Source organism: Pan paniscus, chromosome 4 (assembly GCF_029289425.2).
Source record: "Pan paniscus chromosome 4, NHGRI_mPanPan1-v2.0_pri, whole genome shotgun sequence".
Classification (NCBI taxonomy): domain Eukaryota; kingdom Metazoa; phylum Chordata; class Mammalia; order Primates; family Hominidae; genus Pan; species Pan paniscus.
Genome location: NC_073253.2, coordinates 168,936,895 through 169,008,983, shown reverse-complemented (window position 1 = coordinate 169,008,983; position 72,089 = coordinate 168,936,895). Strand labels below are relative to the sequence as shown.

Here is a 72,089-nt window from a genome sequence, read left to right as displayed (position 1 = left end):
TGTGAATGGTATTTCCTCTCTTGCTAAGTTTGTAAATTACATGGGATACATGTGAAGTGCTGGACTCCTAAAAAGTTTTATTAGTCCATTTTCACACTGCTATAAAGAAATGCCCAAGACTGGGTGATTTATAAAGGAAAGAGGTTTAATTGACTCACAGTTCCACGTGACTGGGGAAGCCTCAGGAAACTTACAATCATGCCGGAAGGCGAAGGGGAAGCAAGCACTTTCTTCACAAGGCGGCAGGAGAGACCAGAGTGAAAGAAGAACTGTCAAACACTTATAAAACCATCAGAGCTCATGAGAACTCACTATCAGGAGAATAGCATGGGGAAACTGCCCCCTTGATCCAATCACCTCCCTCTGTCTACACATAGGGATTACAATTTGAGATAAGAGTTGGGTGGGGACACAGAGCCAAACCATATCAGAGGTGATCAAAAATGTCACTTCCTTTGTAACACATTAAATGCAGGGAATTCCTTCACAAGTGTCTTTTGCCTAGAAGCAGCTGTGTGCACAAGGGAATCCAGGAACTTGTCTTGGTTGATAAAAGGTGGAGACGCCCAGGGCCACAGTCAGGTGCTGCCAAGTCGGGCTAATCTTTTAAGGCTAAGTCAGGTGTGGGCAGTAGATTGGGATGGTTTGCAGCTAGGATGATCACTAAGACATCAGACTCTTGCTTAGGGACTGGAAGTATGGAAGAAGGAAGGGGGAAATCTATTATTTTCTTTTCTTTTTTCTATTTTTTTTTTTTTTTTTTGGCATCAGTTGCCTACTCAGGAACCCAGGATACCCAGAGCCCAGGGCTGCGCTCCTTGAAAACATTCTGGCCTCAGAAACTTCCCATGGTAACCATGACAACAATTCAGCAGCTCCATTTAGGATCTCCAAAAGAATCTACAGATGTAGGTGAGTGCTGGCTTGAGCACTCTGCTGGCAGAAGAGAGCCTTTTTCATGACGTGTGCTCACCAGAAAGTTTTTGGGTTGCAGGGGGAGCAAGTTCTGCCCAAACATTAAGGTGCTACTAGTTAAAAAAAAAAAAATTAAAAAGCTCTATCCCTGTGTAGTACAATGAGGGCTAACACACCTTCAGAGAAGTTGTAGGCTGGGGAATGCATAACCTGCTAGCTACTGCCCAGCCCCCTCTGGGGTTTGAGGTCAACCACACCCAGAACCTAGAGCCTTCCAGGAAGCAGGGCATTAATATCTCCTTCACCAGCCTCTTTTAAAGCTCGGCAAGCAGTAGAAATCTCACCCCATAATCACACAAGGTGAACTCTGCCCCAATCCAGCTCTAATGTCTCCCACCACTTTCCTTGAAGCATGCGTTGTCAGCCTTCTCCCAATAGCCCACACCTGAGCTCCCCAGAGGCTTGTCTAATGACCAAAAATCAGGACCACTACCCAAGGCTGCCCTGGTTGTGCACTGTGCAACTTCATAAGGCACCACAGACTAGTATGTGAATGCATCCAATGGAGTTGTACAAGGCAGCGGCCCTGTTTCAGTTCTTTTTTCTAAGACACAGGGGCACATTATACAAATATGACACACCTACAAAAAAAGCTCATTACATGAGCCATGCTTACTGCCTGCAGAAATATTTAAAGCACTTGATCCTTTTAGAGTTAGCAGCCCAGGAACTTTATGTAATTGAATTGAAGGACACTGTGTCCTTGGTATTGGTTTTGGTTAGTGAGCTGTAGTGAGAAGACAAGTCTGGACAAGTATATGGTCCAGGCCTCCAAGAGATTAATACCCAGCAGTTACTTTGCCTGGCAACGTTAATAAGCATTCTGATGTAGTGGTGGAATATATGTTTTAATGAAACTAAAAAAATTAATAATAATATTCAAAGGCAGGGCCTGTGAAGGTAGGGGAAGAAAGAAAGGTGAAATTACCTTTGGAATATCCTCTTCTCCAAGAGTGCCTGGAAGCTCACTACCATAAGGCAAGCTTGATAGAAACAAAACCAAGTCATGAAAGCAGGTTTCATTAAACCCCACTTCTGATCTTCACTCTCTTTCAGTGTTGGAAAGAATGCATATTTACTTAGAAAGAACTGATTTTTTTTTTTTAACTAATGCTGGGTCATGTTTTCTTCTTTTATTGGTTGTTTTGCAACCTGTTCAAGCCCTCTGCATTTTAAACATGATTTTCTTCCTGCCTTCCCATTTGAGATATTATCATTAACATAGAGTGGATAGTTAACAAGCCATTTTGATAGTGAGTGGTGAAGCCAATCCTTCCAGTGCATTGTTATTGAATAAATGGTTTGGAAAGGTCCAGGACACAGATATGCTTCACTTGAAATTGTCGTATCCTGGCAAAGATTTAGGTGAGCTAGAACAGAGGATTGACCTTCCAAATTGTGACATGCATCACTTTGGGATGAGTTGGATTCTTTTGTGGCTCCAGTCACCTATGTGGCCAGGCTGCTGACCTAGATTACCCTTTGCTGTTTTGATTGGACACACTTCGCTTCATCTATCAAAACTGGCCATGCTGCTGAACAGCTGCCCTGTAACACTTTGTGGCTAGGCTGGAGGATTTTCACTTGCAATGCTGGGAAAAAAGTAACTTTTCAGAGGTTGCAGGGAAGCTGCAGGGTCCAGAGGTCGGAGAGCTGGGAGTCAGGGATCAAAATTCTAACCCCAACATAGCCATAAGCTCACAGGCACTGGTCCAGTTTGTCTGATGATTTCCTTATGGGCAGAATTTGAACTACAAAGAGTTTCAATTCCAAATCCTTAAGCAAAAAAAGTGCAAAGAAAGTCATCAATATGTGTAAAAACAAAAAATGAAATAATCTTTTTAATACCCAAATTTCTTACTCCCTTGTTCGTGGAGTATATATATATATAACTATAAAACAATAATATGAGTTAATTCCTAGGCACCCAACCTCAAACTTTAGAGTTCATCAGTTCCCAAGGGAGGTCATCAAATGCAGATTCCTAGGCCCTGCCCCCAAATATTCTGATTCGGCTTTCTCATAGTATTTTTTAATAAAAGTATAAGGTACAAGGGATTTTCTAGTAATAATGTAGGAGCAGAGAAAGTCAAAAATAAAAATGGCTAGAATAAAATAGTTCCTTTCTCACATAAAAGAAGTTTAGAAGAGTTAACATAGAGCTAGTGGGTGGTTTCAATGAGTCATCAGAAACCCAGCTTCCTTCTAACTCATTGCTCTTCTCTCCTCCAAGTGTGATTTCTCCCTCATGATACAAGATGGCTGATCAAGCTCCAGCCATCATGTCTGCATTCCAGACCAAAGGACAGAGGAAAAGATGAGAAAGGACAGAACTCTTCTCTTTGAGGAAACTTTTCAGATGACACACACATTACTTCCATTCTCTGCACATTGGTCATAACTTAGTCACATACCTGGTGGCCAAAGAGATTGGAAAGTATGATCTTTATTCTGGACTCCCAAGTACTTAGTTAAAAATTGGGGTTCTATTACTAAAGAAGAAGGGGGAGATGGTAATTTAGGGGTAAAGTACTGAGACCCAGTGAGGTTTGGTGACTTACTGGAGATCTTATAGCCCAGTCAATCCTTCATTTTGCAACTGAGGAAACTGAGGCCCAAGGAAAGGCCTTGTCTAAAATAATCCAATTTTTTTTCTCCAGGTATCTTGACTCAGAATTCTGTCTCCTGCCCAGTGGTCCTTGAATTTTATCATGCATCGGAATCACCTAGAGAACTAGTTAAACCAGACTAGAATTTCTCATTCAATAAGTATGGGTGGCGCCAAGAATTTGCATTTCTAGCAGTTTGCCAGGCTATGCTGATGGTTTGGTGAACACACTTTGAGAACCAGTGGCCTACAGCACCGTCTGGGTTTAATGAGAGGCTGTCAATTCAATGTGGCCAACTGTACCCATCACCCTCCCTCTAGCCCTAGTCCTCCTCCGATTTTCTCTAGCTCATTTAATGGTGCCATGATTCATTCTTTCGGTTACCTAAGCCAAACTTTGGAATCATCCCAAACTCCTCCCTCTCCATCCTTTTATTCTTGGTCCCTAAGTTTTCCTCCCTTTCTCTCCTTGGCATCTCCTTTTCTCCCTATCTCCTGCTTTGGCTCAAGTCTGATCATTTCTCATCTGAAATTTGTTTGTTTTTTTTTCAAAAGTCATTTTCAGGCTTAATGCCTGGCCTTGTCCACTAAATCTTTGTAAATGGGGAGTCTAATTACATTACTCCATTGCTTAAACACTTTGAGTGGCTCCCTGATGTACTCAACTGTATTTTTCAAACTTCAGTGTTTTTCATTACAGCGTTGCAGTTTTTGCCATGTAGGTGTAGCTCCTGCACTATCACTTATTTAATATTTTTCAGTAAGTTGACTTACTTTACAAAAATTTAAATAAGTATACATTCAAGGAAACTTAATTCACCAACCAAAATGAAAAACAAGTACCACTTGCTATAACCAAAAGGTAATTATCAAAATTCTTTATCTTTGTTGAAAAGGAAGATTAATAAGGTTAGAGAGAGTAAAGACTTCCTAAGCCAATTTTTTTTTCCTTTTTTTTAACAGACAGGGTCTCTCTCTGTCACCTAGAGAAAGTACAATGGCTCTCTCACCTTGTCTTACTGCAGCCTCCCCTTCCTGGGCTCAAGCCATCCTCTCACCTCAACCTCCTGAGTAGCTGGGACCACAGGTGTGCATCACCATGCCCGGCTAATAATTTTTTAAATTTTTTGTAGAGGCAGAGTCTCACCATATTGCCCAGGCTGGTCTCGAACTCCTGGGCTCAAGTGATCCTTCCACCTTGGCCTCCCAAAGTGTTGGGATTATAGACGTGAACCACCTAGGCCAATTTTGAAAGATCTTCTTTATGTAATTAGAAGGACTGAAAGAGAATGGGAACAGAGCTAAATGTCTGGTTGTGTGATTCAAGATTATGCATTGCCTTATATGTGTGCTGCCTCCAGTCATCTGATGTATCCCACTGGGAAAGGACCCATTGCCTGGAAAGCACTGCTAAACTCCTTTAATGTGGCATCAGGGCCCTCAACAGCCTGGCACTTGCTTGACATCTCAGCATCATCCCTTGCAACCCTTTAAGAGCATTGCTTTAAGCACCCTGAAAAACTTGTGTTTCCACAAACTTGCAATAAGTCATGAATGCTATTTGCAGCAAGTAACACAGTGCCTTAAACAATTGGAGGTTACTTCTCTCACACATCAAGAAGGCTGGAGTGGGTGGTTGCTGGTGCTGGAAGGCTAGTGATGTCAGGGATCTGGGTTGGAATCTCTAGACGTTTTTGGTCTTCCCTCCAAGGTCTTAAGAAATCTGCCCCAGTCCCTGTCATCACACAGGCATTCAGAAGCTAGAGGGAAAGGGCTGCAAAGAGCCTAGAGTTTCTCATCACGAACATTCCTCTGATCAGATAGGAAAGGCCTTTTCCACTTGCTCACTCCCTATTACATCTTTTTGGTCAGAGCTGGGTCACATTCCTTGATCTAGATCAGACATGGACCCACCTTCCCTGAGACCAAAGGAGCTCAACCTGAAACATAAACAAAATCAGGACTCAGCTAGCAAAGGAGGAGGGAAAGGCTCTGGAGGAATCAACAAGTGTCTCACATGCCCACCATAAAATTACCGTAGGTCTCGCCTGCCTTGTTTGCCCAGGGAGCTTCTACTAAGCATGCATGGCCTTCTCTGCCCTTGGAACAGAAGTGAGTGTCTTCTCCTAGTTGGCATGGACACTTAGCGGCATAATTGACAATTATGGAATTGACCATTTAGATCCTACCTACTGGAGTTGCTCCTCCAGGTCAGGGACTCTTCTTTTCTCTTTGGTGTTCCCTGGGCCCAGCATTTTGTCCAGCACATAGTAAGCGTTTAATGAGTGTTTTTTGAATTAAGGCTGAATTAATTAATTTGTTTCTTCTATGCAAGTCACAAACAAAGTCCAAATACTAAATGTTAGGTTGAATTACAAGCATGCTTTGGAACATTTTACAAACAGTGCTCTCTATTTCATTGCAGTTTTGTGTTGTTTTGGAGGAAAATATAGCAATTTCCTAAGAGCATATGTGAAGTTACTGTTAGCATAAAACTTCTACCACACTGCTGATCTTACAGCAAATCAGTCACTGTAAATCCTGGAGAGTGATTTTATAAACTTAGTAAACCATTTCCATCTTGTGTGAAACACATTATATGGGTAATAGCTTCATTTGGTCGAGTCATCTTAGGTACAGTTCCACGATTGCATTAAGCTAGTTTTTATTGATGTACCCTCAATGTTAAACAGCTTCTTAATGAAGTGGATTGCCTTGAAGCCTTTGGATAGTGCATGCACACACACACACACATAAAGTTATCACCACCCAAAACAACTGCTGAGGCAGTAATGATGTAATATTAATGAGTAATATCACATACAATTGGATGTGCTAGTTTCTAATGTTGTTGAGTTGATTCTCAGTAATGGGCTTCTTGAAACGACCTGGCCCCCAAAGAAGTACCTTCAGGTTCAGCAGCCCATGTAAAATATAATAAGTGCATAAATAATTTATCAAGGGAAATAGGTAGCATTATGGCCACAATTCGGTGCTGCTGTTATTTAAAAGCCTGGCAGCTTGGTAGTTAGAAACCACTATGTCCAGGGGTGTTGTAATTCACCATTTGCTCAGAGTTCAAATGAGACAGAAGAGAGCTCCAGGCCCCTGGCTCATTTTTTATTTAGAGGCAATTTTTAAAAATCCATTCAGTCATTTAAATTCCAAAAATAGAAACAGGAAAAAGAAATAAACATGCTTCAAAGTTAGAAATTTAGAGACTGCTTGGAGTCTTCATTAGGCAGGGTCTGGAATATTTTTTTTTAAGCAACATTCTACAAACTTGGAAATGCAAGTTCCAAGTGAGAGTGGTGAGAGTTTAATTATTAGTTTCATTGTGTGTGTGTTTCTTTTAAACCCATATATGGTGGTTTCTGAGGCAGTACTTTTCAAATCCTAGTCCTTTGTATATACTTGATACATAATTTGTATTGTATTATTGTACTACATATCATATTTATTATTCATTCAACATTGTTTGTAAATGGACTCAATATTTTAGAACTTAAGTAAATAAGTTAAAAGGAAAATTCCGTATTACTAATGTAAATGAAAAATCAATATGATATGCCATAAGAAGTTACTGTTATTTATTTTTCCTAATATACACTGAAATAAATGCATATTGAGTGGAACAAATGTCTAGAAATCAAAATAAGAGACAGTTCCTCTGTGTACTATCCAAAAGAGCTCAAGGACATTTAGGGAGGCACCGACTTCCTGGTTAAGAACACAGACCTTTCAGAGCAGGCAGGATTGGCTCAAGTCCCACCTCTCCCATTTGCCAGCTGAGAGACTTGTGAGCAGGTCTTTTTGTCTTTCTGAACCTCAGATTCAGCATCTGGAAGATGAGGATAAAATTTTTTGAGCAGTTAGTTGAAAGGATTATACGAGGTAATATGTATAAAGCTCTTAGCATAGCACCTGGCCTATAGCAAATGTCCAAGAACTATCAGCTATAATTATTATTCATTTCTGACTGGGGAGATGTGGGTCATCGTGGAGAACAAAACACCAATGAATTCAGTTCCAGAACAAACAAAATGTACTAGGTGTCTACCACATGACAGGCTCGGTGGTAGGCCCTGGGGACATGGAGATAATTTTCAAAGTAACAGCCATGTAAGGAGATAATGGCATTTAAGCAGCCATGTAAAGAGATACGAGCAGTGCAGTGAGAGCTTTGTGCCCAGGTTAAGATGGAAGGTCAGAGAGGAGAGCATGATCAAAGTCAGCATCAGGGAAGAAAAATGTGTAGATCCATACATCAGGTCTTTTCTGATGGCTTATGGGGACAGACATCAGTACTGGAAGGTGCCAGGTAAGTTGGAATTCTGCTGGGGAACAAGATATGCATGAAATTCAAACATATATACAGCCATGGAGACAACATCATTTACTTATGGGCTCAAGTGACATTAATGAGTTGGAGAATATCATTTTCAAAACTAAACGGTGGTCAAGCAACATGTAAACAGAAGTTTGGTTTGCTTTCCTTCATAGAAGTCACAGGCAGGTGGTTCACAGATATTTTTAGTTTGGCCAGCGGAGTAATTTACGTTTTTATTCTTATTACCTGCTAACATGTAAAAATTATGAAATTTCATTAAAAAATCCAGATTTGTGTCTTTTCTTCAAAAAGTATAAGATGTGGCCATCTGGATGTGTGTTCCTACATATGATAATTTGGGGCTGGAGTTGAGCAGCTGCTGCCGTTGTAAGATGGGGCGTTTGCTCTCCAATTCGCCATGGTCTCTACCCAGTCTTTGGTGTTGACCAAAGGCCCAGAGAAGTGGGGCCCCTGCCCTTGGCCTGCTTTCGAGGGTCCACCCTGGCCCTTCTCCATGCTGCAAGAAGTCTGAGGAGCCAATAGATGCCTGCATCGCCTCTTCTAGACCATACTGCAGGTACCAAGAGACCCTGAATGCCCAGCCCAAATTACCCGAGCCTGCTTCTGGAGCCAGCAGAGACCTCTTTTCTTAGTTAATTCACCCAACACTGCCAGGGTGCACACCCTGGGACCCAAGGGGTGGCAATGAAAAGCTGTTTTTTTATTATTATTATTTGGTGAGGAAGAGGATGACGCTTGTATGTGCAGGCCAGAGTGTCCACCCACCTGCGCAAAGCCCCCTGCTGTATGAAATAGAGTCAGATATGAGAAGAGAAGAAGAGCAGGTGTTGAAGAGGGAGGACTCTGGACTGGGGACCAGTTTTTCCTAAGTCATCATCTTCAGGCAAGGGAGAATTCTAAATTTGAACCTGGCCTTCCAGGTGGTTATAAAGGTATATTTGTCAAGATAAGAGATTAGAAGTTACTTAAATTTGGCTGGGCACAGTGGCTCATGCCTGTAATCCCAGTACTTTGAGAGGCCGAGGTGGGCAGATCACCTGAGGTCGGGAGTTCAAGACCAGCCTGACCAACATAGAGAACCCTGTCTCTACTAAAAATACAAAATTAGCTGGGCATGGTGGTGCATGCCTGTAATCCCAGCTACTTGGGAGGCTGAGGCAGGAGAATTGCTTGCACCCGGGAGACGGAGATTGCAGTGAGCCAAGATCGCACCATTGCACTCCAGCCCGGGCAACAAGAGCGAAATTCCATATTAAAAAAAAAATTAAATTAAATTTGATAACTTGATTTAGAACTTGTGAGTATATAGATTATGTTGAGTGGGCTTCCATTTATATTCTTTCCCTGGACCTGCAAATATTAGGAAATATTGGGAATGGGCCTGTTGGTGGATTTCACTGCTTTCCCCTTGCTGCCTGGCCCCTGTTGATATTTGAGTTTGTGGCTTTTACTAAATTATGAGCTTCCTGAGGGTGAGAAGAGCACTTGACTTGTTCAGCACTATATCCCCTTCCCCCAATACAGTCCTGAATGAGTGACTATCTAATCTGAGAGTTGATATTTTTGACTAGTTCTCTTGCAATTATTTTATCCTGTCATATATGTATGCAAACCACAGAGTATTTAAAATTTTCTCCTTAGAAGCTTGATTAATTGCTGAAAAATTTTTTGGTTATTTCTATTTACGGCTGGGCACGGTGGCTCAAGCCTATAAATCCTAGCACTTTGGGAGGCCAAGTCAGGTGAATTGCTTGAGCCCAGGAGTTCAAGACTAGCTTGGGCAACACAGCAAAACCCAGTCTCTACAAAAAATACAAAAATTAGCTGGGTATGGTGGTGTGCCTGTAGTTCCAGCTACTCAGGTGGCTGAAGTGGGAGGATCATTTGCACCCTGGAGGTTGAGTCTGCAGTGAGCCGTGATCGCACCCCTGCACTCCAGCCTGAGTGACACAGTGAGACTCTGTCTCCAAAAAAATAGAAAATTAATAAAAAATGAATTTATGTTCATGGTAAAATAATCAGAAAAGTTTTAAAAAAAAGAAGAAGAAGAAAAGAAATTTGCACAGCATCCCAACCCCATTGGAGCAACCATTATTAACATTTTGATATATTTATTTCCAGTCTTTTTTTCATACATTTCTTTTCATAGTTGAGATTCTACCCAGAGATTTATGACAATACAATCACCATATTCTAAGTATTTGAGTGGCTTTCTTGCTGCTGTTTATCATTCCCTGGGATGCATTTTACAAAATCAATTGCATAAAAAGCTTCTAGATTTCATGAAGAAATATTGAAGCAAGAAGTGGTATAAACACTTTCCAGAGGAGAATGTGGTTCTCAATTTTTGTACGTGTGAGAGTTCATGATTTACTTTACTCACCAACTGTTTATCATTTTTATTAAGATCACGGTCACCATGAAGGGTCAATTATTAGCCATCTAATGTTTTTGCAGCCTTTTTTCTGTGAAGCTCTCTGCGAAAAAAGCTGCATGTGGTTGGTCCCTTCTCTTTGGAAACTGACAGACTGCCATTCGAGCACATTTGTCATTCAGTCAGTGGTCCATATTTATCAGTTGACACCCAAATGCTGCACCATTGAAAGCCCAAGACTGTCCATTTTAACGGGGTAGAGATGACTAAATTCCAAATTGCAATAAGCATGACAAGCCAATAAATAAGGGTGCCATGGGGACACTGAAGAGAGGTTGCTTTACACAGCCTGCACTCTAGGGAGGGCTTCCAAGAAGAGGGGACATGTGAGCTCTATCTGGAAAGATGAGCAGGGTCTTGGCAGGTGCTGAAGGGAACCAGGTGTCAGGTTGGGGCTCTGAAAGGGTGGGGCTGGGTGAAGGGCAAAGTGCCTAACCCACATTCATTGACTGTGTACTGCAAGTAAGTGGCCATCCTGGGCCCGGAGCAGATGGAGATAGAGGGAATGAATGAAGACATGAAAAGACCTTCGGGTAACATCCTACATAATAGAACACTTTAGAATTACATCCTTGATAATTAAGCCCAAACCCACAACATTCTAGAGTATTCCTAATAAAAGTAATTTAAAATGTCCTCTATAACTTGGACTCTTTTTTTTTTTTTTTGAGATGGAATTTCGCTCTGTTGCCCTGGCTGGAGTGCAGTGGCGCGATCTCGGCTCACTGCAATCTCCTCCTCCTGGGTTCAAGCAATCCTCCTGCCTCAGCCTCCTGAGCAGCTGGGATTACAGGCACGCACCACCATACCTGGCTAATTTTTGTATTTTTAGTAGAGACGGGGTTTTACCATGTTGGCCAGGCTGATCTCGAACTCCTGACCTGAAGTGATCTGCCCGCCTCAGCCTCCCAAAGTGCTGGGATTACAAGTGTGAGCCACCATGCCCAGCCTAATTTGGCATCTATTAAAATTAAAAGTGTGCATATCCCATGACCCAGTAATTATACCATTTGATTTCAAGTAGAGAAAAATCTTGTTCAAATCGCTTGTGTAAAAGTGTGTATATTGCAACACTATTTGTAAACATGAAAAAATTTGGAGGATCCAAATATGTAGGCTATATGTAGCCCATGGAAACATATGGAAAGTTAGACAGCATGAGGTAGATTTATATGCACAAAGGAAGAGCTCCAAGACAGACAGCTGAAGGTAATAAACAAGTCACATAATACCTATACATTATGACACCATTTATGTAAAAAATTCACGCACAAAAATACTACGTTTTCTACGGTTATAGAAGTATGCAAGTTTTTAATACTTTATAGGTAATGCAATTTTATGTAAGAACACAGATAACTAAATAAATGCATTGTTAGAGGACATTTGTTAAGCTGAAAACTGTGGCTACCTCAGGGATTGGAGGTGTGGTTAAAAGAGACTTAGGCCTTACTTTCTTAAATTTTGTACAAGGAGAGTGTATTCCTGTGAATTACTTGTGCAATTAAAGACTAAATAAGATAGTGAAAATGTTCTAACTTTCAGGATAAATCAGTGCCACCTATTTGGAAACAAATCGAGCAACATGAAACAAGATACTCTCAGATGTTCCTACCCTGTGGCCCATTAGTTTTCCTTTTAGGACTCCATCCAAAGGAAATAACCCCAGATAGTTGCAAAGATTTTCACAGAAAGATGTTCAATGCAGTATTATTTATAATGGTGAAAAAATTGAGCCATTTGAAATGTTCAATAATGGGTGAAAGCTTAGGTAGTAAGATTACATAGTAGAATGCTGGTTACCCACTAAAAGCTTGCTGTGGAAGAATTTTTATTAACTTGTAAAAAGGTTAACAAAATAGTATTAAGTCAAAATATAAAAATATGAATGCAGTATGATCTCCAATATGATGTAATTACAAATGCCCATGGGGTTATGGGAAGGGATCCAGGAGAGCCATTTGACCAGGTCTTATGTTCACTAATTGAGACTTTGGACGTGACCTGTAAATGCAGTTATACAATAATCACGGGAATACTCCAAACACTGTCACACACAGTCACAGATACACTGTTGTAAGAGTCACGTGATAAATGGCAAGAGTATATCTGTGCACAATATATCAAGAATATACACATTTAAAATACGGCACAATGGTTTTCATTCTGTTTTAGTATTGCTTCACACTCAGAGCTTCACAAATAGAGGAAGCCCAGGTCACTCTCCCTCTTGGAGAAGACCTGTTCTGCCGCAGGCACAAGGGGCCAGAAGCAAACACCCCAAATGTCAGTGTGCATGCGGGTAGTCTCATGCTAGTGGGATTATAGATTTAATTTTAATGGATAGTTTTCTGCTTTTTCTAAATCTTCTATAATGAGCATGTGTATTTCTTTCAGAATGTAAAAAGAGCTTCCACAGTGAAAAAAAAAAAAACAGAAGAGGAAACGGCCTCCTTTAAAACACAAAAGCAGCGCCTGGCTCTAGAATGTGCCACATCAGGATGTGTCTGGGTGGAGACCTCAGCAGGCTGGCACCAGGGCTGGACAGAAAAAATACAGCTGGACCCTACTCCAGCGTGTCACAGAAAGGCCAGCGGCGACTCCTGCCCCACGTTGCCCTTCTAGGTGAGTCCAGAGCAGTGCTGTCGGCCAGAGGGGCAAGATGATTCAGGTTCAAAGCTGGGCCGAACGTTTGCAGGGGTCTGGGAGATAACCCAGGCTCCTGACAGGCTGCGTGAACCTGAGGCCCTGGCTCAGTGGCTCTAAACCAGCGTGTGTGACAGCTCAGAGGCAAGGAGGAACCACACATTTGCAGGGGCAAATGGGATAACCAGTTTAGGCTGGTAAATAAATCCCTTTATCAAGGGACTTCAGAACAGAGGACTTATTTGCATGGTAGACAAGCTGCATATGGATGATGGGCGCAATAGAGTAAGATACAAGAATCACTAGATTATGGTGGAATCTCTTATTAATGGAGTTGGGCCTCTGGGAGCGTGTGTGTGTGTGTGTGTCTGTGTGTGTGTGTGTGTGTGTCTGTGTGTGTGTGATAACCCTTTCCAACCACCACTCTCCGCCCCTACCCCCATGCTTTTTCTTCCCACTAACAAAGCGGGTGTAACTGGTTCTATCAGCAGAGCAAACACAAGGCCTTTGGTTTTTCTCCTTGTGAGGAAATCACTCCTGCCTCCTCACCGGAGAAGCACAAACGCTGATGGGTCAGGGAGCAAACTGAGTTTCTAGTGCCGAGCAGCTGGGGCCAGGAGCCAGAACCCTCATTAGAGGAAGCTGCTACTATTTCCAGGCTGTGTCTATTCAGTGAAAGCAGGTCATTACAAACACAGCACGTTTTTGCATATTAACCAAATTAAAATAATATGTTCTCTCCTTTCATGTGCTATACTGATAAATCCCAATTTATGAATGAAACATGCTGATTAGTTAGTTAAAAAATAATTAGTCCCAGAATGTGCCTCTAAGTTGGAGACTTAATGAATGCACACAAATACGTTCTTCCAAGTTCTCAGCAGATTAGTCTTTTAAAGGAAAATATTCATAAGATGCATTCATGAGAGACAAATGATGAAGTAGCCTGATTTTATTTTTCTTTCTTTCTCCCAGTGTGGGATAATATTTGGATGTTATTTAGGGCCTTGTCAGGCTGAGTCACCTTAGAAAAACGGGTCCAAGTAATGGTCCTCATCCTTGATTAGATTCTGATGTTCAGATGTCAAGAGAGAGGTCTCAGCTCAGCAGCTCCTTCGTGCCCTGGAGAGAGCTTTCCAGCTCCGTTATGGAGCCTTCATTTCTGGGAGCCAAAAATTAACCACAGAAAGACCAGGGTGGTGGAAAGCCAAGGGATGGCATCCACAACACCAGAGTGTGGTCTTTTTGTTCCCATAGCTGAGAAAACCACTACTGGCTTTCAGATAACATCTGGTTGCTTTGGCCGCTGAAAATCAGAAGACACTTGGCACTCCAAGCACAAAGGGGCACAAAGATGGCTGCCAAGGCAAGGGTCTTTAACCCACAGACTAGGCTGGCCATTCCTAACCTGGAGGCTGCCCTGGGCATAATTGCACCTTCCTGGGGCCAGTACATTCCAAAGACAACATGGACTGCATTGATATTGTAAAAATCACCTTCAAAAATTTCCTAACTTGTCTATCAATGTGCATGATACAGGAAGAGTGATTGTTTAATGTCCATGGTTGGACCAGATACATCACTGTTTCTTTGATTGAGCCCAAGTAAAGTAGGGGGCTTGCATTTAGGAACTTTGTTGTATGGAAATCATGTGGACACCTAGACATATTGGCCATGAGAGGCCCAAAGGAACTGAGAGGAGTGAAGGCAACCTTTTTAGATTCAAGCTCTGCCCCACGTTTACTCCATGGCATAAATCATGATGAGAAGAATGGCCCATGTTCTTAAAATTTCCTTTCCCACCACCCCCGCAAATGTGTATAGCGAAATTCATGTAAGTTAAATGGCCGTACTCTCCTCTAGGATTTGGGATAAGATAATGAGATTTGGGGTCAGAAAGGCCTGGCTGTACAAACTGTTACCTTATTTCTCTGAGTTTCAACATGCATATCTGTAATTCTGGGGTAATACTAATACCTGTCTAACACGCTCTCTGTGCCTGGGACTGCTCTAGGTTCCTCACTCATACAATATAGACAATTTAGCTAGCCCTGATGGGAAGGATGGAATAATATAATCTGCGTAAAGTTCTGGGACATCTCAGACTGCAATAAATGGTAGCTATCTTATTGCCTCCCTGCTGCTCTTCAGCCTCACCCTCTATGCCCCCCTACCACACATTTTCCACTTCATTCATTGACTCATTATTCTTTCATTAATTCAACAGATACCTACTGACCACTCTGGGCCTCCGAGGGATCAGCGATGGAGAGGTCCTGATAGTTCCCCTAATGGACTTTCTCTCCTGCCTCTCTGCCTTTACTGTTCCCTTGGCCCGAAACTGCCACATCTCAAATATGCCTGCCTCACAAACATGCCCTTTGCACCTCAGCTCAGTCTTCACCTCCTCCATGAAGCTTTCTCTTATTCTACCATGAGCTGATAGTCACCAAATCCCATGTAAAGGCTGGAGTCCATTCCAATGGGTCAGGCAATCATTCTATCTGGTCAGTCAGTACCAGTGGTAACATATCGTGAAAATCCCCTCTGATCCCACCTGCCCCCTCCCCACTCTATGTATATTTCCTTTGCTCTATTAGTGTCTTGTCTTGTCTTTTTTTTTTTTTTTTTTTTTGAGACAGAGTCTTGCTCTGTCACCCAGGCTGGAGTGCAATAATGTGATTTCCACTCACTGCAACTTCTGCCTTCCGGGTTCAAGTGATTCTTCCACCTCAGCCTCCCAAGTAGCTGGGATTACAGGTGTCCGCCACCATGCCTGGCTAATTTTTATATTTTTAGTAGAGACAGGATTTCACTATGTTGGTCAGGCTGGTCTCGAACTCCTGATAACTCAGGTGAGCCACTCGCCTCGGCCTCCTAGAGTGCTGGGATTACAGGCGTGAGCCGCCACACCCGGCCCTATTCTGTATTTTCATTATTGGCTTTTCTTGTCTGTCTCCCCTACCTGACCGTAGGGCTCTGGAGGCAGGTTTGAATAGCTCATCTCTGTAGCTACTGAAGGGTAGCTGGCCAGGGCTGGCCACTGAAAGGTATCAAAAACGAAAAGGGGAAAAGGAGAAGATGGGTGGAAAATGAGAAACATGGGGGAAACAGAGCCGGGGTATTTTCAGCCCATGAAGAAGGGGCCACAGGCTATAAATCTGTCTTTATAAACAACCCCCCAGCCATCTGCCCCCAAAACTTTGGCACAAGAAGTCTCTGCCTTTTCTATAAAAAATTCAGCTCATATGAAAATTGTATATACATGTTGAGTATTATCTGGGCTTTGCATTTAGAAAAGAAAAAAAAAACTTTTGCTCTTGCCTGTGTCTGTTTCTTTGTCCAGCCCTTTGAGGCTCTGGTCTGTGAGTGTCTGTGCCAGTGTGCATGGCTGAGAATGGATGCTTTATGTGCAAAGGAAACACGGCTTTGCTTTGGCTGGTTCTCTGAACTCAGCTGCCAGTCACAGGGCTGGCTGCCTCGATCCGCTTCAAGGAAGTCTCACGTTTGTATTTTAGCTCTGTATTGAGGAGGCCACTGCCTTTCCAGGGTGGCTTCTGGGACATCCCCTGAATCAGGAATGCCTGGGGGCCATGGAAGTCTCAAGTGCCAGGCTTACAGATCAAGGGCACAGTGCCTTTATATGTCTTTCCCCTTGGGAGGATATCTCTGGCAGTGAAAAGGAGTCAGGTAGACATGGGTGCAAATCTGACTTTCATTTCCCAGATGTGTGATCTTGTACAAGCTTCTTGACCTCTCTATGCCTCAGTTTCCTCATCTGAAAAATGGAGAGAGCAGAATTGCCACCTCAATAGAGCTGCAGTGCAGAATAGGTAAGATAATGCATATGATCACATTTTGGGCTCTGAAAGGTCACATGCACATGTTGATTTATTATTAATGCAATGGGAGGTTAAAATTGAAGTTTTACCTGAAGAACTAAGGTATGACAGCTGCTACAAGCCACAGGTGGGCTGAGGCCAGCCCAAGAGTGCAGGATTTACAAAAGTAAAATGCAAAAACCAGTTGCACATTTATCAAAGCTTGCCACCCCTTTGGAAGACAGAAAAGGGTTGGGTTTTGGAAATTTAGGAAAGATTTTGTGAAGACTTCTTTGGAAAAGGAGTCTGTGCCTTCACCCTTAGCCCTAGTTCCTAGTGACTCCCAGAGAGCTTGTTTTGTGTGCCTTGCAACTGGGGGATTGTGGTGGGCTGGGGTCTGACTCATGCTTAAGGAAGCTGTAGTTGGTGGTAGCAGAGGAGAGGAAGTAGGGACATGGCCTACAATGGTTGGGCAATGATAGATGAGGCGGAGGGCAGGGGAAGGGGGTATTACATTCCTAGTAGGAATGTCAGCCTGGGGTAATTGTGAAAGGGATTCTGTCCAGAAGAAAGTACCTGGAGAGGCCAAGAAGGGGAATGGCGAGTTACTGGGCAAACAAAAAGCTCACCTGCATCGAGGCAGTTATAATCATTGGTGGGGCAGCAGGGCTGTCCCCAAATAACCTATAGAGCATTCAGGAGGGAAACTGTCAACTTAAACATCTATCAGACTCAGAGAGGACAAAGCCAGTCTTTGACAGTACCGTCCAATTAAGAACTTCCTCATCCCATTTACCTCCCTTCTCTATCCCCACGTGATTCTTGGAAGCACCAGAAAATAGGTTAGCAAGCTAGTGGAGGAGCAGAAAAGCCAGACCCACAGGTTTCTGTTGGCAGCAGGCCTTAGGGGAAAGAGGGAAGAAAATGTAAATAATGAATTGAAGCAACGTCCCTGATTTAAAGCAACCACAGGATGTTTTATTACTTAACAATGATTAGAAAACTCAAGGATCTGTCCATATTGTCATTCTGGGGCAAAGAATGGACTGAACACAATGAAGAGTTCTAAAGAGAAATGGGAGACAAAAATAAAGTTGCTTTAATGAGTCCTGCTTATTCAATGTATTGGATACATTATTACTTATCTAGCACTAACCATGTGCTAAACACTGTACAAAGCACTTTATGTTTTCAAAATAAGCCATGGAGATGGATGCTATTATAATTTCATTTTGCAAAGGAAGAAATTCAGAAGGGTTAGATAACCTGAGTTGGGTTTCAGGGAGGGTGGGCAGGAGCCAGGATTAGGGTCAGGCAGTGAGGCCCCAGAACTGGCTACCCTATCACTTTCCCTCTGCGGTGTCTCAGTTGGCAGATCAGACAAGGTATTTGGGGAAGGACTAAAGTTGTGCCTCATGCCTCCAAGTGCACTAAGCTAAAAATATTTCAGGAGTTCATGGGACTTTTCACCAATCCTTTTGGGAAAGGATTTCAGGGAGACATGCTGTTTGGGCTAGAATGACTTGGTTTTAAATATGAAGACCCACTCCAGCTAGCTTAAGGAAAAAGAAGAACATTATCATAAGGATACTGGGATGTATTCGGGAAGCCTGTCACCACTCTCTCTGCCTCCATTCTTCTTGCTCATTCTCCTTCTTTTCCCATTGCACACCCTGAAGTCCATTTTGCAGAGCAGGACTGCCCCAGTTTCCCAGTTAACGGAACTTCAGTTCCAGTTCGAGGGAGACCAGTTGGCTGAATCCTGACTTGAAGTGTAGAGCATGATTCAGTTAAATACATACTGAGCAACTGCTAGGTTATGGGTTTTATTTTAGGCATTTAAGATATAGCAGTGCACAAAATAGATAAAAAGGGCGGGGAGGAACAAACACCAAAACAAAAAATCCTGCCCTCGAGGTGTTGAGAGGCGGGTGGTCCCACTGGAAGAGTGGGGTTCTGATTGGTCTTTCTTGGTCAGCTGACCTCTTCTCCTGGCTCAATCATCTGCGCCCAGGGGTGGGGCCACAGGGTACCGCGGAGGTGGCTGTATGCCGGTACCTGCGACTGAGCTGGGATCGGAGTCCTGGGCCGCTTGTCCCTGAAACCGTCGGTCCGAGCCAGAAGACTTCACGCACAGTCCAGTTGGTTCTAGCAAGCCTTCAGCCCCTGAACAGTGGTGGCGACCAGCTGCTAGATCCTATTGACGTTCTCTATCGGGTGGGCCCCCACTCATTAGCCTTGCCCCAGTATGTTTCATACTGGGTTTGACACACAATTGTCCTTTATCTCACCCCCTTTTGTGTTGGATGAAGCTAAACCTTATTTTACCCGTTGCTTTTTGCTCTTCTTTCCTTCCTGGTGAGCCTTTTAAAGGAGGAAATGAGGAAGTCTCCCCCTGGCCTGGTGCGGGCAGCAGCTGAGGCGGAGCCTGGGGGTGACAGAGCACACAGAGAGAGGACAGACTATCCCGGAACTATTGTCCCCCAGATGGTCTCCTCTGAGGCAGTGACACTGCTTTGTACAGCTGGGCCTGGCTGCGGGAGCTGGCTGAAAGGGCCTTGTCAGAGTGCCCTCAGCCTTCCTTGTCTGGCTGGCTGGGATTGGCGAGGACCTGGACAGCCAGGGTCCTCGCCTGCTTCCTGTTTGATGGGCACTGCGATCGACGTTGGTAAAGCCAGCTGCTGCTTTTCAATTGGCCGGGTTCTGGGCCTCCCCGCCTTCCAACCATTTCTACAGCGTTTTTTTTTTTTTTTTCGTTCCTTTTTTCTTCTTTTTTTAAAACATGAGCACTGCACATTCAGTAATGCAATAGATTGCATCAGATGCTGCATTTGCCAGCCTCAGCACCGAGCTACACTCCTCACTGCTGCAGCAAGGATGCAAACCCGGTTTATGTTAGAATGGGGTTCACGGTGCAGAATCCCTAGACAGGTTTCTGTGGGATTCCTGTTTTGTCAATTGAGCAGCATGCTACTCTGTCTTTTCTTGGTGGTTAAGAGCATGAAATTCTGAGTGGAGAGACCAAGATTCAATCCTGCTAGGGCCGCTTTCTATATATATGACCCTAGGCATGTTACTTAAACCTAGGTGTCCCAGTTTCTCACGTAAAGTGAAGTTAATAATGGTTTCCTCTATGCATCATTGTGAGTTGAAATCGGGATAATATACATAAAGTGCTTATCATGGTTCCTGGCACAGAGTACCCACCCAACACACAGCAGCCATTGTTAATATATTTGTTACAGCTCTCCTTGAATTCTGTCCCCCAACATAATCTCCCACTAGCTGGGATTGTGGAGGGGCCGGATAGACAGGGTCCTCGCCTGCTTCCTGTTTCATGGGCACTGTGATGGGCTTTGGTAATGTCAGCTGCTTCTGGCCATAATGGGAGCATGCTGAAACCAGGCTTTGTAGTAAGACAGACCTACAAATTTGTGACGATCACACATACCTCTAGGGTTATGAGAATTAAATGAAATAATGGGTATAATCATAATATATGTATATAAGCACTTTACACATCTTATTCACTTAATCCTCCCAGCAGCTCTAAGATGTAGGTAATATTATTATGTGTATTTTACCCATAGGGAAACGAAGACATTAACGAGGGTGCTAAGTAACTGGTTCAGGCTACAAGCTAGTAAGTGAATACAAGAAGTGGGTAGGGCAAGCACGCCTATTCACTGTACCAATTGCCACCCTCTACCTTACTGCCTGAAGTGCCTGGCACCTAGTAGGAGTTCCAAAAATGTGAATTACATTTCTATACATTGCAGGTGTATAAATGACAAGGCTACAGAGCAGAGTGGATGTTTGGGACAATATCCATGGGAATCATTAGGGAGTAAAGTCAAGCCAATGATACGATCTAATGAAGTTAAGAGCACATACTCTGTGCCAGACGTTCTCCTAGAAGACCGGCATTGTGTAATTCAAATTAATCCTGAGATCATGGTGTGTGGTAGATGAATGGGTCCCTTTAGTTAATGTGAATTCTGTCCACACATATCTCTGAGCTTCCTGATTTCAGATTATTCCAGAAAAAATCACTTTTCCTAAGGACTGGGAGGAAAAGTGACTCTTATAGCAGGCCCAAATTGAACAGCAAACAGGATGTGCAAAGATTTGGAAGGACAACCTTGTCACGGCCAAATTTCCAGCCTTATTTTCCACTGGTCCAGAAAAATATATGCACAGTGCAAAGCAGTCTCCAGGCTGAGAACCTGGAGGTGTCAGTCAGGGGCTGGGAGGAAACAGATGGCATGCTCAAATTAGGCAATTTGAGGAACGTTTAATAAAGGAGCTATTTGCAAAGGTATGGGGAACCCACAAGATACGGTGCAGTTTCCTGGGGCTGGTAAAAGCTGAGTGCTGTCACCTCTCCTAGGCCTGAGGGGACAGGAGACAGAGTGCTGACCTGGACCCTGAGACAGAGAGCCTGGTGTGCAGGACCTGTGGCCTTTGGTGGAGGGACTCAGCCAACCCATAGTGGCCCAGCAAGTGGAGGCAGGGGAATAAATACTCCAACCTCACTTTCCGTCTCCTGCCCCACCCTTGCTGTTTGAGCCCAACCAGGAACCAGAGAGCAAACAGGCATCGTTGATTCTGGTCACTGAAATCAGCTCCCAGAATCACAGAGCAGGGTGCAACAGGCTAGACTGTGGGTCTAGAGAGGCAAAGGGAAGATTTCTGAAACCCCGGTTCTCAACTGGAACCCTAGAGAGGCTGTTGTCCCCCAGGACTGGAGATTTAAAGGAAAAGTCAAGTTTGGGATCCCAGTGATAATGGCCTGTTTCTGGGATTGCGGAGAGGAGTGGCAGGGCTAAGACTAGGTTTGGGCTGGCTGAGCTGGAAGGCTGACATGTCCTCTAACCCTCTATACTAGGGATGCGGGCCCTTTACCTATTCAAACTGAATTTAGTATTCAACCTAGGTTTTCTCTATGGCTATACTCTTAAATGCAACAGATAGCCAAAGGGAACTTTCCAAGATCAGGAGTGACTCTGATTGCAAATTCCTTCATGTCCTTCAAACCCTGCTTCATTTCTTCTGTGGTGTCTTCCCTGATGTTTGTGTGTGCCTGTTCCACTACACAAATAAAATGAAAGCACAGATCTAAAATGTAGACTCCCCACAACGGTATGTTTTACTCATCTCCACGTGCCCAGAACCTGACACAAGGCTGACATATTGTAGAATACCAATAAATATTTGTTAAATCTTTATGTCTCTGTAGTCCTTAGCAGATTCCAATTTAGCCAGCATTTATTAAGCCCCCACTACATTCCAAGCACTGTATCACGCCATTTTCATATCAACTTGCTCATTTAGTATTCCTGACAACCCTGGTTATATTTTACTCATTTTTACAAATGAGGAAACTGAGGCTCAGAGAGATGAAAGTGGCAGACGTGAATTTGAAATAGAGTTCTGCTTCCCTGGTATAATGCTCTTTCCTTTCCTGCTCAGGAGCTGTCCCTTGATTGGCCACTGAACAGTTACTTTATCCATATGCATGAACTGGCTGCATGAATGAGCCCAGCAGAGCCTCTGCATGTGTGTGTATGCTTTGTGAATCTCTGAACCTATCGATTGATGGTGCTGGCCTGCTCACAGGGATCGTCCCACTTTGATGGTTGCTGCCAAGCACTCATGGATATTCTCCCCTTCAAGTCTACGTTAAACCCATTGTTCAATATGAGATGGGGTCAGATGGACGCTGTGCTGAACTCACGTCTAAATTGGATGCAGGGGTCTGGATCCTGCTTGTTCCTATTAATTCAACACACATATTTCATACAGTTTCCTCTGTTGAACAGTAAAAACATAAAATTGTCAAGGGCCTACCCTTTCGTTGTTCTAAAATGGAGCTGCCAAAATTCTAATTGGCCAATAAAATGCACCTGCCATAGAAGAGCCCCAAACATACCCCACTTAGCAAAAAGAGAACAAGAAGTAAAAGTTGATCCTTATTATATAGATTCCATATGCCCTGAGCTTGTATACAGTGCTATCCATCCTCATAACAGCTCTGAAGATAGAAGCTATTGTTAGTTGTATTTTTTCTTTTTTTTTTTTTGAGACAGTCTCACTCTGTCACCCAGACTGGAGTACAGTGGTGCAATCTCAGCTCACTGCAACCTCTGCTTCCTGGGTTCAAGCAATTCTTGTGCCTCAGCCTCCTGAGTAGCTGGGGTTACAGGCACCTACCACCACACCCAGCTGAGTTTTGTATTTTAGTAGAGACGGGGTTTCACCATGTTGGCCATGCTGGTCTCGAACTCTGACCTCAGGTGATCCATCCGCTTCGGCCCCCCAAAAGGCTGGGATTACAGGCGTGAGCCACTGCACCTGGCCTTAGTTGTATTTTATAGGTGATGGGCCTGAGGCTTCAGGACACTGGGGGACATTTTTCCAAAAGTCACATAGCTTGGAGGTGGCAAAGCCAGGACGCAGGGCAGACCCGAATATCTGGCTCTTGCCCACAGATGGGACTAGCCAAGGGGTGCTTTCTACTGCTTCTAAGCCATTGGCCTCAGTCACAGATAGTGTCATCTCCATTCTTTCCCATCACCTTCTGCCCTATTTTGCTGAGGATTCAGGGCAGATTCAGATTTGGCCTAGAAAAACATCCTCCTGACCCCTCAGAGAGAGGGAGAGACACAGGAATGTGTTTCTAGGCTGTTCTGCAGAACCTAAGGTACTTTCATGACAAGCATTTCTCCTTCCTGTTAGTCCTCAGGACTCTTTATCTGCCCCTTTGTATGGCCTTATCACAGGCTGCCTCACTTATTTCTGCCTATCTCCCTTTGTAGGCAGGAACCTATTCAAGGGCAGGGCCTGTGTCTGATTCTTCTCCTCTTCCTTCCCACCTGAAGTCTCAACGTTCATCAAACATTTACTGAGAACCAATTATGCGCCAAGCTCCATGTCAGATACTTGCACAACTGTGGCTATGTTTTCTATTTGTGGCACCCCATGAGGAGTAGATTGTGGGATTTGCCCATTTTACAGATGAGGATGCTGAGGCTGGGAGGAGTGAAAGAACTTGCCTAAGGCCCCAGAGCTGGTATCTGATCACAGGCCTATTTTGCTCCGCTGTGATGGTCTTCCTGCAACATCGTACTGCTAAGTAGGTGCTCAGCAAAAGCTGGTTGACTGAAAAAGGAAGGCAGCAAGAAAGAGAAGAAGGCAAACTATTGAACAAATTTCAAAGACAAGAAAATAAAAGGAAGTAATTGAATATTTCAAAGCAGTAAATTGGTGGAGGATTAGAGAAATGGGTTTAGGGTGTAACTTCCTCTCTTCTAAGGTCACAAAAAGAAGAGCACCTACCCAAGATCAGAAAACAAGCAAGGTGGCAGCAGCTGGAGTGTTAGCTACAGAATGGATCTTTCACTGGGCTTTCTGTGAGGATGGAAATACTCAGATGGCCATCACAACTTGAGGTTGGACCGTGTAGCATGTGTGCTCTGTGTGGAAACATCAATATCCTTTTCAGGGAATGTGCATAATTTATATACACGGTATATGCATATACTTATATGTGCAGTGAAGTCAGAGAACTCACTGCCCTTGGTGTTAAATGACCAAGATTCAAATTTCGGGTTAGTTATTTCCAAGCTGCCCAGTACTTGGTGAAACCTCTCATCTCTCTTAACCTTAGTTTTCTCATCTGTAACATGGTATGAGCAGATTTCTCACTGCATAGAGGGTTAGTAAAGTGGTGAATATTTGCGCTGAATAGGGGCTTAGTTCAATGTTGCCCACATCATTCTAATATCTAACTTATTTATTTCAAATGCAGAAAGGTAAAATAGGCCTCTCTGCTTCCCCTCCCCACCTGTGTTATCACCTGGAAGCAGTTCCAGAGAAGTGGGGGACACCACAGACTCTGGAGCCTGACTGCTTCACCATTTCCAAGCTGGGTGACCTAAGGAGGCAATTTACCTAACCTCCCTTTGCCTCAGTTTTTCCACCTGTAACGTGGGAATAATTATAGGAACTCCATCTTAGAGTTCTTAAGAAGAGTTCCAAGGTTCCAGGGTTCCAAGCTTTCTTGGAACCCTGCCTGGCACATAGCAAGTGTTCAGAAAATGTAAGCTATTACAGCATTGTTATTATTTTTGTATGCTGAGTGCTTTCTTATGGCTGCGTTTCAAGGGTTGCATTGGCCCCCCCCCATCATATTCCAGCTGCCAAGCCGGGGAACCCAGATATGCAGCGCAGCGAGGAGAGAGGGTTGTTGTCTTTCAGTGATGTCAGGAGAGTTCCTTATCAATAATTGAACAGTTTTTCCAGGAACCCAATCTAGAGCATGCAGTGCCCTGGCTGCAGCAGGGCCTGGCTGGCTGGCGTTCCCGGAAGGCTCTGGGCAGAGGGAATTGTTATCTTGGTGCTGGTCCTGCCTGCTCTGTGGGGGAAGGGATCTTGTTGCTGGTGGCACGGCTTCTGTTGGAGGGTGGGACTCAAGAATCAAGCCTGGGGCAGCGTTCTTAATCTTCACCCAGGCCCTCCTGCACTGTCCTGCTCCAACAGTCCTTAGACTAGCCTTATTCTTCACCCAGTTTGCTCAAGCCAGTAGCCTGGAAGTCATTCTGAACACCTCCCCTCCCTCGCTGCTCACTTTTAAGCTGTCGACAACTCTGCATTATTTTGCTTTTAAACATGTCCCAAATTTGCCCCATTCTTCCTTTCTCATTGCCACTGCCCTCATTCAGCTGTGTCTGGGCTTCTACAGCACTCCACTGGCTTCCCAGGTCCCCACCCTGCAACCTTTCCCCACTCCCCTCTTTCTAACACACACACACACACACACACACACACACACACACACACACACACAGAGAGAGAGAGAGAGAGAGAGAGAAATCTTTCTAAAATGCAAATCCGGTCATGTCACCTCCATGCCTAAACCCTTCAATGCCTCTGTGTTGCCCTTAGGGAAATATATTCAACCCCTTTATGTGATCCTCAAGATCTGTTGCCAACCTCTGTCCAACTTCATCCTGAGCCCTTCTGGTCTTCATTTGTGACCTTCTGGCCATATTGCCCTGTGTTATTCCCTGTCCCGGGTAAGCTACATCTCACCTCTGGGCCCTTACCCTTCTTGTTCTCCCTGCCATGACTGGCTCCTACACATCTTGAAGTTCTCAGATAATGTCACCTCCTCGTAGAAGCTTTTCCTGATCCTCCTCTCTAAAGCAGTGACCACATACCCCACCCATTTCCCCTGCCCCAGCCCTTGAATATTTCCACCATGAGATAATCCCAACAACAATAACCTTGTCAACCTACCAGCTTTCTTATTTATCATCTGTCTCTTGCACTAGAAGGTGAGCCCCTTGGGGACACACAGATCCTGCCTGACTTGCTCATAGCTACATCCTCAGGACATCCAGTAGACCCTGGTGTCTGGCAGGTGGGCAGCAAATATTTATTCATTGGGCAAATGCAAGCAGGGAGGTTGTGTGGTGGAGTAGGGTGAGTGCTGGGCTTGGTTCCCCAGTTCTGTTACCTGTTCCCTGTGTGTAATGAAGTATGTCATCATCGTAACTCTCTGAAGATTGCAGCTGGAGTCAGGAGATCTTGGGTCTAGTCAGACTCTGCCACTTCCCTGCTGTGTGAGCTTGGGCAGCTAAACTTATCTCTCTGAGCCTCCTTTATTCCTCATCTGTCAAATGAGGATCGTACTGCCTCCCTCGCAGAAGAGCTGTCAAGATTCCATGAGGTGAAGAGTGTGGAATCCACGCATGTAGATGGAATCTGGCACATTTGAGGGTCTGCCAAATCCCACCAGCTTCTTGCACTGAGTGGGGCAGACAGATCCTATATTCACCCCACAGAAGTCACAGCCAAAGAGGCTGAAAAGCAAACATCCAGCCAAGAGCCTGGTTAGACAGCACCTTACTCCAAAGGAACCAAGCCAAAGCAACAGCACCCAGAGTGTTTGCTTCCTCCTTTCGGGGAAGGGCTCCCTCTAAATTTCACTGTATTTCCCTTTGGGAAGGGGCTGCCAAGGAGCTCAGAGAGACCTTGGACACTCAACCACAAGCTTTTCTTCTGCAGTGGGAGTGCCCATTATGCCAACTGGATAACCTGATGGATTATTTATGGTATACAATTGGCCTTACAGGGCCCCCCTGCTGAGAGAGCCACAAGGACAATAGGTCAAATGGCTTTGCAGTGGTAACATTTGCTTTGATTGCAAGACTTTATCATAACATTGGCTGGAAAAGATGATAAAAAAGATTAGAAAATGCGTAAGATGCTTTGCACCAATGTCAGAGCTGGTGGTGATAAGGAAGATGCCACGTGATTCTACACTGTAGGAGGTGGTGACTTTAGGTTTTATGGTTATGAACTCCCAGCTATAAAAACACCTTTACTGTTGGGACTCCTACAGGAAAAATTATTTCTGTTATTGTGACTGTAAAGCTCTCTAGTATAAACTTCCCCCCTTTTTTGGATCCCATTGCAACAATTTATTTTACAACCGTGACCTAGAAGTCAGGGTTGCTCTGGCATTAGAGCCAGAAAGGGCCATCAATGCTTAGCAGATACGCTTCTGCCTGCTTGTCAGGGTGCTGTATTTAAGAAAAAATAATGTGAGGTAGGACACTTAACATAGTACCTGCTGTACAGCAAGCCCTATAAACATTAGCTGCTATTATTCCTACTCCTATTTTATTAACAGTAATATATATACGTGCACTCTGTAGCCTCAGATCCTTTTTTGGAATGAAGTCAGTAGTAAAGAAATTCTAGGAGTCTGGAATGTGTTCTAACAGCCCAGATGAAGTGAATTTGGTTCCAGCGTAGGTGACCCTTAAACTGTCATCCTATATCCATCCAGATGACACCTAGTTATCTCCCATTCCTAAGGCTGACCCAGATAAGAAACTCCTGATTAAGCGGAAGGAGGGAACTCACATAAAGTAAACACCTGTCAGCTACCTCCAAACACCTTATTGCATTTAAGTCTCATGGCAATCTGGAGAAGGGCTGGTTTTCCTCAACTTACAGATAGAGAAACTGAGTCTCAGCACAATTTAGTTACTCACAAGAGGACGACAGCTAGAAAGCAGCCAGGCTGACTTGAACTCAGGTCTTGATGCCTCTAAAGGCTGAAATTCTCTACTGTCAGAAATGGATTCTCAGGTCTTGGCTACTGATTTACAATCCTGTAGCAAGTCTGAGCTTGCGAAGTTTGCATTTATTTAAAAAGTGACATCCTTAGTCCTGGCCAACATGGTGAAACCCCATCTCTACTAAAAATTAAAAAATTAGCTGGGTGTGGTGGTGCACACCTGTAGTCCTAGCTACTCAGGAGGCTGAGGCAGGAGAATTGCTTGAACCAGGGAGGCAGAGGTTGCAGTGAGCCGAGATCGCGCCATTGCCCTCCAGCCTGGTGACAGAGCGAAACTCCGTCTCAAAAAAAAAAAAAATAGTGTATCCTTAGCTGCAATGTATTTTCCAGTGTCCCTTCCCCATTTTAAGGGCAGCCCTGCACCAGGCCTTTAACTTCTCTGCCTTAACTGGTCAGCCTTCTCATCTGTAACCCAAACCACAGCCAAAGCAGAATCCAGTCAGAGTAAGTTATCTGCTGTCAGGGCTGCTTAAATATTTCATGGTGGCCTGGATCGCTCTGCTCCGGGGGCAGGCAAGGCAGCTAATGGATCAGCCACAGGCACCAGATGTCCAGGGGATGGGGATAGATGGGCTAGAGGAGGAAGCCGGCAGACGATAGATGCTCAGGCTAAGCATCTTGTTAAGGATGAAGCTGTGTGTTTGTAAGGGGTCAAATTTTAAAATGCTGGACTTAGATGGGCCCTTGAACCTGGACTTAGAGGAAAGGCTGCTTTAGTGTTTTTATGGCCTTTATATCAGCCCTTGCATGATCTTCTAAGAAACACACACACACACACACACACACACACCCTCTGAGGAAAATGGCTGAGTGCCTCAATCTGCAGATTGGTAAATTGAGGCTCACAGAATTGAAACAGCTGACAGGTTTGACTCACATGAAGGGATTGGAGAAGTCACATGGGCTGGACGTGGTGGCTCATGCCTGTAATCCCAACACTTTGGGAAGCAGAGGCGGGAGGATGGACTGAGCCCAGGAGTTCGAGATGAGCCTGGGCAACATAGGGAGATGCTCTAGGTCACCTTGGAAGTAACGACAACTTTCAGTTTACTGTGTCTCTATCTAAAAAGAAGTAACAGGTTACTGGAAAGATCCTGGAACTGGGAGAGAGAGGAAAGCTGGGTTCTCTTCCCGTGTCTTCCAACTACTGCCTATGACCAGATCACTTTCCCTGTCTGAGCCTAAATTTCTAATTTCTGAGGAATTCTTGGGATCCATGGTGCCATCACCATCATAACTACTGCCTCCCACCCCCAATCCCACAGCAGATTAGGTAGGGGCTACTGGCAGAGAAAGCAAGAAGGTGGAGCAGAGGGATGATAAGGCCATCCCAATTCTGTGCCCAGGATTTTGGCCTGGAGAACACAGCCATCAATTCAATCCTGAGCTGAGCAATGGAATGCAGGGCAGGCAGCTCCCACTTTGGGAGACAGAGGTGGGAGGATCACTTGTGCCCAGGAGTTTGAGATCGGCCTGGGCAAAATAAGGAGACCTGCTCTGTACAAAAACAATTAAAAGTCACCCTGGTTTGGTGGTATGTGCCTGTAGTCCCAGCTACTCATGAGGCTGAGGCAGGAGGATTGTCTCCTTTTTAAGAGTTCACCTGCAAAGAGAGAATGCTGATGCTTAGGGGGAAATGGCATCTGTGAGCTAAGGAGCAGGGCCTAGCTAGGGAAACAAGGAGCCTGAATCCTAAAACAGGGAGGTAAAGAGTTCTGAAAGGTGGCATCTAGCAAGATGTAAAATGCTTGGGTTTAAAATGCCAGCTCTCTACATCTTGATCACTCAGAGATGATTTATTGAGTGTCTACTATATGGCAGGCACTGAGCTAAGTCCTGGAGTCCTGGAGTGAATAAGACAGGCATGTCCCTGCTGTCTTGGGGCTTATGTTCTGGTGTGGGGGAATCAAGTGCTGTCCTTAAACCAGACGAGTTTAATGAATCCCAAGGGCTCTGCGGGAAACAGAACAGAACGAGATGGAGTGACTGGCGGGAGCACATCCAACAGGGAGGTGACAGGAGTGACCTCTGAGTTGGGCCTGAAGAATGAGGCGGAGCCAGCCAGGGGGAGAGGGTCAAGCAGAAAAACAGTGAGAGGAAAGCCCTGAGGCTGCCCGTAAATGAGGAGGCCTTCAGCTGCAAGTCACAGAAAACCCCAACTCAAGGTGGCTTCTACGATAAGCACATTTTTATCTCACTGAGCTGGGAGTTCTCAAGTAAAAGGTGGAAAATGGGGAACACAGCACTGCTGCACCGCATCATCAGGGCCTGGTTTCCTTCTGTGTCTCTGCCCATCCCAAGGCTGGGTCCCTTCATGGTGCCTGTAGTGCCAGGCACATCCAGACATAACTGTCTAGCGAAACAAAGAAAACTTCTGTATCTTCGAAAAGAGAAGAAGCTTTCCCCAGGAGTCCCCGGTACACTTTTCCTTAGACCACAAGTGACTCACAAGCCCAGCCCGAACTACACAAGTGAGAGAAATGGTATTTTCCATGATTACATTGGGTATATAATTGATATGGGGTAAGATAACCTATCTGGATCAATGGACACTTCTATCAAATCAGAGTCCTGTTGGCCAGGAGGGAAAAAGGAAAGAGTGTTTACAAGGCAGCCCACAGGGCCCAGTACAAATTGGAACAAAATGGTGGTTAGAGGGAGGAAGAGAGGGCAAATGTACAAAGAATCAGGTGTCGGCCAGTCGCAGTAGCTCACACCTGTAATCCCAGCACTTTGGGAGGCCTAGGCAGGCAGATCACCTGAGGTCAGGAGTTCAGGACCAGCCTGGCCAACATGGCGAAACCCCGTCTCTACAAAAATACAAAAAATAGCTGGGCATGATGGCGGGTGAGTATAATCCCAGCTACTCAGGAGGCTGAGGCGGGAGAATCTCTTGAACCCAGGAGATGGAGGCTGCAGTGAACCCAGAGCCTGGGCAACAGCGAGACTAAAAAGAAAAAGAAAAAGGAAAGGAAGAAAGAAGAAAGAAAGAAAGAAGGAAGGAAGGAAGGAAGGAAGGAAAGAAAAAGAAAGAAAGAAAGAAAGAAAGAAAGAAAGAAAGAAAGAAAGAAAGAAAGAAAGAAAGAAGGAAAGAATCAGGCATCCTAGGTGGAGGTGAGGTCAGGGAAGTGGGCAGGGGACCACTGATTTGCTTGTGAATAGGCTGCATTCCTCATCTGTGAAAAATGAAGCTGATAATAATATATTTCATAAATGTGCCAACAGTACATGATAAGGCTCACCATTGTGTAATGTGCCATCAAGAAAGAATAACAACTGTCAATTAAACTCTGACATGCCATCAATTGTAAAATATACTCTGATTTTTGAGATGTTAAAATGTGAAAAAGAAAACAAAAAGTGTGTGTGGTAGAACCATCGAAATCTGATGGTAGCAACCTATGAGGCAGAGGCAGAACTGGGATTTCCCTGCAGGATCCCTCTTTCTGTTCTTCCATTGTTGTTTGATATTTGTGTTTCTTCCAGTATGGTGAAATTGTTTCTGTAGTTTCTTAGGACCATATCTTGAGAGTGGAGCCAAGAGGTTTGACTCACATGATGGGATGGAAAAAGTCACATGGGCCGGGTGCGGTGGCTCACACCGGTGATCTCAGCACTTTGGGAGACAGAGGTGGGAGGATCACTTGTGCCCAGGAGTTTGAGATCAGCCTGGGCAAAATAAGGAGACCTGCTCTGTACGAAAACAATTAAAAGTCACCCTGGCTTGGTGGCATGTGCCTATAGTCCCACCTACTAATGAGGCTGAGGCAGGAGGATTGTTTGAGCCCAGGAGGTCAAGGCTGCAGTGAGCTATGATTATGCACTACCCTCTAGTTTGGGTGACGGAGTGAAACCCTTTCTAAAAAAAAAACAAGAAAAGGAAAAGAAAAAGAAAAGGAAAAAAAGGTCACGTGGTATAGCGTGAAAACAACATAAGTTTGAATTCCTCTTGGGCCCCCCAGCTTTGATGGGACTTTGGGCAAGGCTCAAAGTCCCTAAGTCTTCCCTGAGCCTCTTTCCTCTTCTCGCTCTCCTGGTTGCTGTGAGGATTCGCTGAAGTGGTGTGCAGGGGCCTTTTAGCTCCTACTCAACACACAGTAGGTGCTCTATCCGTTCCCTTCCTTGAAAGTGAGGAGAGATTGGAAAACAGCCCCGAGATAAAAATAACCTTTGTCTCAACTCTCCTTCAAAACCCACCTGCCCTAATGAAGCTCCATCTTGCATTTTGCCTTTGAGTCAACAGTTCCTAGAAATGGACACAACTTCTCAGTACTCTGCATGGTGGCTGAATCAGCTCCCACCAATCTATCACATGCAGCCGGACGTACTTGCTATTTCAGTCACACTCGCTAAGTGCTTCCATCTAAACCTCTTGAGGCTACAAGGTACCAAATGTTTTGAATTAATTGGCTTCTATTTTCCTTTCTGTACATGTGCCTCAGTGCCTTTTTAGGGTGAGATTGACTCACAGAGTCCTTCCTGAATTCTGGCAGCCCTGATTCAACTTGGAGTTAATTATCTCTAATATGCTGTACAATTCCCTCTGTACCTTTTATGACATGGAGTTGAGGCATAATTTATCCAAGTCTATCATTGGAGATTTTTTATTTTTTTTTTAGAAAAAAAGAATGATGTGTGTGCCTCGTAAGAAAATCCACTCAGCCCATTAATTGTTTATTCACTGGGTGTTTCTCGAGGACAATCCTCTTTGCCCAGCATTGTGCTATGTCCCTTATAATTCATGACCAAGTGATAGGCATGTCACAAGCCTAGCAGTCAGTATTCTTACTCCCATTTGGCCAGGGAAATACTTAGTTCGGAATGGAGAATGGCTTGCTGTAGTAGTTCTTCTCCATTTGCTCTCTCTGCCGTCTCTTTGTGCTGGGGTCCTTGTCCTCTGGGCTTCCTGCTGGGTTCAGCCAATTGAGGCACTAGCAGGAGAAGAGAGAAGTCGAAGTCTTTCTTCCCCATCCTTACCTAGTTAGGTGCCACCTGTCTGCCAGTCGTTGAGTCCCTCCATGAGTGTGATGCCTGATAGAGGGCAATACCACCGTTTCCTCTGTCTGTCCCCTCTGCTCTGGAGGGGTAACAACTCCTCCTCGTTGCTCTTCTTCATGCTTCATCATTCCTGGTTTGCTTCCTCATCCTCCCAGCACCTGTGTGGTCCCTTCCCTCTTTTTCTTTTTCTTTTTCTTTTTTTTTCATTTTAGAGTAGAGAGATGGGGTTTCGCTCTGTCACCTGGGCTGGAGTACAGTGGTGCGATCATAGCTCACCGCAGCCTTGAACTCCTGGGCTCATGTGATCCTCCCACCTCAGCCTCCCAAGTAGCTGGGATGATAGGTGGGAGCCACAGCACACAGCATGTGGTCAGTTCCTTAAAGTCTCTTCACCTGACCCATCTGCAGTGAGTGGCGTTTCCTCCAGGACCCTGACTGACACACTCAATCAAGACCACGCAGCTGATAGCCACACGGTGGGCCTGGGATTCCACATTTGCCACAAGTCCACTGTCTCTTGAGTTCTGCCGTCCCGTGTCTGTTATCCTGAGAACTTGGGGTTTTCTCGGATAAGGAAAAGGAAGGTGTGTTTTATCTTCAAATGTCTTTATATTTTTGATAGGACACTTGGAGGAAATCAGGCTTTTTGAGAATTCAGTGACAGCATATGTGTTTCGCTCCCAAAACTCTATTCAAATTCATCCCATTGAAATCAAACCCCTAGTTCCTTTTGAAAGACTATTGTCCAGCGGTAGCTTCAAAGGCAATAGCAGGAAGTTATATCAACCTGCTAGGGCTGCCATAAACAAAGTACCACAAACTGGGTGGCTGAAAACAATGGAAACGTATTCTCCCACAGCTCTGGAGGCCAGGGTTGGAAAATCATGGTGTCAGCAGGGCCCTGTTCCTCTGAAACTCTGGGCAGATGCTTCCTTGCCTCTCCTTGCTTCCGGTGGTTGGCTGGTGATCTTTGATGTTCCCCGGCCTGCAGCTGCATCACTCCAGCCCCTTCCTCCGGTGTCATATGGTATTCTTCCCTTATGTGACTTCATGTATGTCCCTTCTCCTCTTCTGGGAAGGCACCAGTCATACTGGATTAACGGCCCACCCTACTCCAGTATGACTTCATCTTAACTAATGACATCTTCAACAGCCCTACTGTCAAAGAAGGTCACACTCCAAGGTATGGGGGTCAGGGCTTCAACACGTCTTTTTGGGTGACACAATTTAACCCATATCAGAGCTGTCACTGAGGACGGTACTGACTTGGGGCAAAGAGGGTCTGATGGCCACTTGGAGACTGGTTTAGCTCCAAGTGACAGTCAGACCCTCCTTGCCCCAAGTCAGAAAAAGAAAAAAAGATTTAAGAAAAGAAAAAAATCAGGAGCTATGATAAACATTTAAGGGTGGGCAGACCTTTTTTTCTTAATGGCCACAGGCAACATTGTTTTCTGAGCAAAGCCATCTTTATATGAATTTCTCATCTGGAGTGACAGGGATGGGGTGGTGGAGACTTAGAGAAGTGAATGATTGGATAGTTCATCATTTTCAAAGAGCTGAGAGGACCTGTGGAGACATTCAATGTGTCTGTGTGTATTGGTGGCTGGGCAGTGGGGAGCTGGGTAATGAAGCAGATGTTTAAAAAAATTCCCTTTCCTGTCTTTCAGAGCAACATTTCTCAGTCTGCACCAGCTTGTACAATACGCAGGAGTGGGAGACTGCAAGGGTAGTGAGGACAAGAGAATCCCAGGGCAAGGGGAGAAAGGGTCATGGAGGAAAAAAGACTTTGGAGAGGTTCTAGAAAATTGCAAGAATCAGCACCTCTTCCTTCCTCTTTCCTCCCTCCCTTCCTGCCCTCCTTTCATCTATTCGTCTTCCAGACTTCCCCTCACCTCCTTGACTGGCTCCCAATGCATCACATATCATGATCTTGCTAAAGAAAGATTACGAATTAGGCTGCCTGGAGTCTGCAAATTAAATGATTGAGCCAAACAGAAGTGAGGGCCACCGAGGGGGCATGCGGCAAGGAGACTGTGACAGTATATCGAACATGTCATGTCCAGCAATGACAGGACATTGCCTGAGCTGTCTCCAGTCTGAGCAGGCATTTAATGAACAAATGCAGAAGCACCCCAAGGATCCGAGAGGAAACTGCCACAGGGGTGGAGAGATAAGAAGCCTCAGAGCCCCACTCCGGGTGCTCTTTTCAAGGCTTCTTGTTATAGGAAAAATGTGATTCACATCTTTTTTTGTGGCTGTGAATTATATTAATGAACAGCTATGTGCTCACTGAAGTCACTGTGACCCAGAAGAAATTGTTTCAACTGTATCTGAATTCCTCATATTTAAATTCTCTTTCTCTCTCTTTGGAGAGAGAGACCTGTAAGAGAAATATTCACACAGTGCCAACAAGTACAGAGTAAAGCACACACTTCCCTTCCATCTCTGATTCCTGGTTCCCCAGAGGCAACCTCTATTACTCGTTTTCTTCAATTAATTATCTTCAAAAAGCAAAAAGTCTATGTCTTGTTTGTTTGTAGTGTTGTAACTGTTTCAAATGAAAGTGCTCTAAAGTAACACCAGAGGGTCCGCCACCCCTGCACCACCAAAATAAAACTTGTTTCTCAGGGGAGTAAGTTTTTCTCTACCGGGTCATATCACCTCAAAGTGAACAAGCAGGGCTAGAACACATGAGCAATTAAACCTGGAAATACCCTGTGAGGTGGGTGTTGTTACTCTCATCTGTAGGCATAGTTACCCCATTTTACTGATGAGGAAACTGAGTTCCAAAGACTAAGCAATTTACCTAAGGTCATAAGAAAGACAAAGTCTGACCATAGGTCTGGTGGACTCTCTTCAGCGCATTGAGCCGCCTTCTAGTGTTTTCCAAGACTATTGGTGTATTTCATGGCCAATGATTCCCAAATAAATGAATAAATAAATGATTAAATCAGGCTGGATGTGGTGGCTCATGCCTGTTATCCCAGCACTTTGGGAGGCTGAGGCGGGTGGATCACTTGAGGTCAGGGTTCCAGACCAACCTGGCCAACATGGCAAAACCCTGTCTCTACAAAAAAAATACAAAAAAAAAAAAATACAAAAAAAAATTAGCCGGGCATGATGGCGAGTGCCTGTAGTTCTAGCTACTAGGGAGGCTGAGACAGGAAAATTGCTTGAACCCAGGAGGCGGAGGTCACAATGAGCTGAGATTGCGTCACTGCACTCCAACCACCATCTCTAAATAAATAAATAAATAATTGAATACATTGATCCCTAACAAATTTTTATTAAGCACCTATTATGTATCCTACTAGGTGATTTAGGAGGATATACAAGTAAGGGATGGTGCATATAAAGATGGCTGCACATTTTTGCCTCTCCTTTCACGAAGGAGAGGAGTCTATTTTGAATCTGAACTGGCCCTCTTGCTTTGCTTTGACCAAAAGAATGCAACAGAAGTGCTTCTGTGTAACTCTCAAGGTTGGGCCTTAGGAGATCTACAGCTTTCATTTTCACACCCTTTGAATATTCCCTTTTAGAATCCAGCTGCACATGCCACATAGAAAGACCACAGGGAGAACTGAGAAGCTCAGTTGACACCCCCAACTGAGTTCCTACCTGACAGCCAGGACCAACCACCAGTCATGAGAATGAGCCATCTCAGCTGAGTTGAGCCTCCGGGAGGCTACAGCTCCTGCCAAAACCATGAGGACCAGAAGAACTGCCCAGCAGAGCCCAGTCAGCCCTGAGTCATGGTATACAATTGGTGTTGTTTTAAGCCACTAAGTTTTGAGATGGTTTGTTACACAACAGATGACTGAAACATAAGGCACATCCTTTGCCAAACAAAAGGATGATGATTTACAAACAAAATTCCAATGATTTGCTGTGCTGCTGTATATCCTTTTTATACAACTATTTTCTGTTTAAATAGCTAGAGTTCTGATTGCAGTAGGAATCCTGACTGACACAGGAGACACTGAAGGGCTTTTAAAAAATTTTTTTCTGCTAAGAAATGCCAAGATTAAGTCTGCACTTTAGGAAGACCATGGCTGTGATGTAGAGAATAGCTAGAAGAAGAAGAAGCTGGAGGCAGGGGAACATCAGGAGGCCATTGGAGGTTATGATGGCAGGGAAATTGGAGGATGAGCGTGTTGGAGAGATACTGAGAATGCAGACTCTCTAAGTCTTGGTGATACTGAGGTAAGAGAGAAGCAGATGTTAAGGAGGATGTCCCTGACTTGATCGACTGGGTAGATGGCAGTGTCATTTCCAGAGATAGTAAACCCTGGAGAAGGAGGGCAAATAGGAGTTTCCTTCTTTCTTTAGTGGGCAATAGCACAGAGTAATCGCTGGTCTCCTATCCACCCTCCAATCATCTGGTCATGTCACATCTCTCCTTAAGGCCCTTCATGGTGTCTCCATTCTTTCAGGATGAAGCCAACCATCTTCAGTGACTTGCTTCTTACCCCCAGAGCCTCATCCACGGCCTTCCTCTTTGGTTCCAGGGACATGTCAGTCCACACATATGCCATGTTCTTGCCTACTTCCAGGCCTTTGCTCCCACTGTTCCTTTTGCCTGGATTGCCCTTCTCTTCTTTGTTTGGCTGATTCTTATTTCAAGATTCAGTCATCACCTCCTCCAGAAACCTCCCCATCTCAGGGTAGATGCCAGTCCTCCAAGACCCAAGAACACCCTATGTTTACCTACAGAGCTGCCCTGATCAGATTGCTTGGTCATGACATGTTTCTCTCATGGCTCCCCTGCCAGACTGAGAGTCCCCTGAGTTTGGGTCTTCAGAGCCAGCACAGAGCTGGGATAGGGCTTTTCCCATGCAGGACCTCACTTCTCAGCTATACTATTATCAGCACTATTCTTCTTCCTGTTGCTTCTACTTTGTAGTGAAGTGCTTCTGGGCAAATACCATCCAGATGAATTTATACATGGACTTAAAGAGTGGAAGAGGGGATGATATGGTTTGGATGTTTATTCCCTCCTAATCTCATGTTGAAATGTAATCCCCAGTATTGGGGGTGGGGCCTAGGGGAAGGTGTTTGGGTCATGGTCAGATGCCTCATGAACAGCTTGGTGCCCTCCCCGTGGTAATGAGTTCACATGAGAGCTGATAGTCTTTTGTTTTGGTTTTTGTTTTTTCGAGGCAAGGTCTCACTCTGTTACCCAGGCTGGAGTGCAGTGGCACGATCTCATCTTACTGCAGCCTTGACCTCCTAGGCTCAGGCAATCCTCCCATCTTAGCCTCCCAAGTATCTGGGAACACAGGCATGTGCCATGCCTGGCTAATTTTATTTTTTTGTACAGATGGGGTCTCACTTTGTGGTGCTGGCTGGGGACTCAAACTCCTGGGTTCAAGTGATCCTCCTACCTTGGCCTCGCACAGTGCTGGGATTACAGGCATGAGAGAACTGGTTGTTTAAAAGTGTGTGGCATCTCTTTCTCCCTCTTTTGCCCCCTCTCTTGCCCCCTCTCTTGACACATGATATGCCTGCTCCCCCTTCATCTTCCACCAGGATTGTAAGTTTCCTGAGGCCTCATCAGAAGCAGATGCCAGCACCATGCTGCTTGTTCAGCCTGTAGAACTGTGAGCCAAATAAACCTCTTTTCTTTATAAATTACCCAGCCTCAGGTATTTCTTTATAGCATTGCAAATGAACTAACACAGGGGACCAGAATTTCAGAGTTGAAAAGTAAGATAAAGAAATAGGTCCAAAGTTTATACACAACTTCTTCTGGTAGTGACTTAAGCTGGAGGACAATTAGTCCCCAGGTGGTGTTTTACAACTACAAGTCTCAGAGGGCATACGGAGACTGAAGAATATAAAATTGCATAGGAAAACTGGGGAGCTTCTGGGGAAGCTAGCTTCTGGGAAGTAAAGCAGCCCAGCTTGTCCTTTCCTCCTTAATTCCAGACCCTATCCCCAAACTGCTTGCTGTTTCAGGGCCCTCAAATGACACCCAGAGCTTTATATCCCAGCCCTGCCTTCTGGAGTCATGTCTCAAACTGCAGAGCAGTGCCTATAGAAGAGTCCTAGGGAGTCACAGTGCTGTAGGCCCTGCAGGAAAATTCAAATTCACTCTGAAAGCTCCTACTGTCTTTTTTCTTCCTCTGGAACATGTGGCTGCAGGTTTTGGGGGCTAAAGAGGGGAATAGATGCTATTGGACCTTACCATTGGCATTGCAGTATTGGACACATGGGCACAGGATTCAGGTTGGGGGGCAACATGCCTGCTAGGACAAGGCAAGTGATGCAAATAGGTGAACTAGGTCAGGTGTAAGGCCGTAGAGAATGATAGGAAATGAGGAAAATTAGGAAGCCCTGCTCCATCCAAAGGAAGCAGACACCACTCAGCTCCCACAGATTCTCACCACAAGGGCATGTTGGTCCAGGGAGGCAAGATCCTCTCATTTTTCTTCAAATGAATTTAGAAGTCAGAATTTGTAGGTGAAGTCTTCCAATATTAAATATGGAACATGAATTTAAAATTTTTTTTAAAACTTTTTACCAAATGAAGCACAAGGCCCACAGGTATCCAGGTGGTGACCTCTCTTCTACTGACATCCTGTGCTCCAATTTATAGTCCATATCTCAATGTTGGCTACTGCATAAAGTCACAGAATCTACCTCTTATACTTTCCAGCATTTGGGTCACTGGTAAATTTGCAGGTGAAGTAAGGTAGCAGAAAGATTTTGGGAGCCAGAAACAAAAGTGAGCTTTGAATCTCAGCTCCCGTATTTCCTAGCTATGTAGTCTTCACTGAGCTTTACTTTCCACATCTGTAAACCAGGGACAATAATTGTAGTAGACACTGTTAGTTGCATGCAAACAACTCTCCCTACCCCCATGCCTTGATCCTTTCATGGTAATAGGAAACAATTTTGTTCAGGCATTGGAGGAGCAGCAGTGAGCTCAAGGGGATGAATTGTGCTCAGTTTAAGTCACTGTGGGGACCATATTCCACTTTGCCAATGATTTGCCTAGGGACAGCCATGAGACCCGGCTTGGAGAATGAGTTGGGAAAGGAAGTCTGCTGAGGAAGTTCCTGAGATATATTTTCCTCTCAATAAAAGAGAAAGTCCAAATGAAGAAGATTCCCCTTTCTGCCATCACCCTGACCTTCCTGTCTGGGATGCTGCAAGGTAAGAATGTGATGCTTAAAAGCTGTGGCAGCCATTTTGTGACCATGAGGGAAAAGTCAAAAGAATCACAGAGATGCTGAGCCAGAGTGCTGGCCGTGTGGAGCTTCTTCTGAACATTTTGTTGAGAAATGTTAGTGTCTCTATTGTTGAAACCGCTTTTCTCAAACCTGCACATGCACCAGAATCATCTGGAGGGCTTGTTCAGACACAAATTGTTGCCCTCACTCGCCACGTTTCTTATTCAGTAGGTCTAGGGTGGAGCCCAAGAATGTGCATTTCTGACAGGTTCCTGCATGATGCAGAAGATGCCAGTGAACCACATTTATTTTGTTTTATTTTATTTTTTTGAGACAGTCTCACTCTGTTGCCCAGGCTGAGTGTAGTGATATGATCACAGCTTACTGCGGCCTCGATCTCCTAGACTCAAGTGATCCTTCTGCCTCAGCCTCCTGAGTAGTTGGGACTATAGGCCCGCACCACCACACTCGGCTAATTTTTGTTTTTTTTTATTTCTTTTGTAGAGACAAGGTCTTGCTATATTGCCCAGGCTGGTCTCAAACTCCTGGATGCAAGCTATCCTCCTTTCTCAGCCTCCCAAAGTGCTGTGATTATAGGTGTGAGCTACCATGCCTGGCATGAACCATGTTTTGACAGACATTTTTTAAGCCACTGTTAGCCAGATGTCCTATTAGTTGCTGCTGAACACCTCCTGACTGATGTAACGACACTTACCTGAGAGGGGCATGGTGGACGTGAATGGAGATATCATATGTATCGAGCAAAAGCATAGTGTTTATTTGCATAGACTTTAGCTTCTTTCTGCCTCTCATTTTCATCTGAAGGTACTGTTGTCCACTCAACTCTCGTCTAGCTTGAACCAACAGTGAAATGAACCTAGAGAGCTGCTCTCTCTCTCCCCCACCAAAAAAAAAAAAAAAATCCATGATGCCAGTCAAAAAGACAATGAAGTTTCCACAATGTAACTTCTAGCAGAAGATCTCACCTCCAGTATGTCTGGGAAATCTCAACGAAAAGCACATTGTGGGACTGGCTTCCACCCTTAGTACAAGATGTCAGTCTACACCATTGGTAAATTTAATCTGTTGAGACACAGCTCTGATTTTACAATGTAAGGGCTTGTGATCAAGAATTCAATGTATGAAATTTCCCTATATAGCTCTCTTCAGAAGCCTCCCATGGGCTTATCTTGTAGACTAGACACCTACCTGGTCATGCTCAGAAACCAGCACAAACTATTTACCACCATCTCCCATTCTAGCCAGAGCCTTTGTAAAGCTTCCTGTTCCAGACCTGCCTCTGGGACTCTTGGCCTGCTGTGCCCCTGTGATCATGCTCTTTCTTGTCTTTTTTCCTTTTCACAGATGTCTCCACTTCTACTGCCTAGGAAGCCTGTTCCTATTCACTGAGCCCTCAGCATTCTCTCTTTTCAGGCTATGCTGGTCTTTTCTGCCCAAGGTCAAGGGCCTTAAGGGGAGGCACTGTGGATCAGTAGGAAGACTCTGGCAAAACTACCCTTAAGAGGATCCCAACCCTGCCCCCAGTTCAGCTCTGGTCCTCTCTGGGTCGAGTCAGCAGGTCAAAGGGGTATGCTCAGGAACCTTCTACAGCAGCCAGCCTCTTTAGCTCTAATGTGCAGATCATCACCTGGCGATCTCGCTAAAATGCTAATTTTGTCTAGGTGGGGGCCTGAGATTCTACAGGTGCTACAGCTCCTACTTGACAACAGACGACACTCACAGTAGCAAAGTTCTAGACCTGCACTGCCAAACTCAGCAGCCACTCACCCAAGTGGCTACTGAGTGCCCAAAATGTGGCCAGCCCAATTGAGATGTGCTGTCAATGCAGAATACATACTGGAATTAAAAGATTTAGTACAAAATAATCTGTTGTTGTCAGGAGCTGAGAGGAATGGGGAGTGACTGCTCACAGGTACACAGCTTCATTTGGAGATGAAGAAATGGTTCTGAAATTAGGTAGTGGTGATAGTTGTACAACTTTGTGAATATACTAACATCCATTGCATTGTGTACTGTCAACGGTGAATTTTATGGTGTTTTGTTGTTTTTGTTTTTCAGACAGAGTCTCACTCTGTTGCACAGGCTGGAGTGGAGTGCAATCTTGGCTCACTGCAGCCTCCGCCTCCCGGGTTCAAGTGATTATCTTGCTTCAGTCTCCTGAGTACCTGGGATTACAGGTGTGCACCACCATGCCCAGCTAACTTTTTTTTTTGAGACGGAGTTTCACTCTTGTTGCCCAGGCTGGAGTGGAATGGTGCGATCTCTGCCCACTGCAACCTCCGCCTCCCGGGTTCAAGCAATTCTCCTGCCTTAGCCTCTTGAGTAGCTGGTATTACAGGCATGAGCCACCAGGCATGGCTAATTTTGTATTTTTAGTAGACACGGGGTTTCTCCATGTTGGTCAGGCTGGTCTCGAACTCCCAACCTCAGGTGATCTGCCCACCTCAGCCTCCCAAAGTGCTGGGATTACAGGCATGAGCCACCGTGCCCAGCCGTGAATTTTTGTAGTTTTAGCAGAGACGGGGTTTTGCCATGTTGGCTAGACTGGTCTTAAACTCCTGGTTTCAAGTGATCTACCTGCCTCAGCCTCCCAAAGTGTGGGATTAAAGGTGTGAACCACCGCCCCTGGCCTAAAATTGGTTTTTAAAAAAGAAAAAAAAATTAGTACAAAATAGAGTGTAACATTTCTATCACTGATTACATGTTGGAATAATATTTTGGATACATTGGGTTAGATAAGATATACTGCTAAAATTAATTTCACCTGTTTTTTTTTTTCTTTTTGAGACACACAGAGTCTCCCTCTGTCACCCAGGCTGGAGTGCAGTGGTGCCGTCTCGGTTCACTGCAATCTCCACCTTCCAGGTTCAAGCGATTCTCGTGCCTCAGCCTCCCAAGTAGCTGGGACTAGAGGCATGTGCCACCACGCCCAGCTAATTTTTTGTATTTTGATAGAGATGGGGTTTCACCATGTTTCCCAGGCTGGTCTCGAACTCTTGAGCTTGGGCAATCTGCCCACCTCAGCCTCCCAAATTGCTAGGATTACAGGCATGAGCCACTGCACCCAGCACTTTTTTTTATTAAAAAAAAAAATGTGAGCTATTAGTATACAGTTGACCCTTGAACAACACAGAGTGTCAGTTGAACTGCATGGGTCCACTTACCCATGAATTTTCTTCCGCCTTTGCCACCCCTGAGACAGCAAGATCAGCTCCTCCTCTTCCTCCCCCTCCTCATCCTACTCAACCTGAAGACAACAAGGATGGAGACCTTTATGCTGATCCACGCCCACTTAATGAATAGTAAATATATTTTCTCTTCTTTATGATTTCTTAATAACATTTTCTTTTCTCTAGCTTGCTTTATTGTGGGAATACAGTGTATAATACGTATAACATACAAAATATGTGTTTATTGGTAAGGCTTCTGGTCAACAGCAGGCTATTAGTAGTTTGTTTTTGTTTTTGTTTTTTTGTTTTTGAGACAGGGTTTTGCTCTGTCACCCAGGCTGGAGTGCAGTGGCGTGATCACAGTTGACTGTAGCCTCAACCTCCCAGGCTCAAGTGATCCTTCCTCCTCAGCCTCCCAAATAGCTGGAACTACAGGCTGCACTACCACACCCAGATAATTTTTCTTTATTTTTTTTTTGTAGAGACAGGATCTCACTAGGTTGCTAGGTCTGTTCTCAAACTCCTGGGCTCAAGCAATCCTCCTGCTTCAGCTTAGTAGATAGGTTTTAAGGAAGTCAAGTTATAAGCTGGTATGACTGTGATCAGGGGGTACTGTCGCTAACCTCTGTGTTATTCAAAGATTAACTATATTTTAAATTACACACGTGGCTTGCATTTACGACTCACGTTATGTTTCTATTAGATACCAATGTTGTAGCTCATGGTCTATGCACACACTGGGGACTAGAATACCTTGCCCAAACAGCTATGAGCTTATTTCCAGAAACTGCATGGACTCCTTCCGCAGGTCTGTCCTCCCAAATGCTGAGCAAGCCGCCCGTGCGCAAACCTTGAAGCCCATTGGTGGCCAAGGGTAGCTGTTGGTTGGGAGGGGAAATAGACAATGGAGTTTGGCTGTGAGGCCGGGGCACCCTCAGGTGTTTTTGCCTGCACAAGGCCCATCTCAGTACAGATACAGACCAAGGCGGGGAGAGAAGTGGGGCAGGAGCCGGGCCTGGGGCTGGGGATTGGCTTTCCAAGGTCACCACCTGTAGGCACAAAATGCTGAGGCATCTGAGATTTCTAAATTCAATCTTGACCTTCCAGATTGTTAGGCAGATATATTTGTCAAGGTATGCAGCTAGAACATATTTTATTTAACAGTTCATTAGCTTGATTTATAACTTTTAATATTTAGACGTATAATATGTGGGTCTCTGTTTGTACTCTTGCCCTGGGCAAGTAAAGTAATTACCATACAGGTTTATAAGGGCGAGATACAGGATGTACGTGGTGCAGTGGGAGCCTAAAGGAGGGACACGCTCTGCCTGGGATGGAGTGGCCTCTGCATAACAATGAAATCCAGGGGAAAGGGTCATGGCTGGGGACCACGACTACAGTGAAAAGAAGTCAAACCTATTTTTCTTTTCCTTGGCAGAAGGGAGGAGGAATACCTGGGCATCTGGCTGCTGGGCTGGGGACCCTGGTGAGCCAACCAGTCTTACCCCCCTGCACTGCCTCACATTTGCAGCCATGGGGCACCTGCTTGTGCCCCATCCGTCTGGTTCTTCAGAGTAAAAAGAAGATGGATTCAATGCTGAGGGGGCCCAGAGTCTCATCTGGGCCTTTTACCAGCCCTAGTTCTTTTACACTTCCCAATGGCAGTACCATGCACAAGATGATATGACATCCTGGGGAAGACTTTGGGATAGACCTTGGTGTGGGACTGCTTGGGTTTGAATTTCAGGTCCCTTTCTCTGGGTCTCAGTTTCCCCATCAGTAAAATGGGTTTGAAAATAATAGTACCATAAGAGAGTTCTTAGGAGATGAACTGAGATAATATTTGTAAAGAACACAAAGCACCGTATACACCCCAGTCCTTACTAATTTTATTGACAGATGGGACACTGTGGGGTAGAAGGTGAGGAAGCTGGCTTAAAGACCACACCAGGTTTCAGGACCGAGGTTTCAACCATGTTCTCCTTCTCTCCAAAGCTTGTGTTCTTTCCCGCTCTCACATGTGAGCATTTCTCAACCACAAAGATAAATTCATCTTCTCTTGCATGTGAGGTGTATTCATTGAGCTGGAGAGAGAAGACTAAAAATAACGTTAGGTGTAAATTTCATCCAGTGAGAAGGGCTGTGCCTTGCTTGGGCTGGGCATGAAAGGAAATGCTTAGCTCTCCATTTTCTCCTTGCTTTTCAACCAAAAGCCTTTGGCCTGAAAACACACCTGAGCCTGTGATGAGTTTTGGAAACCACAATTGTGATGACAGGGCAGGAGACCTTGCCAAGGCTCTCCGAGACTTGACCCTGCCATCCCTGCTACAGAACTCCCCTCCTGCCCTCTCCTTCTCCTCAGAGTGCTAGAAGGAGCCAGGTGGGTGCTCTCCTCAAGACCTCATATGCATGCAAAGACCCAGATCTTCCCAACGCTAGCCACTGCTCAAATGTCACAACCAGAGAGTCTCCCCGACCACCCTACCTCAAGCCTCTTCTACCACCCCACCCCAACCCACTCTCCAGCATGGTGCCTCCTTTTTAAGTCTCATAGCCCTTAGAGCAATCTGAAACCTTGTTCATTTCTGCGTCAATCTGTTTCTTGCATCCTGCCCCTTTAGCGTGGAAGCTGGAAGACAGCAGACCCGGTGTGTTGCTCACTGCTATGTCTCCAGAGCCTCCAACGTGCCTGATGCCTATTAGTCCTCAAAATTTTTTAGTAAATAAATGTATGCATGGAGGAATGAATGAACAAATAAATGAAACCTCAGTTCTGGTCCCAACTGTGCCACTAAATTGCTTTACCTCTGGGTCGCATTCTTCTCAATTATGAAATGAGAGGGCTGCATTCGATTAGGAATTTTTTAGGGGTACTTTGTGGGTAACACTGAAGGGTTTAAGCAGGAGCGTCATGTGGTCACATTTGTAGTGAAGACAAAAAGAAAATCACCCTGGGACCCAGTAGAAAGTGGATCGAAGGTGCCTATTCTGGAGTCCAGGGAGTGGCCAGGAGCTGTGACAGACATACAGGCCAGAGACAAGTGAGTCACCCAGGTTTATCAGGAGACAGCAGATAAAGCTCACAAACCCTCTCTCAAGTGACAAACTGCTACCAGGAACCCAAGCAGATTCTAGAGTTCTATATGGGGTGGTTGAAGCCTCTCTGTCTCTATCTCTTCCCCACACACATATAAACACTGGCCATCCCCTCCCCTGCTTTGTTGTCACCTGGGGCTTACCATATGATGACAGGTTAATCAGGTGATTGTGACAGATTACAAGAATACTTAATATTGATGAATCTTCTTCCTAGTGACTACTTACATATCATCGACCCTTTTCCATGTGGAGCTTACAATAGTACCTATAATATTATGTATGTACAATAACACAATACAATACAATAGTAAACTACAAAGCTATACATAGAGAACAAATCAGGATTAGGGAAAGAGAGATTTAATAGATCAGGGCCAGGAAGGAAGTTAGGACATAAACAAGCAGACAAAGGATTCTAGGCGTTTATCAAAGTTGGCCACATATTTAGATTGAGCTTCCCAGTGGCCAGAACAAAAAGGAAAACATGATGATGCTTGAGAATATGAAAAAAAAATATGATGCTACATTATTTGTGCCATATAAGGAAAAAGTATACTAATGTCTCAGAAGTAAAACTTTCTTTTTTTTTTTGAGATGAAGTCTCGCTCTGTCACTCAGGCTGGTGTGCAGTGGCATGATCTCAGCTCACTGCAACATCTGCCTCCCGGGTTCAAGCAATTCTCTGCCTCATCCTCCTGAGTAGCTGGGATTACAGGTGCCCACCACCACACCAAGCTAATTTTTGTATTTTTAGTAGAGATGGGATTTCACCATCTTGGCCAGGCTGGTCTTGAACTCCTGACCTTGTGATCCACCTGCCTCGGCCTCCCAAAGTGCTGGGATTACAGGCGTGAGCCACTGTGCCCTACCCAGAAGTAAAACTTTCTTTGGCACCTGAATTGGAAATGACTTACATTCTTTTAACATGAGATAATCCTATTTATTTTTAAAAACATAAGTATACATAGACAGAAAATTTTGAGTAAATACACCAAATCATTGATTACAACTATTTAGGTAGTAGGATGAGAATGTTAGTGACATATTACTTTCTCAGTGATCTTATGAATTTTCTAAATTTCCTGGAATACATGGTTATTGAATTTTTTTTTTTTGTATTTTATATATTCAGGCTAGAGTGCAATGGCATGATCAGAGCTCACTGCAGGCTTGAACTCCTGGGCTCAAGCAATCTTCCTTCTTTAGCTTACCAAATAGCTGGGACTACAAACACATGTCATCATGCCTGGCTAAGTTGATTTTTTTTTTTTTTTTTTTTGTAGATTCTTGCTATGTTGACCAGGTCTTGAACTTCTGGCTTCAAGTGATCCTCCTGCCTCGGCCTCCCAAAGCACTGGGATTACAGATGTGAGCCACTGTGCCTCGCCCGGATGTTGAATATATAATCAGAAAACTACAATGAGTTTTTTCCAGTTTTTAAATTTGTGGTAAATATACATAACATAAAATTTTACTACCTTAATTGTGTTTAATATATACAGTTTAGTGCCATTAAATATATTCATAGTATTGTGCAACCATCACCACCATCCATGTCCATAATTCTTTTCATTCCATAAAACTGAAACTATGTACCCATTAAACTAGAACTCCCCATTTCCACCTCCCTCCAGCTGCTGACAACCACCATTCTGCTTTCTGTCTCTGTGATTTCTGGTACCTCTAAGTACCTCATCATGGGTTTTTATATAGGGAGAAATAAGTGATGTCATGTGCATTTTCCAATTTAAAAAATAGAAATCAGTGGTAACAAAGACATTCCTGAGACTGGGTAATTTACAAAGAAAAAGAGGTTTAATGGACTCACAGTTCCAGGTGGCTGGGAAGGCCTCACAATCATGGCGGAAGGCAGGTCTTACATGGCGGCAGGCAGGGAGAATGAGAGCCAAGTGAAAGCAGAAACCCCTTATAAAACCAACAGATCTCATGAGACTTATTCACTACCACAAGAACTGTATGGGGGTAACCGCCTCCATGATTCAATTATCTCCCACTGATTCCCTCCCACAACACATGGGAATTATGGGAGCTACAGTGCAAGATCAGATTTGGGTGGGGACACAGCCAAACCTTATCAGTGGTGTTAGTGATCATTTTATAGGAGGAGTAATTTTTTTATTAAGAAAGGGAGACAGGACTGGGCACAGTGGCTCACGCCTGTAATCCCAGCACTTTGGGAGGCCGAGGCGGGTGGATCACGAGGTCGGGAGAGCGAGACCATCCTGACTAACACAGTGAAACCCTGTCTCTACTAAAAATACAAAAAAAATTAGCCAGGCATGGTGGCGGGCGCCTGTAGTCCCAGCTACTCGGGAGGCTGAGGCAGGAGAATGGGTGAACCTGGGAGGCAGAGCTTGCAGTGAGCCAAGATTTGTGACAGAGCAAGACTCTGTCTCAAAAAAAAAAAAAAAAAAAAAGAAAGGGAGACAAAAAGTGGAAGGACTGGGCTACTTATATATCAGCAACATGTGTTTGAATTTTGGGGTATAAATTAATTAAGCCAATAATCATGAGTTTAAAATCAACTCTTCCTCTCAGTAGAACAATGAATAAAAAGAGCTACAATTTACTTAGTCTTTAGGAGGGTGTGTGCCAGGCACTTGACTAAGCATGGACAGAAATGAGTGCAGCCCTCCTCTAGCCCTGAGAGGTTGGGTTCTTCTCCTATTGAGAGATGGGTTTAGCTATCTCCTATGCTGTGTTGGAGTTACACAGCTCTTCACACTGGTCCTTCTGACCCCAGATTCCTGGCCCAGTGCACGACGGGACTCTTCCTCTCTTGGGACAGCCTGCTAAGTGTGCTGAGGATATCGGTAATGGTGGCAAACCATTGTGTTTCAAACCAAACCAAAAAGGAGGAATCTTGCAGGAGTTTCCATCCCAGGATAAATGCAAAAATATGTCCAGATCAATTTCAGGAGGAGAAACTGATCAGTCCATCAAGATGTAGCAGATTACTACAATGTGGTGGCTTTTTATTCAGAAAAAAAATAAAAATAAAACCTACTACTGTTAGGGGGCATATATGCCTTACCTTGCTTGCAGGAGGGAGGACAATCTCGCTGATAAGCCCTGGGTAGCCAGGCTGTTCAGCAGGTCCCCCCAGCCCCTGTTTTTTTGTTTTTGGCTTCGTCTACATGGCACCACAACACTGGCCTCACTAGAAGACATAGTGAAAAGTGTTGTTGTTGGGAGAAAACAGCCACAGGGTGCTCTATGTCTCTGTTAACACTTCATTGTAAACACGGGTTCTGGATTTAGAAAGTATTGAATTCAGGTTCTGACGCTTTTCTCAGTAGATTCCTGTGGCAAGCTACTAACCCCCTCTAATAATAATAGTGCTGACCGCATAGGATTATTGTGAGGGTGAAGTGAGATGCTGGTTGTCAGGGGTTTTGCCCCATGTCTGGCACACAGCAAGAGCTTAAAAGGTGAGAGTTATAATTATTCACTAGCTTAGATTACAGGCCATCCCTCAACCAGTCATGCCGGCCAGGCGATGTCATGCTCTGATTGGGCAGCCCTGGGTCACAGTTGCATTCTGAAAAGATGATACTGTTGCATGGACTAGGTATTGCAGGAAGGCAAGGGCGTGGACAGTGACTAGGAGATATGGCAGGCATTCAAACAAGAGATGATGTGGCTTGAAAGAGGGGAGCGACTGTGGTGCCAGAGATGAGGGCCAGGCATTGTGCTTCTGGAAAGCTGTAGGGAGTAAGTCGTGAGTTCTCCTTCGGTGCCCCAGTAGCTCTGCTTCTTCTTCTCCATGGGAACAGGGAAGGAGGAAAACACTAAGTATCAAAGGTAGAGGAACACATACCATCAGGCTAGCTTTCCTGTACCAGATCAGGCCACCAACATTGCCCTTCTTGGCATCTTGGATTTCTAAGAAAATGCAACCCCATGGAGGGAGGGCATATTGTTAAGCCAGAAATAGGCTCAAGAGCACACTGCCAGCCATGCGAACCACACGCCACAACCAGCCCTTTATTCATGGGGTGCTGGGAACTATCTTCCTCAAGCCTCTACAACCCATCCTTGATTGCAAGCAAGTCCCCGGGTTTCAAAACAGGAAGTAGGCCAACTTGAGTTGCTCTTCTTCCTGGCAGCTTCCCTTCCCGGCAGCTCCTCCTCCAGACAAAGAAAGAGGCAGATGTTTTGCAAAGAGCAAGACGACACTCTTCATGGAGCTCTGGGGCAGGAGACAAGATGTACAATGGCACAGGACAGGGGACCCGAGTAGAGGACAGCATGGCAAGGCTGAAGCATGGCCCAGCACCTCTGTATGAGGCACACCTGGAATGGATAAAGCAAGTATCACACAAGACGGAGAGGGACGTGTCTCTCATTTGACAGGCTTTGAGTTAGAACAGCCAGGATTCACATCTCAGTCTGACTCCAAAGGCCCAGACTTTCTTAGTCAACCACTTGATTGTTTTCACCTGCATAATACCTCATGACTCCAGCTGATATTTTTCCCACTGGGTTGGATGAACCAGTGGGAGAGCAATCAGAGACCATTGGCATCCATTGCCAGGAGAAAAGAATGGCCTTGTAGCTAGCTGTCTATACACTTATATGCATGTACTTTGCATATTGCAGAACATAATGAAAATGTTAGGGCTTATCACTATGAGCAGTTCTACCATTTATCATACTGATTCCTCTCTAAATTAGGACAGTCTAATTTCCCTGAAGTCAGAAAGCACCTCTATCAGTTTCATCTTGTTCATCCAAAGGATGGTACCCCATCAGAATCTCACACATGGCAGTTCATTGTATATTGCTTTAAATGGAAATGAATTGAATTATGCCCTTTATCTGTGCTCCACAGTTCTTCGGAATTTAAATGATTGCCTCATCAACGTTAAAGAGCTTTTCAGAAGCGAACATTTTCTCTAAACTCTGAAGTGATTGGTAAACATTAGTTTCAAGGAGTGTTAAGGCCATGATATTGGGTCTCAATACACAGGGGCACATTTCTCAGAAGGAGACTAAGACATGCGTGACGGTGCTGTGTCCAAGACACTCATTGTGCCTCCCAGTTTGACTTAGACAAGAGTCTGACCAACACCCAAAGCCCTCCTCAGCTTAAACTAAGGCTTGTCTTGCCAGAGACCAAAGTTCCCAGCCATTAATCAATGTCTAGTCCCTACCAGGCTGAGAATAGACTCCTTGCCTGTAAAGACATTCAAGGAAGTTGCCAGTGGCTTCTGGTAATCGCCAGTGTGAGTGGGAAAGACATAAACTATCAGCAGGTTGGGGGAGAAATGGAACATGAGGGGCTACTGTTTTTGGCTTCATGCAAAGCAGGGTGTAATTTTTCAGAAAAAAATAAAATAGTGAAACACGAAGAACATAAGAAGGTCAGTGTCACTTCCTAGTTCACCCTGAGTTAGACTTCAAACAGTGAGTCCTTGTTTTCCGTCTTTTCTATGGGGCAAGATGTGATTGCAACTGAAGTACATTGATTAACCCAAAATAACTTTCCCTCAATTTGCTGGATGCCTAGGAATACTCCGGAGACCCTGCTTTTGTTTTGAGTTAGCCATTTGGGAGCTTGGCACCGATCCCCGTGTAGCGATTCAAACTGAGTGAACCAGAAAAATGTCAGGAACTACACAAGGACATATAGTACAGTTTAATTAGTTTAAAGAGAGGGTGGGTCCCCCCTTCTCCCTAAACATCACTCAAGCAAATTGTTTTTTTTATGGTCTTGTTAAAATAATTTCATGGTTGCAGTTTTGTTCTCATACTAACTAAGCAGGACCGCGTGGGTTATTAAAAAGGGTAGTCAGCCTGGAGAAGGTGGGTGCATTCTGTTTCCTTTTAAAAAACATAGGAGTTTAATCACCTGGCTTGTGCAATGACATATTAAAGAATGTCAGCACAAGGCTGAAGCTCATATTAATAATAGTCGTTAGCTAGGAAATTCTTCTGCTGACGTTAATCAGGAATTTTCCATAGTAACCAAGGCTGCCCATGGGTAGCCAGGCAGTACGGATTTTCATTCCATCACGCACATTTTTCTGTTCATTGTGATACAGAGAACATTACTTACTGGAACATGTGAGCAGAGCTATGCTCTCTGGGAGTGGAAATCTTTTACTGTTCCTCTTTCTTGGAACGGTTCCTCAAAAAGATTGGAGAACTGTCGTCTTTCAAGGAAGACAAGCCACCTGTTTCAAAATACAGGCCTGTGCAGTTAATTCCAGGCTTCTGCATCTTTCTGGCATTTCTCTCTCTTCTGACATAAATCTTGTAGTCGTGACAAAGATGAGAAATCAGGGCAACCCTTCCACCTTTTGTGGGAACCAGATTCTGATTGCACAGAGACATCATTTCCCTGCTGAAGAAACTTCCATGGCTCCCCATGGCCCATGCGATAAAGTTTGGACTTTTTTAGCCTGATGTTCAAGGCTGTTCATAACCTGGCCACAAACAGTTTCTGGCTTTCTTTCCCTTTTCTCGTCCCACCAGGATAGACCTCAGTCACACTAAGCAGCTTTTGGGGCTTCCTTAACATGGGCTCTTCTCTTCACCTTGGAACATCATTCTCCATGTCTGTTGGACAAAATCCTTCTTATCTTTTGAGGCAAAGCTCAAATGGCATCTCCTATAGGGAGTCTTCCTTAAAGTCTGCGTAGTAGGGACAGTGAAGCTGCCTCAACGGCACCTTGTGTAGCTACTCCCGGCTATGGCATTTAGAGATGGTATGTGTGTTTCTGTGTGTGAGTGTGTAACATAAAACTACTTTTTATGACATCTACCCTTCAGAGAAGATGGTGACTCCCCAGAGTATTGCTGCTCTAAATGAGGTTGACCGCATCAGCTTCCTCTGGGAGTATATTCGAAATGCACAATCTCAGGCCTCACCCCAGATCTACTGAGTCAGAATCTGCATTTCATCAGATCCCCAGGTGAATCCTTTGTGCATTCAAGCTTGAGAAGCACAGATCTACAGGGCCCAAACATCATGAGGGTCTTGAATTCCTCCACAGTACATGGCTGCATAGCAAAATCAGCAAGGAATGCTTTCAGTAGCACATATACTTAGGCCTTCCTTGATTCAGTAGGTCTGGGGTAAGCCCTGTGCACGTTTGTATTTTTAAAGACCACAGGTGATCAAGGTGCACAGCCAAGATGGAGAACCACTGGCTGAGCCCAGTGATCCCTAAACTTGAGTGTTATATTGAAATCACCCAGAAGGCTTGTTAATATAGATTGCTGGGCCCCATCCCTGAGTTTCTGAACCATCAGGTCTGGGGTGGGCCTTAGAATTTGCATTTCTAACAAGCTTCTAACAAGGTGCTTATGTTGCTGATGTGGGGACCAGGCTGCAAGCCATTGTCTTAACACATAGGTAGGACATATTTTTGGGATGTGTAAGTGGAAGAGACGATTAGAAAGAAAATTTAGATTCAAAAAAGTCTAGTGTTTTAGTTATCAATCGCTGCATAATGAACCATTCCAAAACACAGGGGCTTAAAACAATTCATGTATTGTTTCTCCCAATCCTGTGGGTTGCCTGGGCTTAGCTGGTATGGTTCTTTTGTTTCATAAGGGGTAGCTGAGGGCACTAAGCTGCCTTCCACTAGAAGCTTATCTGCAGCTGCAATGCCGAGGATGGCCTCTGATCTTCAAGGCCTCTTTCCACGCCGTCCCCTCCTACCCCTTAGCAGTCTGGCTTAAGCTTCTTTACAGCATGCAGTTGGCTTCAAAGTGGGAGAAGGTAGAAGCTGCTGGTCATTTGAAGGCCTAGGCTGGGAAGCCCTAAAATGTCATTTTTGCCACGTTCTATTGAAATAAACCAAACAAGTCTAAAGGCAACTTTAGATCCAAGGGTAGGGGAAACGGAATTCACCTCTTAATGGGAGAAACAGTAAATAATTTGTAGCTCACTGCATTTAGTTTATTGTAGAGGAAAAAGCAAGGGAGCTAATGAGAAATACCTAAATTCTGCTAATCTGTCATTTGGCCAGATTAGCAAGATCTACTGCAGCCATCTGTTGCTCTCTATGCTGAGCCTCAATGGCTGGGAATTCAGAGGTGGGCATTAGCTTTTCTTGGTCTTCCTGCTCTCCTTGTGATCTCTTTTTTTGAGGTGGGGGAGATCCAATCCTGTTTCATCTATTTTGCCAAAGATGGAAGGGGCTTGGAAGAATTGCTTTGTGGGTATTAAACAACACTTCACAGAGGGTTCTACAGGGCTCAGAGGCTGAGGTAGTGAAGGTCTCTATAAAGAAAACACTGTGATGAATCTCTTTACCCTTGGTCATCAGGTAGATGGTTTTAAAAAAAAGTTTGGGAATGAATGAAAAATGGAATGACGGCAACATAAGACCCTCCCCACTGCCCATTCAATCAGGAGTTTTTATAGTAATGATATTATTATTTAACAACAAATGGCTTTAATAGCTGAACTTTTGGTACAGTCTGCAGAGCCCTTTTTCATGGGCATTTTCACATCTACTCTTTTGCAATCACCTGCCAGTGGATACTATTATCCTCATTCTGAAGATAAGGAAACTGAGTTTCTAAAAGTAGAAGTTGCCCAAGGTCATGAGAACTAAATGGTTGCTGAAATTCAAACCCAGGACTCTAGCCACAAGCCTTTTCCATGATTCTATTTCAGGAGATTCCTTCCTGGAAAAAATTTAACTGAACACCCTGCAGTCATCCTAACAGGTCAGAAGGAACAATAGGGTGATCTAGATCAACATGGCTTGAAGTGTCTGCTCAGACTGGTTAGCATCAACATGATGTGAACACTTCTTTGAAACGCTAGATCTTAGGCCCCAACCCAAATCTACTGAATCAGCACTTGCGTCAGGTTTTCAAAGTGATTTGTATGTACCAAAAAGTTCAAAGCACCAATTAAGGGTTCAGTTTTGGAGTGGAACAGGCTAGAGTCAGATCCTGCCTTTGTCACTTACTAGTATTTGCATGACTTGGGCAAGTTATTCTCTAAGCTGCACTCTTATTGTCTGTAAAACAGTGATTTTCAAAAGCACCTGACTTCCCAAGGTTATTTAGAACATTCTACAAGTTAATTCACATAAAATGCTCAGCAGACTGCCTGGTTTATAGTAAATGCTCAGTAAATGTGAGCTTCTGCTATTATTGTTAAAAATAATAACCTTCTTGATCAGCCAGCCACATGGCTCATGATTTCTTTCTGTGAAGAGCAAAAACCTATACACACACACACACACGCATGAGTACACACATACACACATGCACACACTGCAAAAGAAAGACAGTGACTTTGCTTTTGAGTTGGTCTCAGAGCGTTGAGGAAGGAAGGGCAGAATCACAGAAGAACAGACAAGACAGCTTCTCCCTCAGAAGCACCCCGCTGGAGCCCACACTCTCACTGGCTAGATGGGCTGTGTGATGAGATGTCCCAAGGAGGAGGAACAGTTCTGGAGCTTGTTAACTAACTGATGAGTCAGGGGCGACAGCAACTGAAGCATGAAGGTGGAAATACACAAACAAGGCTCAGCGTGGCCAGGCCTGCCAGGGCACACTGCCCTCCCTTAGTTCCCCAGCCACTAGTGCACAGAGAGGGCAGGAGACGGGGGACAAGCCCGGGGATTACAGGGTAGTGTGCAGTCAGGCTTGTCCTACCTGGGCCCTGAGGGGCTGGCTAAGTCAGGATTTAAAGGGGAATGCTGGGCTTCAAATTGCTGGAAGCAAAAAAAGGGATTTCAAATCTGTGGACACCTCTCTGAGATGCATGTGCTATGAGTACTATAAGCTGAAGTGGGCTCGGCATGAGGGGCAAGGTCCTGAGTCAGGATAATAATAAATAACACAACAGCGTTTATCACGTGCTTGGTGTATGTCAGGATTGTCTGTGAATGAACTCACTTCATTCTCACAAGCACAGTCCACACAAAGTGGGTACTATACACAACAGATGAGAAAACAGAGACATAGAGATGTTAAACTATTTGCCCAAAATCACACAGCTAGTAAGTGGCAGAGCCGGGCAGTTTGGTTTTCAGAACTAGCACTCTGAACTATTAAACTAAGTTGAATCTCCTGAAATAGAATCATGGAAAAGGTTTGTGGTTTTTGTTGGGGAAGAGATGTGTGGACGGGTCTGTTCAGCTGAAAGAACCTGGGAGAGAAAAAAATTGGGATGACCTGTGATCCTGCCTTTTGAGGAGGTGCCCACCCCAGAGGTGAGCTCACTCTAGTTTTGCTTTGTCTCAAGTTTCAGTCCATACAGGGCAGATGCTGACTAAGGACCCATTCTGTGGCATGCAGTGAGCCTGACTCTGAGAGAGTGGTTGAGTGAGACCCTGCGGTGGCCCTGAGGAGTTCAGGGCCTCCTGGATGCCTGTGGTGCAATGGAGTCAGACAGGTGCAGACCCTGGAGAGGCAGGAGAGGATGCTGGGGTTCCCACTTTCTTTTCAGACAATGAAACCAAGATGGTGGAAGGGTTGGCACCATCCTTCTGTTTGTAATTTCCTCCATGCCTTGTGTCTTTGTGAGTCTTTTCCCCAAGTTCAATTCATCCATACCATCTCTCAACTTTGCACCTTCTCCCATGTCCCTACATACCTCCTCAAATCTTCTTGTTTCTGAAGATCACAGATCTGATTCCAAATAAGGAAGATTTGGCCAAATCTCAACTTTTCCAGCATGTAGTTAGAAATGACCCATAGGCCAAGAGAATCCTCTTGTGGGGATTGACTAGGGGTATTTGGTTGTAGAGGCAAATTGCCCTACACAGTGGTAGGAAGAGACTTGCACTCCACTTGAAGGATCTCTGCAAATCTCAGCTCTGACACCTATTAGCAGTAGGATTCTGGGTAGTGACATACCTTCTTTAAACCTGAGCTTCCCTTTCCTATGTAAAATCCTTCACTTACCCCAGCTGCCTTTAAGGGCCCTGCATAATCTAGGCCCCGTTAGCCCCTCCAGTCTCATTCCTCACAATTCCTTCATTAGTTAAGATTCGTGGAGCAAATAACAAATGAGCAGCGGCTTAAATCGCAAGGATGTCTGTTGTTTCCGTATTGAGAAGTCTGAGGGGTACACCCTTGCAGCGTGGCTTCAGCAGTAGCTCAGTGTCCAGATATCTGGATGGTCCATTGGGTCCATGTCTCTCCAGTTCTCTTGGTTTTCCCCTTGTTATCTCAAGATGGCTGCCATGGCTCCAGGCATTGCACCCACACAGGACAGTGACAAACTCTCTTCATGTACTTCTTTACTTTGATCTGAAGCTCCCCAGGAGTCTTCTTCTGACACTTTTTTAGATGAGACCATATCATGTGGCCGCTCTAGCTGCAAGGGAAGCTGACGAAGCACACATCTTGCTTTTCTTCTGTAAGGTAAGGCTGGTGAGGGAGAAGTGGATTGCAAATGCCTGCTGAGTGGCTGAGCAACATTGGCTGCTACATCCCTAACCAACATCCCGTCCCTCTATCACACCAATCTGCTCAGTGTTCCCCCAGAACAGCATAGAATTTCAGGCCTCTCTATCATTTTATATGATGGTTTTCTCTGCCTATAATGCCCTTCCTTCCCTTCTTCATCTGGGAAACCCCTACTTAACTTCTAAGGTTCAACTCGGAGCTGCCTTTGTTGAATATCACCTACACTCTCAAGTGTGTGTTAGATGGACCTCTGCTCTCTGGACAGAAAGTGTCCCTTTCCCACCTTCTGTATCCTATTGTCAAGCATATAACCACATAAAACAGGTGTTCATTAAATGTTCATTGAATAAATGAAGTTAATAGTCACTACCTTGCAGTCATTATGAAGTTGAAAATGAAATAAGAAATAATAGACATTGTAATAATAATCGACATACTATTAATAACTTCAACTCGCATTAACTGTGTACTTAGCTAAGTGTCAGCCACTGGTCCAAACATCTAAAATGCCTAACTCATCAGATCCTAACAAAAACCCTATGAAGTAAGCCAATTTGTTGGCATGAGCTAGGTTTTGCTGAAGTAAATACCAAAGGTTTATTTCTCACTCCTGCTCAATATTCTTTGTGAGTTGAGGGGATCTCTCTTCACTGTAATTGCTTGGGAATCCAAGCTGGCCATCCTGTAGTTGCAACACTCAAATCACCTGGCCTGCCTCCTTGGTCAACATGGCAAGGTAGAGAGTGTGGAGAACCCATACGAGCTCTGAATGCTTCTATCTAGAAGTGATGTACACCACTTCCCCTTATATTTCCTGGTCAGGGCAAGTCACATAGTCCAAGTTCACAGTCCATGCCCAAGTTCAAAAGATTATGTGTGCTGAAAAAGTTGTTGGTGAGCTCTAGTATATCTACCACATAGGTGCTCTTATCAGCTTTACTTAACAGATGAAGAAACTGAAGAAGAAAATGAGGGTGAAACCATTTGCCCAAGGTCACATAGCTAGTAAGGGGTTAATGCGGAATTCAAATTTGGCCTTTGTGAATTAGGGCAGAGGTCATCAAACTCTTTCTGTAAAGGGTAGGAGAGTGAATATTTTAGGTTTTGCAAGCTATATGGTCTCTGTCACAGCTACTCAACTCTACTGTTATAGCACAAAAACAGCCACAGATGATATGTATATGAGCGGGTATGGCTATGTTCCAATAAAACTTTATTTACAGAAGTATGGGGTGGGCCAGGTTTGGCCAGTGGGCCATGGTTTGCTGACGCCTGAGAGTCCTTGCTCATGACCTCAAGGTTACCTTGAGCTCTGCAAATTGTGAGATAATGAACCAATGTGAGTTCTTTCATCCATTTTCCACCAAATATCTGCTACAACATGACCTCCCTAGCTGCTCAGAGTTAAACGATTTCACAGACTTTAATGGGTCACTGAGCTTTCATCTAGCCAAAGTTAAGGGTAACCAGCTTCTCTTTGGGGCCTGGTTAATTATTACCGTGCAAGTTTAAAGGGAATGACAGACAGGTAATTTTCTTACTAAAAATGACAACAGGAACCATACCAAGGACCAAGCAAGCCACTATTAAACCCCCATTAGTTGGTGGGGTCATTTCTAATGGCACATTCACCGACGGGACAATCATTCTGCTGGCCTATGCTAACCAGCAATTGAAATCAATGGGAGGCTCTGGGCACCAAAGCGGGTTTTTTTCTGGGCCACCTAACCCAGACCTTGTTTTTCCAGCTGACACTCTGCCTGTGTCAGCTAATTCCTGCTTTGGAAAATGCATTCCAGGGCTAATAAGGACTTTAAAGTCACACTATTTTCTCACCATGTTATTAAAACCCAAACGGCTTTGCTTATTCCTAACATGACCAGGAGGTTCTCTGGCTAGCTTAGAAATTGCCCGAATGTCACAGAAGCTGGGGTTTCAATTGGGAAAACAAATCATGAGGTTTATTTATTGATTTTATTAAATTAAGAATTTGTTTTTAAATTATTCAAGTGCTGTAATAGCAAAGCAGTGAGTTAGGTGCCATAAGAGAATCACATGAAGACCACGATTGGACTAGAAGGCTGATATCTTTGAAAATCTGCAAGGCAGCATTCACCTGCACCACTTACTTACTTGTGGTAGGAAGCCGGGCAAACCTCTTCACCTCACTGAGCCTCAGTTTCCCCACGTGTGAAATGGCAACAATGAGACCAATTTCACGGTGTTGTCACTGATGGTGGCAACGTGTAAGTGCCCCTGAGGCCATTCCTGAATTGCAGCTAGCATGGAAGCAGGAAGGTCGTAGGTCTGGCCAAGCCAGAAATAGCTGAGAACTGGCTCCGGAAAACTGGCAGAATCAAACCCAAGCTGTGCTCCCCAGTGCTAATTGGGAATTCATCAGGAGAAACAATGATCAGCCAGAATAATTAGGAGAATGAGCTAATGGAACCTGCCCACCCCAAGCTTTGTTCATTCTAGGATGGCAACCAGTCCTCCCCCAGGCTGGTCCACAGCTGTCTCGAGGGAGGAGGGCTGTGTGGGGGCAGAGGCAGAGTGTGCCTCATTTCAGCATGCCTATCTTTATCTCCACCATCAGTTCTCACGAATGCTGCGCTGAGCTCACCAGACGGGGCAGCCCGGGCCAATCATCCAAGGCTTAGGGAGACCTGTGGATGCCGGCAGCAAGGCAGGGCCATAGGATGCAGACTAGAGTCAGGCGTTTCCCGGGCCCCTGCTCCTCAGTGGTGCAGCCACAAGCAGAATTTTCAGAAGCATGGATGGGATTTCCGAGTTCATCTAGACTTCACATCCGCTTTGTTCAGAAAAGAAAACTCAGGCCCGGAGATGGATAGTGATTTGCTGAAGGTCGTCTAGACATCAGTATTGCTGCCATCCCAGGATCCAGACTCAAATCTCCCTACTGACCTGTCTATCTCAACACCCTTTAGAAAGAGGGCCACCAACACTGGAGCTGGAGAGGCTAGGGGTTTGTTTGAACAGAGAAGGGATAGTGTGAGGTCAAGGATGCAAATTTCTAAAATTCTGAGCTGGGTTAAAAGAAAAATCTTTCTCTACTGTGGTAATTATCCACATTGGAACAAGGGACCCTCCTCTCATCCCTTCATCACCAGACTCTATTCAAGTCACGTATCCCCACCCAGAGGGAAAGGTTAGCTGCAGATAAAGAAGATGGAGCACAAATACTATGATTGCCTGATTCACTTTGTGGAAAATTTTCTAATCCTGGCCCTGCCATTTCCTGGCTCTGTGTCCTTGGGTAAGTTACTTCTCTGCTCTGAGCTCTGATTTCCCCACCTGCCAAACTGGGGTAGTGGTAGAATTGAGAATCTTTTGTAAGCTGTAATTTGTTAGATGAATGGAAGGTTTTGACCAAGGGGATTTTACATGTAAAGCAGACTGAGGCAGAGAATTTTTAGTTCATAGCAGGTGCCCCTGTTCCTTAAAAGAAGGCAAAGAAAAATAATGCCAGGCAGCCACCTGCAGAGCCTGGAACCTCCTTCCTGTTTTAACAACCTCCCTGTAAACAGTCCAGGGGGTGATAAAGTCTCCTTCACTGAAATTCTGTGGTAAATTGCATTCCAGGCAGACTCACCAATCATTAGCCATGCGATCTTGTTTATCCTGCCCCAGCTTGGAATTTGGCCTCTTACAAAATCCCAGCTACAAAAGGAAAACAGGTTGGACCAAAACTGCTTAGTGAGTAAAGGAAGGCTTCCAAGAGGAAGGCTGGGGATGTTTACTAAACAGACGCCAGGCCCAGGCCCACGCACCAGACCCTGGCCTGAAAGTTCCAGCTGACCTTCCTGTTGACATTGATTTGAAAGTTTGAGGTATGATCTGGCCCCCAGAGAGGATAGCTCCCAAACTTGGGTAATTGACTAGACTCTGCCAAAAGTCAGGTCTTCGCTGCCAGTCATGGCCACATTGCCTTCCATTTGCCCAATGGAGGGATTAACATTTGTCGGGTACCTTGTATGGGGCAGGGATTGTGCAGTTCTCATCATTTCCCTCAGAAGTTTTGACAGAAGCATAACTTGAGTCTCTTCTGATCTACTGAGTCATTTGCCCAAGGTCATAGGGCCGGGAGGGTGAAATAGACAGGGGTGGCTGCTGTTTGTGTCAGCCGACACATTTCCTCCCCTCTCCACTTCTTAGGATAGCAGACCGAGATAGCCTGTCCACGGAGGCTGGGCGCAAGACCCAGGCTGATCCAATCCTAAGACCATATCCTCCTGGCAAAATCAGAGAGGAGCGTGCGACCAAGAGCGGCCATTCAGATGCTGTTTCAAACATTTAATGTATGTAACTACATTTATGCCTCACGCAATGGACTGAATATTTCTGTCTCCCCAGATTTGTATGTTAAAATCCTAACCTCCAGTGTGGTGATATTTGGAGATGGGTCCTTTGGGAGACAACTGAGTCATGAGAGTGGATCCCTCATGGAAGAGATTAGTGCCCTTATAAGAGGGACTCCAGAGAGCTCTCTTTCCTCTTTCCACCCTGCAATGACACAATAACAATCTGCAGCCTGCAGCAGGGCCCTGGAACCAAACCATGCTGGCACCGTGACCTCAGGCTCCCAGCCTCCAGAACTGTGAGAAATAAAGTTCTCTGGTTTATGGTACCTATTAGGTTGGTACAAAAGTAATTGCAGTTTTTGCCATTAGTTGTTTTTTGTTTGTTTGTTTGTGTGTTTGTTTTGTTTTGTTTTTCTTTTTTTTTTTTTTTTTTTTGTGAGATGGAGTCTCACTCTGTCACCCAGGCTGCAGTGCAGTGGCATGATCTCGGCTCACTGCAAGCTCCGCCTCCTGGGTTCATGCCATTCTCCTGCCTCAGCCTCCCAAGTAGCTGGGACCACAGGCACCTGCCACCACGCCTGGCTAATTTTTTGTATTTTTAGTAGAGACGGGGTTTCACCGTGTTAGCCAGGATGGTCTCGATCTCCTGACCTCATGATCCGCCCACCTCGGCCTCCCAGAGTGCTGGGATTATAGGCGTGAGCCACCGCACCCTGCTTGCCATTAGTTTCAATGACAAGAACTGTAATTACTTTTGCATCAACCATGTAGTTATTGCAGCCCAAACTAAGATACCTCTTAGCAACCCAATGATATAGATCCTTACTGTACAGACAAACAGAGTTGTTATGTAACTTACTGGAGCTCACACAGCTAGTTAGTGGGAGGGCTAAGACTCAAACTCCAGAGCCCACACTCTTAGCCACTAGGCTAGCCTGAGCCTAGTGACTGTCCTCTTTCTGTTCCACCACAAAGCTTCTTGCGGCTTTGTTTTTCGTGAGACCGTCTAGTCCCTCCCCAACTCTGCTTTGAGGTGTTATTTAAACAATGTAATCGGGCCAATCTGCTTCTCATAATGCCTGACTCATTCTCCGTCTTCTACAGTGTCAAGTCCAAGTAGCATGTCTACTGTTGGGTCCGTGCTGCCTCCCCTCAATGGCTCACCCACACCGCCCCCCCCCCACACACACCCCACCCATGCTGACAGATCAGGCCACTGATGATTTCTGGAAAATGTCAGCTTCCTAGGGTGGCATCGTCCATACATATAATGCAAGTCACGTATGTAATTTTACATTTTCTAGCAGCTGCATTAAAAAAGTAAAAAGAGGCCAGGCGCATCTGTAATCCCAGCACTTTGGGAGGCCACGGCAGGCGGATCACGAGGTCAGGAGTTCGAGACCAGCCTGACCAACATGGTGAAACCTCATCTCTACTAAAAATACAAAAATTATCCGGGCATGGTGGCACGCGCCTGTAATCTCAGCTACTCAGGAGGATGAGGCAAGAGGATTGCTTGAACCCGGGAGGTGGAGGTTGCAGTGAGCCGAGATCACACTATTGCACTCCAGCCTGAGCAACAGAGCAAGACTCCATCTCAAAAAAAAAAAAAAAAAAGTAAAAAGAAACTGGTAAAATCCCTTTAGTAGCATATTAAATATATGTAAAATATTGACATTTCAACATGTAATCAACAGAAAACAAATTAGGAATGAGTTTCTTGTTTTTGTTCTAAATTTTAGCAATCTGGCATATATCTTAAACTTATGGGCCATCTCAAATTGGAGTAGCTGCATGTTCGTAGTGGCTGCAGTACTGGACAGTGCAATTCACCCAATTTTTTAGGTCAGAGTCCATCTAGGAAATGACCATACTTGTATGGTGTCCCAGGGTAAATAGTCGAGCCTGTTAGGGGCCAGAGGCAACAGGCCAGATGCCCCAAGTTCCCATCGCCCCACGTTCTTCACTGTTCCAAAAGAAACCCCCCTTAAGGGCTGGACATTCAGAGGCTTTATGCATATTAGGAAAAGGCATCCTGTCTGGGGATTTCAGTCCCACTGCTCTTGAAGCTGAAGCTGGACGCCCTTGTTTTGTGCACAGCGTGTACAACTACCTTCAGGCGTCTGCTGAGGGATGAGGGATCCATTTCTGGGCGCACATGTATCTAGCCATGGTAGCACAGGCTGGGAAGCTCTGTGCTGGAAATTGCGAGTTTGTGTGTGTGTGTGTGTGTGTGTGTGTGTGTGTGTTACCTTTCTTCCTTCTCTTTACTCTCTTTTTCTGCCTTCTGTCAAGCACAGCCTGCCTGTGACCTCACAGCAATAAGTTAGGCCAGTGGTTTTCAAAGTGCAGTTCCCAGAATAGGAACAGCAGCATCACCTGGTTCCTGTTAGAAATGCAAATTCTCAGGCCCCACCCTAGACCTACTGAATCAGAAACTCTGGGGGTGGGGCCCAGAGCTCTGTGTTTGACAAGCCCTCCCTGTGATCCCGATGCTGTCTACACAGAATAGAAATACTGTGATAATAACACCACCACCACCTGCCTTTCACTGAGTGCTTTCTGTGAGCACTTACTAAATGACTATGACCCTCATAGCCAGTCTGATGAGGGTGCCATAACTTGCCCCATGTTACAGAAGGGAAACTGAGGTGTGGAGGCCAGTGGTTCGAACAGACCCCACAGCTGGTGTATGACAGTGCAGACACAGGATTTGAATTGAGTTATCTTTACTCGAGCACCCATGGTTGCAACTGTTTGGCTATGCAGCTTCTTTTTCTACTTCAGCCCAACTGATGGCTTGAAGTCTTTGGCTTGGAAATATTCTGTCCTAATCTCTCCTTTGTTCATTCATTTATTCTGGATTGAGCTCCTAATCTGTGCCAGGTCCCATATTAGGCACTGGAGCTGCAAAGATAACTAGGATTTTCTCCTTACTCATAAGAAGCGTATAGAATAGTTAATTTGGGTCTTGGGAAGGCAAAACAAACCAAGAACAGTCCGGATTAAGATGAATTGGGGTCAATTGAATAATTGGAAATTTGGTAGTCATAGTGGTAATTTCTTAGTGGGAAACACATGTGCTTGGATTTTTCGGGATAGTATTGGTTATGACTCAACCCCTCCCCTTTCTCATGTAACCATTTCTTCATCATTGATTTCTCTGGAAGCAGAAATTTTATTTTCTTGCTTTAGATAATAACTTGGCCTCACTCTATTTGTCAGCTGAGTTCTAATGGTGCAAAGTGGAATGATTTTCCTGGACCCATTTTTTAGGGGTATGGATGTTGTGACACTTTGGGAAACTGGAAGTGATTCTACATGACAGTTTTGTAGGTCAGAATATACATGCAACCTGGAAGTCCACTGGGACTTCTCTGCTCCTTGGAGATAGATAAGCATTATATCTGTTAGAAATGCCTTTGGAGGCAAGTAACTAAAAACAAGGCCCAGTAGTTTATTCTTATTTATAACAAAAAGTCTAGAATGAACAGACGATAGCCTTGGTTCAGCAGCTTGTTAATGCCGGGGCCAGTGACTCTGATTCCCTTGGCCTCTCCCCTCATGCTTGTCTCTCAGAATCACAAGATGCCCTCATAGAACCAGACATCACATCTGTGTTCAAGGCAGGATGAAGCTGTGGGGAAAGTGTTGTTATAGACAGGTTTTCTTTCTTTCTTTTATTTTTGCTGGGTGCTGTAGTTTGAATGTGTCTTCCAAATTTCATGTGCTGGAAACTTAATCCCTAAATTCATATGTTGATTAGAGATGGGGCTTTTGGGAGGAAACTAGGACTAGATAAGGTCATTAGGGTGGGGCCCCCATTTTGGGACTGGTGGCTTTATAAGAAGAGGAAGAGAGACCTGAACATACACACAGTCTCTTGCCCTCTCTCCATGTGATGCCTCCTGCCACATTTTGACTCAGAACAAGGCCCTCCCCAGGGCCCATGCCATGCTCTTGGACTTCCCATCCTCCAGAACTGTGAGCTACATACATTTCTTTTCTTTATAATTTACTCAGTATGTGGTATTCTGTTATAGCAACAGAAAATGAACTAAGACACCACGTAAGCAAAGCTTTCCCAAAGCCCCCACAATAGGCTTCCTCTTAAGTCCTATTGGTCAAAACTGTGTCATGTGGCCTTAAGGGATGCTGGAAAAATATTTGTCACAATTGGCTCAGACTCATAGTGATTTATCACTGCAGCTGGGCATGGTTCTGTGAGCAAGAAAAAGGGGAGAATGGACAATCTGTAGGAGACTAAGAGTGTGTACTACAATCACCATCTCCACTATGGTTGTCTTCCTTCTTTTTGCCATGCTAGCAAACAATGCTTTTGCCATGTGCTGGCCGCTATAATAATTGTTTTGTAGATGTTTCCTCATCTAATTCTCAGAACAATCGTAGAGATTGTTCTTAGAGATAAAGGAGGGAGATTAAGAAAGGCCATGTGATCTGCCCAATATCACTCAGCTACTAAGTGGAAAAACTGGGATTTGGATCCAGGCTGTATGTTGCCAGAGCCCACATTTTATTATTATTGTTTTTTTGAAATGGAGTCTTGCTCTGTTGCCAGGCTGGAGTGCACTGGTGCAATTTCGGCTCACTGCAAACTCCGCCTCCTGGGTTCAAGAGATTCTCCTGCCTCAGCCTCTCGAGTAGCTGGGACTACAGGCGCATGCCACCACACCCGGCTAATTTTTGTATTTTTAGTAGAGAAGGGGTTTCACCTTGTTGCCCAGGATGGTCTCGATCTCCTGACCTCGTAATCCACCCACCTTGGCTTCCCAAAGTGCTGGGATTACAGGCGTGAGCCACCGTGCCCAGCCCAGAGCCCACATTACTTACTGCTTCAAGAGACTGTCCCCAGAGAGATGGGCATCTCTGGGCTGGAGCAACCCAGGGTTACAGGCTTGAAAGCCACAGCCCCTTTCCATCCTTTTTTGTGATTTCTCCAGGGCCATGTCCTCAAGGTCCCCAGTGTCTCCAGCTTTTCCATGCTGATCTGATGCCTATTTTAGATCCATGTGGGCTGGAAACTGAGGCTTCATTATCAGTTTTTACAAATGATCAACTGACAACAAGCAGTTAGTTGGCCGAGTAGCTTTTACTGAACATTTGGAGGGACCAAGAAAGGAGGATCACCTCAGAGTACACAGCCTTCCACCATCTTGCTGACTCATATTGTCTTTTCCCTTCCAATCTCTGTTACTTCCTCCCTCCTTTCCAGAATTCCTCAGGAATTACAAATTCTTTTCCTTCTGTGATGCCGAGTATTTGGGCATCTTCTCCCAAATGTGCGTAGCAGGAAGTAGCAGTTGGCGTCAGCGTGGATGGGAGCTTATAAGACCAGGAGTCCTCTGTATTATTCCTGGTGTCCATTCTGCTGTGGACTTCCTGTTCTAGTCTGAGGGTGACTGGTCTCAACTGGCCTTTGGGACATCATGTGGTCACCCATCGCTGAAATCCATGGTCCCAATCATTGGCTTCTGGTTCTAAAGTCTACTCACCATCAGCCCTCCTCAGTGTCTGAATGTCCCTCATGGGGAGCCTGGGAACTTGCAGAAAACTTGCATACTGTCTGCTGCCTAAGGCTCATTTATCCAGCAGTTTCCTTCTGAAAAGGCTGTATGTTGTCCCTGCACCTGCTGGACATGGCCTTGTCCACACTCCCTTTCAGCCATGCAGCCTGCTTTCCAGGTCCAGGGGAGCTGCCACAAGCTGCCCACCTCCCCCACCCCGTCCCATGTTCTCAGAATCCTCTTGCCACCTGGATGTTTCCACCACACCTCCTCCAGGCTCCTCCCTGATCTAGGAAAAACAGCTTCACATATGGCTGGTCTCTTCATCCCCCACCACCATCTTCTCTGCAGAACAGTCTCAGGGGAGCAGAAGGACCAGAGCTGCCCTTCCTCCCCTCTTCTCAGCCCAAGACTTCCTCTAAGTGGAACCCTCTTCTCTACCCTAAGGTGGCCTTCATCCTGCCCGCTTCCCTGAGTCCTTGACAGACAGGCTGCAGGCGAATAACAACAGCAACAAACCCAACAAGTTGCCAATCAATGATGGGAGATCCACAAATGTGATTCTGGTTTTAGTTCCTTTTCCAAACCCTTCAAAGTGCTCAGCAGAATAAAGGGTCCCTATTTAACAGTCGCCACCCTTCTGAAAAGCCAGTCAGGGTTAGAAAAGACAATTTTTTTCCCTGTTACGTGCATTCAGTGGTGATGATTCTGGTGTTAATTATTGATTTAGTCAGTCATGGAAGAGAGGTAAAATACAAGCAATGCAATTAAGAAAGGCAACTAGTGTCAGCATGTAGGTCTCCTCTTCCTGCATCTTAGTGAGACAAACCCCTCCCAAATCCACTACCTGCAGTCACAATTTCCTGCACTCTCTTGCCCTTATATCCATCCAAGATATTCATTTTATTCAGTTTTCCCTGCCAAACAACTCATCAAGGGAATGGAAATTAAAACAACATTGAAGTACCAGTTTTACCTGTTCTGACAAAATACATAAAATTATGGTAATATCCAGTGTGTGAACCCTTTGACAACAACTTGGCAGTGAGCTGTGGGAGCTATTAAAAAATGTTCATACCCTTTGACCTAGAATTTATCTTGCAGAAATAATTCCTGAAAGAAAAAACTGTCACATGCGTGTTCATTGTAGCAATATCTGTAATAGCTCTAAATTGGTAACCTCAAAATCAAATGACGGGGAAAAGGTGAAGGAAAATACAGTACTTCGAAGCAGTGTGATATTATGCAGTCATTAAAAATGACGGGAAGATTATGTAGCAACATCAGAAGTGCTTGTAATTTGATGTTCAGTGTGAAAAAGCAGAATACCAAATTGTGTCTCTGCAAGTTCTCCCAACTGCTCACGGCCTGTGTTAACCAAATCCTGACCCGTTTGCTCTTTCCTTTCTATCTTCCTGGCCCAACTCAGTTCAGGCCTCATCGCTGCCAGCACACATGTGATGGGAGTCCTTCGTATACCACATACTCACTGTCTGCTTATGTCCCCACCTCTGGCCCTAGGTGATGCATTTTTGGAGGACAGGCACTCTGTCTTATCCTCTGCTCTCTGGCACATGATAAAGGCTTGCTAAATGTTTGTTGAATTACAGGATCAATGGAAATAATTTTGGCTACTGTTTATTAAGCACCTACTATGCAGCGGGCACTGTCTTTGGCATTTTCCATATATTATGCCACATTATTTTATTCTGAAATAATCCTATGAAGTAGATACTATTATTACAGCCCTTGTACAAATGAAAACTGAAGTTCAGAGACATTTGTATAACCTAGGCCATGCATTTGTTAAGGTAGAGGGACAAGATTTGAATCCGAGTCTGTCTGACTTCAGAGCCAGTGATCTGCTCATTTCAAGATATATAAATGTGTGTGTGTGTGTGTGTGTGTGTGTATCTGCCTATGATGATACAAACAGGAGGAAAACATGGAAAAATAAAAAAGGATGATTTATTTGGCTGGTGAGGAGTGAGATGGTGGGTGGGTGAGTTTTTTTCCTGTTTTGTGTTTCTTGAAATGTTAAGGTGGGTTGAAAAGAAAGGGATCCACTGAGGTTCCAAGTCCTTCTGAGGTTGTCTCTGGTAGACTGAACATCTTAAAGGGAGGCAAACCATGTTGGTCAGCTAACTCCCTTTCTGTCTCCTTTTCAGGGCCCAGGGGATATTCTGTTCCAGAGACACAATCATATGCAAGACCTGGGCCTGGGGAGCAGAAAGTATCTGCTGCAGCGTAGCGTGCTGTGGAGCCAGCCCGGCCCACCTGGCCGGTGGCACAGGGGCAATTATTTTCTCCCCACTCCTGCCATTCTGCTCTCACTGCCTTTAGGGGAAGTTGCACAGTTGTTGTTCCAGGTCCCAACTCACTGCCGGGGTGTGTGTGCCGGGTTGAGGCAGGGATGCGTGCAGGAGTGGACGGAAGCATAAACCATGGCCGCCATAGCAGTGGAAATCCTAACATTTAGAAGGCAGATATTATCTCTAAATGAATTGAGACCAAATTCAAAGAAGATATTCATCACACTGGTTTAAGCTTGCGTCACATTCCTGTATCACTCTGGCTGTGCGTTACGAATTAATACTTTTAATAAATCCTGTAATTATCTTGTGAATAGTGCATAATTATGGTGCTTTGTATTTTTTTCAGTGTTGAAAGCATACATTTGGTAAATGGAAATATTTAAAATATAGCTCAATTTTTCTAAATTTTGTTTCAGCATGTCTTCATTTGAAATATATATACTCAAATAAACTACAAAAAAATTGAAGTGGCCCAGGTCCCTTTCACTCTCTGAGAAATCCAGGCCCCTGATGTCCGAACATGTGTGGGACAGAGGCAAGCTCTTCTGTCTCACTGCATTTTGGAGTATTCAATGTGCTTGGAGAAAGAACCTATTATTTATATTAAAAACAAACTAAATGGGGGAAAATCAGGAAATAAGATGAAAAGAGCAAAATCTGTATTTTAAAAAGGGCACTGGGGAACTTGCATTTTAAAATGAAAATTACACTCATTCATTTATATCTGCTTCTTCCTCAAACCGCACTAAAATGACAATGATAATGGAATAAAGAAAGATTTAAGTTTACAAAGACAAGGAGAATAGGAGATTAGGCAGGTCAATTACTCTTTTACTAAAAAAATTTTAGTGTGTGTGTATGTGTGTGTGTGTGTGTGGTGGAGGGGTGGGCTTAAATAACATTTATTTCTTGCAGCTCTGGAAGCCAGAGGCCCAAGATCAAGATGTAGGCAGGGTTGGTTCGTTTTGAGGCCTCTCTCCTCGGTTTGCAGTTGGCCACCTTCTCGCTGTCCCCTCTTATGGCCTGTCCTCTGTGTGTGAGCATTCCTGGTGCTTCTCTGTGTCTAAATTTCCTCTTCTTATAAGAACACCAGTCAAAGTGGATTAGGGCCTACCCTAACAACCTCATTTTAACTTAATTACCTCTTTAAAGGCTCTATTTCCAAATATAGTCACATTCTGAGGTAGTAGGGTTTGAGGTTTCAATACATGAATTTGGCAAGGGGTGTGGGATACACAAAATTTAGCCCCAAACACAAGCCTACCCTGAACCAGTGACTGCAGAATATGCTGATTGACATACACAGTCCCGCTCTGAAGCTAAGGGCGGGTGAGAGCCCTCCAATAACATAGAAATAAATGTTATTTAAGACACACACACACACACACACACACACACACACACACACACAGGTTGTGTGGGGTGGAGAGAACACTGGGTCCTACTGGGTTGGAGGAAGGGAGAAATGGAGAGTCATCCAACAATGGCTGAAATAACTATTGCAGACTCAAAGCTGACCCAGGGAACCCATAGCATTTCTCTGACTAAAAGCAGCAGAAACAAGGTACAAAATGAGTCTTCTACCTAGGAATGCAGGCGAAGGAGCTGTGGGGGATAATGAAAAGGGTGGGGCTTCCATCACATGAAGAAAGGTTTACCTGGCAGAAAAATTTCTCTCCTCTACTTACTGTCTCTTCCAAGTTGAATCTTCTTCCTTTTCTTCCCTGTTAAATTGTTTTTTTTCTCCTGTTTAAACTGTTATTTTTAGCTTGAGGGTACATGTGCAGGTTTGTTGCTTGGGTATATTGCATGATGCTGAGGTTTGGGATACGAATTGTCTCATTAGCCAAGTTGTAAGCATAGGACCCAACAGTTAATTTTTCAACCTTCGACCCCTCCCTCCTTGCTCTATCAAGTAGTCCCTACTGTCTGTTGTTCTCATCTTTATCCCCATGAACACCTAACGTTTAGCTCCCACTTATAAGTGAAAACATGCGGTATTTGGTTTTCTGTTTCTGTGTTAATTCACTGAGGATAATGGCTCCAGCTGCACCCATGTTGCTGC

The 72,089-nt window shown here is 44.7% G+C and overlaps 1 long non-coding RNA gene across 2 annotated transcripts; it reads left to right on the top strand.

Annotated features, from left to right (window-relative positions):
* Positions 1–12,476: 12,476 nt before the first annotated feature.
* LOC117980431 (uncharacterized) lies at positions 12,477–49,577 on the top strand. Of its 2 annotated transcripts, XR_004671747.3 has the most exons (4): positions 12,477–12,654; positions 12,766–12,993; positions 39,986–40,143; positions 47,734–49,577. It is a non-coding gene; the product is annotated as an uncharacterized LOC117980431 (long non-coding RNA). The 2 variants fall into 2 exon arrangements; XR_004671746.2 differs by lacking the exon at positions 12,477–12,654 and having other exon boundaries at positions 12,669–12,993.
* The last annotated feature ends 22,512 nt before the right edge of the window (positions 49,578–72,089 follow it).